Raw genomic sequence first — 60,948 nt, forward strand, 5'->3', positions numbered from 1 at the left:
GGGTTCCATGTCGATCTTCTTGGCTCTATATGAGTGTACTTCTATAATCATCATACTATTTTCTTCTGATCCGGTAGCATAAATTTTTATAATCAATCAATTCAAGGCTGCGAGACCTTTCTGTTAGAAAGTTCCTTTTAAAACCTATTGGCTCCTCAATGTTTTCTTGTCGTAATATTTTAACTAAACTATAATCACATTTATTGAAAACCATTTTTTTTTATTATCAGCTTAAATGCAAAGTATAAAAATAAATGTATTTTTTCAAATAATTTAAAACTTTTTCACTGCAAAACCAAAGTAAAATATTTCAAAAAATGGCATCGATTTGATTGAGTCTATGAGAATATCTAAAAGCGTTATATTGGAACTTAAGGAAGTAAGAGCAAATATTGATGAAGAATATGATAAATTATATGTCATTGTTATATCAAGAGCAAAGCTCTATGAACTTTATATTTATCTACCTCCACTCGCAGCAAGGCAAGCCCATCGTTCTAATATTAATTCAAGGGCAGTTCGAAGAACATTATAAAATAAATCTCTCTATCTTCCTCTTAGATACTTTTATAACTAAAATGAATGAAAGGTTCTTGATTAATCAGCGTATAATTTTTCTGAATCTATTTCAAATCTTGATAGAAAAGAAAATTAATATTTGACAGAATTTTTTGTGAAGATGTTAAAGCAGTCGATGCATTATTAGCTGAATGCAAAATTAGAGCATAAAAGTTTGAATATGGTTGGTAATGTTCCAAAAAATACTATAGATACTTCACCTAATTTCAAACACATTTTAGAATACTTTCCTAATAAATAATTATTATATATATTGGTAACTCTACCCATTCGTATTCCTAACAATGAAATAACATTATCTTCCTTAATAATAATATAAACATACGTGAGAATTAGGTAGCGTTGTTAAATAACTCGATTTGAGCCGATTTAAAAAATTTATAACTCAATATTGTAGCAATAAAAATATTGCCTAAGCATTGAGATTTTTTTAATAGATATTCAATCCTTTGTGCCATCTATGAGCAAAATTTTCAGGCTTACGCAATATTTTTCGGGGCTAATATTTTTTGAATCCTATGGTTCTATGATCTTTAAAATATTTGTTCTATAGGTTATTTAACAGATATGGAAGTAATAATATAATTTAAATCTCATTATTTTGAATCGAGTGAAATTTTCAAAAATTTTATATATTTTCTAACTTGGAAGCTTGCCTAAATTTTGAAAGCACCAATTCTTAATCTTAGCCAATTTGTATATATTTTAGTCTAATCTTTTATCTTCAAAAGTATTTGTTTGAATCAATGAATAATGTATAACTTTCTCCATAGTTTAAATTTTATAATTCTAAAATAATCAAAAATATTTGAATTGACAAATAATCCATTTTTACCATGGGTATTAGTTAGTATCACTGGTCAGGTCTGTGCTAATAGAGACGTGGAATGGGCAATAGTTAGGGGTCGCCAAATTTTAGTTTATTATGAATTTAAAAGTCAATTCGATTGTAATTATAAATATTATATAAAACCTAATATTACCGAATTCAGTCTTTTATCACAAATTATTACTTTTACTATAATATATTCCATAAATTTTACATAATTCATCAAATTCAAAGCTACGTATTCATGAAATTAATTTAAAAATCAAACTTAGTTCGTTATTTTATGATTTTTTTAAAAGCTTAAAGATATTCGGGGGTTTTAAAGGCCCGCCAAATTGATTTTCGTAATAAGCCATCACAGGTCATAGTATAGCCCTGCCACGGATGCTATTGAGGAGAATATACCCATGGTGATATTAATACTATTATCATCACAGTATACGCCACGGTGCGCCCGACCGGATTTTAAAAATGCAGGTCCTTGCTTGCTGTCATAAAGAAATTATATAACCTGAACCATCACATTAGAGCAAAGGGTAAATAAAAGGATGAAGACACTATAAAAAAAGTTTGCCCTCTTCCCGTGTAAAAACAAGTTAATTAGCTTCTGTATCTTTAAAAATATGGCATGGCCCTAATCGCGCCACCCGGTTTATCATACGCCTCTGTATTTCATTTCAGGTGACACTTTATGGAAGTTTTATCATATGCATTTTTTAAAAGTGTTTCAATAAAACTAGGGGAGATTGGGGTTAGTTGAACCCATTTTTACAAAATTGGCTATAGCTCTTGTTGTTTTATAGATAATATAAAAAATAATATATGATTGGATACCTAAAACTATACCCTATAAAGGTGCCTTATAAAAAATCTTAAGAATATAATTATTTTTTTTAAATTTTATTTTTTGTAAAAGTGAAAATTTTGTTCAACAAGCCCCAATAGCGGGGTAAAGGCAAACCACTTCAAGGGGCTTCCTAAACCATTGATTTTTTTAGGCCATAATAAATTGAAATGCATTTTTATTTATTAATAATAATATGTATACAATAATTTTATTGTTTTATTGTTCAAAATATCATAATACTTATTGAAGATAATTATATATAAAAATTGAAACTTAACTGGCTAATTTAATAAACATTTTGGACATAAAAAATATGAATTTTAAGGAGAGATTAAGATTTCTTAGCATAAATCCTAAATACCAATCATAAACAGCCATGAAATTGCCTTTTCAAGATTTTGAAATTTTTTTCATTATTAATTGCTATAATTGACGTGTATGGTTTAGCAAACCCCGCTAGCTCTAAATTGACAAATCATGATTGAAATAATATCTAGATTTGATAGATACTCATAAAACTTACCCAAATTATAGAAGAATGTTTAAACTTTGTAATAAAATTTAATTTATATATAAATGATCATATATTTTAATAAAAATTAAAATTCTGTCATGTAAAAATCTTTTGAAAATTTCATCAAAAAAAATAAAATTTTTAGTAATTAATTATTTTAAAATATATTTTGTCAATAGATGTATACTAATAACTATATTAGGAGAAAATTTTAACCTTCTGGTGTATTTAATTTTAAAATGAGATTAAGTGGTTTGCCAAGCCCCGGGGTTTACCTAACCTAAGTCTCATCTACTTATTAGTTTCCAAGGATTAGGTTGATAAAGATCGAATCGGATTTTCAAATCAAAAAGAAATATTCCATAAGTCATGGCATAATTTTTAACTTATATATATTTTTTAATTTTTTAAAAGATAATTTTAACAAATAAATATTATCTTATTTTTTTATAATTATTTTCGATTTTTTTTATCCCCCTTTAATTTTTTATTATTATTCTTTTTTAAAACATTTCATTTTATTTTATTTTGTATCATACATCAACATCAACATCAACATCACAAATAAAAATATTAAATTAACCATTTATAAAAAATAAAACATAAAAAAATTTATAATAATATTTAATTTTTTTTAAAAAATTATAAAGAAAATATTCAAAATTTTCATTCATTATTTTAGAAAAAATTGCCTGCTTATTTTACATGATAAATTATTTTTCGTAACTTAAATTTAACGAATCATAAATAAATAATGTTATTGGTAGACAACTTAAAATCCACAATTTGAAATTTTTTTTCAAATAATCAGGCATATTAATGAATTAAATTCTATTCATATAATATTGTGCTATACCGATTTATATAAATTCAAGTCTTCTATAGGTATCAATGATTAAAAATGGCAATAACTGTAATCTATCATCCTCAATCATCAAATTAATGGGATTGTAATATTATATTCTCAGGAAATTCTTAATACACCATGATGAAAAATAAAAACAATATAACAAGGAATTCATTTTTATATGTATAAAATTCCGAATAAAAAAATAAAAAGTATCATATTTCTGTTTTCACTGAAAAATGAAAACGCTATTCTTTGATAAAGATTATTAGCAAAAAAATCAAATCAAAATGTGGAAAAAGATTTTATTTTTTCACATTCATTGGTATTATTCGATATTAACTAAGTCCCATTTACATGCTGATAAAGGTAAATCTAAATTGGTTATGTCTTCTTTATTTTAATATATACATAATTAATTTTATTCGATGGCGTCCATATGACACCAAATTTTCACTTAAGGGTCACTAGAAGTGGGGGGATTTTTTTTAAAAAAGTATATTTTTTAGAGAATTAGGAGAAAACTATTTTACTTATTCTATTAAGTCTAATTATAGTATTAGTATCAATTTTTAGTACAAGGAATTAAGAATATTCAGCTTTCATATATTTTATATGAAAAATGATAATAAATTTAATAGAGATAAGTGAAAAAAAAATCAGTATAGGCCGTCAAAAATTTATATGGTGACTGACATCATCCATAACATAAGTAGAGGAAACTTTTTACTCATTGGCTAATAATATGTGAAATTACAAATCGAAAAATTTATAAGCTAGAGCCTTTTCCTCTCATGATATATGAATTATTGTAAATATTGCAATTTTTTTAAATTGTACTCTATACTAGAGATTAGTGTTGTTAAACGGTCGTTTTGAGCCGATTTTAAAACGGCTAACTCAATATTTTATCCAGAAAATATTACGTAAGCCTGAATATTTTGCTTAAAGAAGGAACAAAGGTCTTTACATATATAATCGAAATCTTGAGGCTTAGGCAATATTTTTCTGGCTAAAATATTGAGTTAGCCGTTTAAAAATCGGCTCAAAACGAGCCGTTTAACAACACTACTAGAGATAATGTGATTTATGCTTTGCATATATAAAAATTTTATTTTAAACTAAATTTCAGACTAAAAAGTAAAATGCCCCAATCACGAATGCTTCAGTTTCTCCGTTTTTTATTAAATCCCAGAATTTTTTTTTTCAAGGTAGTTTTATTGGAAAAACTTTAATATTCTGATTGAGAAACGATTATATAGCAATTTCTAGTATATATATATATAAATTTAAATAACTTGAAAAAATATTATTTTTCTACAAATTTAAAAATGTTAATTAAAATTAACCCATTTTATTTGCAATTTGCTATTGATTTTAGATGTTTTTATTAATAGATTTTAATTAGTTGAGATGCTGATTATGTATATATAGAGCGATCACCTTTGAAATTTTTATTACCATAATAGAATTATAATACAAAGAATGATTTTAAGAATATAGATATTCGGTCAAGTAAAAAGGGAATGTATGCAGAATGAATGACTTTATCACATATGGGAGAATCAATAATTTAAAAAATTTTTCGTAAACATAAACATTGTTTGTAGATTTTGCAAAAAAATGGAAAATAATAATTACTCAATGTAAATAATCGAAAATTAAATTAAAAGTATAATTATATTGACTTTAACGGCCTCACCCTCCAACCCAAATAGTTTATTAAATTTTAAAAAAAATTATAAGTTGCAATTAAAAATGTTCGAAAAAGTATTAGTAATTAAAAATATTAATGATATATAAAATATTTTATCGTAATTCAAAAAAAAAGAGGAAGATTCAATTTGATATATTTAGTATAATTAAAATCCTCTTTTTTACAATATAAAAAAAAATCAAATGATCATATATAAATAAGTAAACTATATTTTATATATATAAACAGGAAACCCTTGGCCATTTAGTTTTTACCTTTACATTATGTTTATGTTTGATCTTGATTACAAAAATAAAGTGTCCTTCAAATATAATATGAAATGAAAATAAAATAAAATAAAATACATGTTTTATATGCCATAAAATTACTTGTGTGAATATGTAATAATGTTAGAAATTTTAAAATTATAACTTAGATACATTGTATAAATAAACTTATTATTTGATCCCAAAATCCAAACCGACTATTTATAAGCGGGTTAAATATTGTTCATTTTATATCTTAATATCAGCAAAGTTAAGGTGATATGACACCTAATTGGCAGACCACTCAATGCTGCCATTGACTCTTAGGAAAAATAGTTGGGTAATGCTTGAAATCGGCTAATTCGACTAAATCAACAGGCGTGCCGAAAATTTTTTTTCTAAGCTAAGCGCGAGTTAATTTAATTCTGCTCTACTTTTTCCCTTTTTTTTAGCTGGTGGGGCAATTACCCAGAAGGAAACAATTAACTTTAGAGATTTTTAGAGAAGTTTTAACCAGAAAACTTTATTTTTATTATAATTAATTTTTACAAAATATTCTTTTTAAATATAGACTCGTTCTCAGGGTTTCGAACCGTTGAGTATAGCTGTTTGGTTCTTTCGGTTTTTAGTTTAAAATTTTATAAGGGTCTTCCATTTATCGGTTCGGTTTAGAATTTACAACGGTTATTTTCGGTTCGATCTTTTTTATAAATTTGATTTTTAAAAAATTAATCATAAACCATATATATATTAATCTTAAAGAAAAAATTTTTAATTTATATTTTTATAATTCCTCATTTAATCTAACCATTAAGATTATTTCATATCTAAATAACTAGTAATTTGCCTAATCTCTATAACTGGTAGTAAAAACAATAAACTTAATATTGATTAATAGGCGATTTAATTGTTTAAAAAAATTTTTATTTGAAAAGAAATCATGAATTTAAATCACCAGCCCCCCCCCCCCAATGAAAATTAAAGTTTCAAATTTAGGATAATAATTTAAAGTTAGTTATCTTTTAAAATCGCTATGGCCCGGGTTAAACCGATTCAAACTATTTATAACAGCTCGCTCATTTAAAATTTTCTTTATAATTCGATTACTGCTCAGAAAATTGTAAGTTCGTTCGAGTTCTACGGTTTAGTTTGAAGCCCAACTCGTTCTTTTTATTTTGCCCAAAAAATATTATAATTACTTCGCCTCTTGTTTAAAATAATTCTACCCCCCCCCCCCCCCACCGGACAATTTTTAACCCATTCGCCCACACCTGATAATGAAGTTACCAACAAAATATTCTTTTTTTTGAACATGTTCTTACAACCTTTTTAAATTATGTATTCAAAATTTTGTGGTCTAAAAAAATCCAGTCTGTCTTAATATTTATTCATAGATTATATTTATATTTCAATGTATAAATATTATTCGGAAAGGAAATCAATATTATTTTTATTATTATAATATCATAAAAATACTAATTTTGAAGGCTTAATTCGTATAGTAATCAACACGACTCTCTTTCTAATATAAAATTTATGTAAAAAATAAAGTTTAAACCAAAATAATATAATATATATACTCTTTGAAAGCAAATCCAAAATTATTAATCCCTCTCACCGGTCAAAGCATTATATAGTTCTGCCTGTAAAAACTAACCATAAATAATTCCCCCGTATCTTCAACTCGACCAAAATTTCTCCTATTTCTAAGCATTATTTTTCCAATAGTTCAGTAGCGTCACTAAAAGAGATCGCGCAAAAGCTCTAGCTTCATGCCCTCTGAAATTAAATTTTTTTTAGAAAATACCTTAAAAAGTAATTTTAAAAATATAAAAATATCTAAAAAAATCCGTTTTTTTACAAAGCTAAGCCTCATAATATTGTAAAAAAGTGGCACTAATGTCCTTACTATGTTTTCCACAAATTAATTCAATATTATCAACTTTACAAATACCTTAAATTTTAAGGATATCCTTATTTTCAGGTAAAGAAATGGGAATAATGGTTTACCCATTGGGCTCAAATTAAATTAATGCCCATGCGGCATTATTTTACTTCTCTCTTAACCACTTCAATGGGCCTATTCTATTTTATAAACCTTTACCAATTTAAGAACAATTAAAAATCAAAGCACCTTTAATCAATATACAAAATTTTAAACGCTATTATATTTATAATATATTTTATGTTTATTTAATTCATCTACTAGAGATTTCCATGTTAAGCAAAGCTATTAAAATAATAATTATTTTAATATGCCAAAAAAAATTTGTATTAAATTAAACTTCGTATGCAATTTTGTTACCTTTTTTAACCCTAATAAGCAAAATCAATTCTCATCAACAACTTATCTTGCCCTACTAAATAAAATTCTCAATTAAATTTGTGTAGACAGAAAAACCTCACTATAGATAAAATCGGTGGAAATTTTTTTGTTTGCTCTAACGAATATTCACTATAAGGTTTGTCTTAAAACAGGATTTTTTAGAAAATGTCACACGACAAAAAAATTAAATTAGGAAATAAAAATGGAGAAAAAATAGACCTGAGATATGATTTTGTCATTGATATAAAGAGGTGCACTCTTTAGTCTACATATATAGTCAGTATTCTTCCAGTAGCATCACTAAAGGAAGGTAGGTGTACAGGGTTGGAGACTCCTGTAAAATTAGAAGAATCCCCTGATAATTTAAAATTTATATAAAAAAATCAAGTTCATTTTAAAAATGTTAGCTAAAAAAGGGCCATTGTGAAAATCCCTGATATTATAAAGTCTAGCGTGACGCCACTGTCCTTATCCATCTTATAATTGATCATTTTATATTTTAATCATTGACTTGGGAGTCTAAATAACTGCTTCTATTAATAAAGCGCCTCTACCAAAATTCATTTAAACTCACTGGGGGCAAAAAATATAATATATTTTAATTTTTTAAATGCTCATTCAACTTATGGGCATAATAATAATATACTCCTTCATTTATCATCTTCAAGAAAAAACCAAAAATAATTTAATAGAATTATTCGAAAATATTTTTTTAAATAAAGGAAATAACTAACCATTATCGATTTGCTGAGAAAAAATAAATCAAGATGGGGAGGAAAATTTATTTTATAAATGATACATTAACTCGTTTGACAATGAACCAATGTGGAAAGAGATAAGGGCTGAACTCCCCTTTCATCAATATAATAATAATATATTATGAATATATATTTCATTTCAATAATATTAATATAAAAAAGATTATCGCAAAACTTATGTGTGGTATTTATTTTAATATTCTTTTTTTTCCATTTTCCATATCGTTTTAAATTTATCTATTTATCAAAATCAAACGAGAACATAATTTCTTGATATTTATTTAACCAAGTAATCCTCCATTTTTAGTAGATAAATTGAGCCTCTCGGATGTAAGATTATTGATATAAATTTTGTCAAATAAAGATGCTTGTGGTTTCGGGCGAAATGAGCAGAATGTGCTTATATGTATTATAAAAAATTTCCATAATATTGCATATTTAATATGGGATTGAACTAAATCGAACAGGTATTAACCGTTATTATTTATAAAACCTTAATTAAACCTTAAATGTAAAAAATTTGTCACCCGAACCTAAACCGAATCTCTAAAAAGATCTGTGAACTGAATCCTTTTATATCATAACCGTTTTAAAGCTATTTACTTTATTCTCTTATAGACATAATTTGACAGAAATATTTTAATTGTATACAACTCAATACATTTTAAGGGATAAAAATGTGCTTCACTTTATATAATTCAAATAAGTTATCATGTGTTAAGGTTTAAACTGAATAAAAGTTGTAACCAAAAAGATATTATTATTTTTACCTAAACCTAAAGCGATATTTGCTAGGGTTCAGATCTGGATTTTAGATTTGTAAAAATATAATGGAATAAATAGAGAGTTACCAACCAATCAAATAATATTTAACTAAATAAATTAACGGGTGGGTGAATTTATTAAAAAATTATAAGTAGGTTGGCGTGAGGGGTGGCTTTTTAATAGATGGGTGGCTTTCGGGTTAAAAATCTACTTATTGCAGAACTCTATTCTACTTTTCCCATCCTTTGTTATCAGCCCATGCAAACGTCCTAAAAAATATTTTAAACCACCCAATTTGAGGAGAATATATTGCTTATATAAATTCATGACAAATGTTGGAATAATATAGTAAACATGCTATATGAACCAATCATATTAAAATATCATTGGCTAGTTAACACTATAAAGTTCACTACTTGTAAATAATTTGTTTTAGAATTTTATGGGGTCATTTGAATTCCCCCCCCCCCCTTCCCCTTAGTAATCCAAAATATTTAATTAACGATATTTTTTAGTTTAAAAAATTTCATTAAATTATACTGTTAAAATAAAATATGGGATTATTTTATATTCAAAAAGTTTATTCTTTTTTTACGCGAAATTTAATTTTATATAAACCCTATTATATCTTATTATTTCAATTATATTTTCATGTTACAAAAATCAAAAATTAAAATCGTTATAAAACCATCCCTCTTCCTCATAAATAATTTATATAAACTTGTAGCATGGTTTTTTTTGTACAAAATTATTATAAAAATCAATGTTTTTTAAAGCTTTTTTTTAATTGTAATTTATCAAATAAATTCCTAATCTTTATATTCAAAATGCCATTTGTTTAATTTTACCTTTAAGTCCTCATTTTAACAAGATCTTAATAATTAGAAATAGTTTATGCAACACACACTTGATTTATTTTCTAAATTATAAAATCGAAATAAAAAAATTAGGTCTCCTGAAATTCCGTTGCAAAAGGTGATGGGTATAATAGTCCACTTATTTTTCCGGCTAAGTTTTGTTTTATAAAAAATTAAGTTTTTTATTAAATGATTTTAATTTTTTTTTTACCACCAAACATTAAATATTGACCATAAAATGTTATCTTTTATTTTCCACTAATTAAAAAAAGGAATAAAATTTTTTTATATACAGTAAGAACGGTGAAGATTAAAAATTAGCGATAAGAAAAATAACAATAAATAAAGGTATTTAATATTGTTTGTGTAATTGTAATAATATTTGAAACCTTTTTTAAAAAAATATTTAAAGCCTTCAATTTGATGTCCAACCATTGGCGATCTATATATATTTTTTTTCTTAACCTTTTTATAAAATTAAAATTTTGACATTTTAAAAAATTCTTATTTTCAATCAGAGAAAAGCTCCTTTTTTTGTTTGGAAGGATAATTGTCAGGCTCCCTGTCCTGTGTCCTCTTTTATGTCTCAAATTGAACAATGATTTTATTTTTTTGTTTCATTTCATCTATTGATATGTCATTTATTTGTAGATATAAATTTTTTGTAATTATCCATCTCATACGGTCATCATCTATACAAAGAGAGGGGGGAATATGTATATTATATATTGTATATATATCAATATCAGTGTTTTTAAATAGAATTTTCCCATTTATACAAAAATGTACAATGATGAGTAATATATTTTTTAGATTTATCTATATAATTAATTATCTTTTCTCTTAGATTTTGGTTTATTTTTGAAAATTATATGTATTGTTTTTTTGCTTAAGTTATAACATATTCTAGATGTGTTGTAATATGTAATATCAAAAAAAAATTTATGTCTATGAAAGTATATTCAAGATAGATATTAATAGTAAATTTAAACACAAATTATAAACATCAAAGTCAAACAATCAATTTTCTTTATGTTTCTATAATATATACCTACGTTGGATTTTTGTTCTCCAAAGATATTAATATAAATAATTTTGTGGGCATCTGTAATCCTATTTTTTTAACTTTTTTTAATTCATCGGCATAATGTTGAATACTTACTTACAAATTCAACTCTTATGCAATCAATACACATATCTTTTATTTGAAAGAATATAATATAAAATCATGTCTAACATAATCCCATCATAACCTCAATAAAAATATGGTAAAGATTTATTAAGATTTTTTATGTAATATAATATATTAACAAGTTCATTGCATCATTAATCCAATATGGTTTGGGGATTACATGAGTAATAAAGGTAAAGAAAATTTGTTTTGCTTTACGTAGGAAAGTTTTCTTACTAAAGCGGTAATAAAATTTATATACTCATTTAATAGATATATCAATTTCTATTTTACTATCGTATCGACGAAATACCTTCAAAAAAGGATAATAGTAATTATTTGAAGCATCGATTATACTTGATTATTCTTCTTATAACCGAACCTTTGTTATCAAATTATTAAAATGACTGAACCAAACTTTTATAATTGAAAATTGAGGCTCTTTACTTTTTGGGGTGCTCAGTTTGCTATGTCTCCCACAAAAGGGAGCCTAGCACAATTTTTTTTTAAAAAAAGATACATACCAAATTGATCACACTTCCCTAATATCTATCTCAATTTTAAAATTTCCATAAATCTACCATTATAACCCACTTTTTTTATTCAAAAATAAATTTTTTTAAATATAAATAAATAATTAAAAATTTATAAACAGAAAAGTCTAATTTGTGTTAGATTATTCTCCTCTTCGGTTTATCAAAGGAAGGTCATTATTTTGAGATCAATAAGTTCTCCTTTTCTAGGTTTTTCAATGAATTAGTCATCGAATTCAAATAAAAATTAAACACTTCAACGCAATCAATAAATATGGATATAAAAAATTTAACAGATTTTTATAAAATATTTATATTTACCTTTTTATCAGTATATTTATTTTAAAGTTCTATTAGCCTAGCATCATAAACAAGCTAAATTTAAGGGTGTATTATTACAATCCTCAGTAGCAGATACAAAATCATTTTTTAGTTTATAATATTTTTAGATAATTCTTGCAGCAATTAACAAGCCAAAATAATTTATAAAATTATAGATAAAATATGTATGTAAATAATAATTTAGACTATAATTCAAATTTTCTTGCCTGACAACCCCTCATAATCATCTTATTTCCCTTTTAAACCAAAATTTTGTGAAAATTTTTAAAACTGACCCGTGACTTTAGAGTGTTTAATACCCCATCTGTACTTTTACTATATATTTTATAGGTTTATTCACATTCATATATTTAGTGTTGTTAGGCTCGATATTTAAAAACGGCTAATAATTTCATAAATATTACGCAAATGGAGATTTTGGTCATAGATGGAAGAAAGGTTTGGATAGTAACGAAATCCTAAGCTGCATAACATTTTTTAGCTAAAATATTGGCCGTTGTTAAAAATTCAGCTGTTTAACAACATTACATATATTGCACGATCAGGGCGTTTCTAGGGAGTGGGTAAAATGGTGCTCAACATATCTTAATTTAATTTAAGCAATGATAAAAAATATTTATTTTTTTTTTCATATATTTTTTAGTTACCCTTTTGGACACGACAAAAGAATCTAACCTTAACTGGGTCCATTACAGACCGAATTCAGATCCATCAGAAACTAACAGAGGAGTAAGTGTTTTTTTATAAAAACTTTTATACCAAATTATAATTATTAATTTTTATTTATTCTCTCTTGAAAGAATATTTTTTGTTACCTTATTTTCTTTTTGAAATTAATTTATATCCTTTTTTATTCACTTTAATAAATAAATTGCGTTATAATTTATAACTGATTTTTTCAAAAAAAACAATATAAAATCGATCACTTTCAAAAAGAAAAAAAATTATAGATTTAGATCAAGTGGATAATGTTTGCACAAAACCTATGTGTATAATATTATATATAAAATTGTAAAAAATTTAAAGGATTGCGTGAATTTTATATATTATATCTTGAAATTTTCGCAAAACTCTTCTATTAAAAAAATATTAATTGAATGCCTAATTTTTGTCATTTTAAGGGAAAAAAAACTTATTTTTTTCATATATAAAATAATATAGATAAAAATAAAATGATTGAGGTGAAGTGGGGATTTTTGTTAGTAAAAGAAACAACGAAAATGCGACGTTTTTCCTATAAAATGTTGTGAAACTTAATTATTGGACGATCGACGAATAATAAAAAAAATATAAAACCCAAATTTAACTTATTAATACAAGTAATCTATATATGATAGTTTATCTCTTTTATGACATTCATTTCTTCAAAATATTTTTTAAGGAAATAATAAATTTTATTAGGAGATGGAGGGCCACTCACTATCTTAATTTTTAAATAAAAGTCCTTGGAATTTAGTCTTTCTCGCATTTTAATATAGTGATTTTACCTGTAAATGGTGACCATACTTTCTCTCAGTTCTCTATACGAATTACTTTTATTCAATATGACTAAACTACAAACTTTCATCAATCTGGAACATTATGTGAAAAATAAATTTAATCAACACAATACAGAGTATACAGACGATAAATAACATAATATAAGCGAAATCTTGATAATGATAACTTAATTTCTCATTTTTCATAATCAAGATTTTCTTATCCCTAACCCAAGATGTACAAACTAAACTCATATCAGATCTTTTATAAATTTGATTTATAATGTACGATTATAACAATATTATAAAATTTTTAAAATTCTCATTTTTTTCCCCTTTTAACGCCTTTTAATAATGATTTATATAATTTGATTAAGATTTATTTTTTATTAATTATTGTTCACTATAAAAAATTTAATTAAAAAGTAGATTTCTTAATCCATTTTAATTAAAATAAAAATAAGTTAGTATTATTTATGGCCGGTGAAGTTGTTAAATGTTAATAATTGTAATATGCCATTTATAAAAGGAAACAAAATAAGAACAACTTGTATCCTTCCTAAGGTTTTCCACTTTCATGGAATGGATTCTTAAATCAGTTAACAAAAGTTTTCTTCGGTAGTATATAACCACTTTATCTCGTTTTATGCTTAGTTTTATAACTCCATTGAATATTTTCCTTATCATAACATTCCATGTATCTAGTGACCTCTTTATTTAACATTGTTTAGATTTCGAAAGTGTTTCCTTTTCTTTATAAAACTCAATTATGTTTGCCAAACACTTACGTAATGAAAACTATCATTTAAAATAAATTTGTCTTTATTATAAAAGGGATATTAATATTTACCTAACATTTCTTATAACGTAATATTCCGTGTGAAATATTTTTTTTAAAAGAAACCACAATTTTATTTAAAATCATGTTTTTCTTTACGTTATTATTTTCTGATGTAATAAATTTAAATGAAGATGTTTTTTTGTTATTCGTATTTCATATAATATTATAAAAGTAACCATTTGAAAAAATATTTTTATTATCTTTAAAGTAAACAAAAAATGATTTATTCTAGTAAATTATGTCTAATTTAGGAATGATCGAAAATCTTTTATTTAGATGGTTTCGGTGGCTATAAAATGTTGTTCATTGAGTCAATGTTATCTATGCCCTCCCCTAAGCATATAGAGCAAAACACACTGCTAAAATAGTATCAGCAATATTTGTTAAATTCGTTCACCCCCTCTTTTTAATTACATATTAAAAAATAGTATTAAAAAATTACATAGTATACAATTTAAAATAAAATATAACTAACATTCTGACTAGAAAAATTAAAAAATATATAATTTTTCAATTTAAATATTTTATATAAATATACTGTTTTATCTAACATGTTGCAAACAAATTGATACATTTAGAATGATATATAAATATTTTTAAAAAGAAAATGAAGGGAGAGCTAAGTGAAATTACAATTGAAAGAAAAAATATATAATGGTTTTTAATTTGACAAATAGCAACCCCCCCCCCCTTCTCCAGTTATAAGAGCTAGGTTCACTATGGTTTCTTTTCTAATATCTGCTCTTTACTATATATTAAGAAACCAATTTTTTTTTTGTAGAATGATAAGGTGCCCGGGATACTTTTTGTTATGATAGAACTTTGAGTTTGGGATTTTCTAACTTGGACTTAATTTAAAATCCATATTTTTTTTTCTTTTCAGCTTTAACCTTTTCGAGTTGTAAACTCCTTCAATATCTCTTTCCATTTTATATTATATTTTCTGATATTGGCTTTAAGTTTGTTTGTCCATTGGAGTTTTGGCCTTCCTTTCTTTCGTTTACCCATCACTCTAGACTCTTAACCTCGTTTCCTATATAGTTTTTAGTCCTTTTCATCTTATGTCCATACCACCTAAATCTGTTCACCGTGATCTTTGTTTTTATGGATACTACCTTTAAACTTCCTAGTATATTTGTATTTCATTTCTTATCCTTTTTTGATATTGAATACATAATACACCATTGTATTTTTTTTATGGTTTCTTATACAATGCATTATTAGGAACGATTTTGAACCCAAAATATATTAGCAAATGGCATCGCTATCTCCCTTCCTATTTGAATTTATAATAGAAAAAGGGTTTTTTGCCATTGTGAAATTTTTGATAGGGTTAAGGTAGTTGATATTATTCTTTGATCGCAATCACAGTGGCCAAATAACCCCGACTAACCAATTATATGCTAGATTTTTAAATTATTACTACTTTCGAAACTTTTTCATTCCTCTAAATAATTTAAATCGATATATTTTTGGATAATTAATATGAAATATGCGGTTTGGAATAATAAAAAAACTAAATTTTTATTCTTTATTTTTAAAAATTCTAAACGCATAATTTTATGAATTATATTAATCTATTAAAAAATGGAATAAATAATTTCGTTAGGAGTTAGGAATAAACGTTCTTCAAACATTAAAAGAAATAATTATTTTTTAAACATCACATTCGTTTCGGGATAAGTTCTAAATCGCGAGAACTAAAATCGCTCAAAACTGGAAATATTTTTTATATTTTCTCGTAAATCTCGAAAAAATATTGACAGAAATAAAATTCTCGCATTTTAGTGATATAAAAAAACTTAATTGAAATGCTTCCCTGGCATCTCTATCAATATTGTTTTACAAATTTTCGAGGATAAATAAGTAATATTCTTACTTTTTAGAAATTTTCAAAAATGGAACCTTTATTTTATTTAAGATTACATTCGTAATCACCCAAAATGTCCATTTTAGGAATCAGTGCAAGTGTTGTTAAAAGATTACAACGAACATTTTTTTTAAAGAGATTAAAAATGAAAGTCAAATGTTTGTCCTGTCTTGAATTTTAGGTCCCCACCGAGAACCCGGAGAATAATTTTTTTAAGAATAGTTAAGCAGCGATTATATTTATTTTAATGGGCTTATAAAATATTGTGGAGGCGGTCGCCATATTACTTATCCTATTTCTATTAATATCATTCTCATTTCTTCCATTTAAAAATCATGGTATTAATTATAAAAATGTATGAGTAAATGATTCTTATTTTGCAAAAGATTTTAGGCACATTATTTTTTTTTGTTACCCATTTTTCCATTCTTTTTTTTTTGAAGAATTCGATTCAAGGACGGAATGAGAATCGTCCCATGCTCACGTTAACATTTTAAATCCTTACACAAGCCCATAATGGCTATAAATAGCAACGTTGCTGAAAGAGTCCACATCAGACTACATTTTCTACCCAACTATTTAGTTTTGTTAAATTGACATCTCAACAGGTTTATTTCCAAAACGAATGAAAAGATTCATAATCTAGAAAAAAGCATTGTTGTAATATGAAATATGATGAATCGAATAAAATTGGAAATCTTTTATTTATAAGATAAATCTATTTATGATCAAGAAGATGATGTATAACGTTTATTTTTAATATATTGTTGGCGCCTTTGATCCTTTTTGCTGGTGTTAAAATAACTTTTTTTTGTTTATTATAAAATACAATGTTTGGTTCGGTAATAATATTTTATTAAATCGATTTTATACCAAAATATCTTGTGAATAAATCACAAAGCTCTCAATTTATTTCTCTTGGTTTTTCCCTTATTTTGATTTTCCTTAGTAGTTGCCTTTTCAATTTCTTTATCGAATTGGGAATATAATATTTAGTTTCGATTTTTTAAAATATTTCTAATCTGTCTCAATGATCAGATTTACACCTAGTCGGAAAATTTATATTTAAAATATCAGTTAGGGTTTCGTAAATAAATGTCTGATTTCTTGTAAAATTTCAATAATTTTAAGTATCAAGAAGAGCTTCAAATCATAATCCTCGATGATATTGTGATTTCAACAATTAATTTATATTGGTTGTGGATAGCAAAATTCGTACAAAATATTTTCCGCCCGGAGTGTATAAATTTTAGGCAGAGACTCGGAAATCTCTGATATTTGATAAAATTTTAATAAGCTAGCTATGGCATCAAAATTTATATATATATTTTTTTGAATTTCAAGCTTGACTAATACTAATTGAAAATAAATTATTAGATTTAAATAAGACAGATATTAAAAGTGTTATGGACGGAAATTTGTGCAAAAGTATTTAACGGGCCGGGGCAGAGTTTTACTTATTAATAGGCTAGTCCTGACCGAGCAACATATGTAAAATGTCTATCCTGAGAATTACAGACAATTTCGCGTTATATAAAAAATCTATGAATTGAAAACTAATATAATAAATAGAAATCTAAGCAATACTAAATTGTCGGAAATTCAGAAGATAGGTAAATTTGCTAAAACCATAGGACCTTAACTTTGGAGAGCATTTGGGTGTCAGGTCTCCGCAAATTTTTTGATCTCCTAGCGAAATATTGCAATTCACATTTACATAAATTAACCTCAATATTTACATAATTTATTATTAATATTACTTATTAGTCATTTACCAATTGCTAATATTTTGCTGAATATCTATTATATATTACCTAATTCATATTGTAATCTATTTTATATAAAAATTACCAAAAATGATAGAAATATGCAATTTCTGTTCGAAATACTTTAAAAAGGTGGACAAAAAAAGAAAGTACCCACCCCCTCATTCCAAAAAAATATATAGGTACGCTAAATCTCTATAAAACATAAAATGAATGATGATAAATTGATAGCCATTTAGTGCATAAGATTCCTTATGATATTTTATTTTCACAATTTTTAAAAATTAAAATAATCTATAATCTATGAACCTAAATATATTTTCAAAAATTCCCCATCGCAAATCCATTAATCACTGGGAATATTTTTAAGAAATTTTTAAAAATCAAAATCGTTGAGAATCTTGAAAATAAAAGAAAATTTTTAATTAATTTTTATGGCTTATTTTATTGTTTGTTTAAAATAAAATTTTTAAAACTGAAATTGCTTAAGTAAGCATGAACCAAAAGTATATAATGGGGGGGGGGGTGTTAATTTCTCAAAAACTGTAATTTTATTTCCTGACAAGATAATTCTCTAAATGAACGGCGTGCTTACATTTATCGTTGCTATTAACCCCTTTAGATTTTAAAGAAATAGTAAGATTTTTTGTTATAATAAAACGATAGGGGGTAAACTAAGTAAGATTTTAATTTAATACATATTGAAATTAAATTAAATATCGACAAGCAATTAATTAAGATCAAACGTCATGTTTAAATAATAAAAAGAAATTATGTTTGTAAATATATAATTTTTAATGAAAAATGAAATTTTTTTTTCATCTTCTTTGAGAATGCTCAAGTAGATTTTTGATTAAATTTAATCTAAAATTTTAATTTTTTTTTGTAAATAGTCTTTCTAATATTCGAAATTTTTTTAGAATTTCATAAATGTAATCTATTTTGTATCCATTTATTTCGATAAAAATATGACAATACTGCTATAAACTTTTATATAAAATAATAAATAAATAAAATTTATCAAATCATTCCATTTGCTCCTCGACGATGATGGCACCTTTTTAGAACATAAAAGAGTTAACATTAAAATTATTAATACAAATCAATTATGAGGATTACTTAATTAATCAGTTGTCCTCGATAACCCAACTCCTAGTTGCATGTGATTGTAAAAGTTAGTAAAATCTTCAGGAATAAATCCATATAGGAGCTGAATAATATTCCGAGCAATTTCATTTCTTGGATTAGGGCGGGGATTGATTGCTCGATATTTATTTTTCAAGATTCCAAAAAAAATTTTCGATAGGATTTGGCTGAAGCTGAGGTGAATATGGTGGTGGATATTCAATGTCACCTTTATAAGCATCGATAAGATAGCTTCTATGGATAAATGCATTATCCATTACAATGATTGTATCCTGTGGTAAGATACTAATAAGCTATGCTCTCATAGGATTATGAAATAATAGTCCATTATAAGCTCCTTGATTATTTTATAATGGATTACCCCTCCAATTCCAATTGTACATAGTATGCTTATATAGATTGGCACTACATTCAAGCTTATTCCAGTTTCATCTAAGAAAATAAGTTTCTCTTGGGATATTTAAGATCTTTACACAATAGATTTGACGAATATTAATTGCCCCTGGAGTATTTCTTCTATCAGGCACCTTGTCAGCTCTTTTTTAGACCAACATATATTTTTGATATATTTACAATGGTTGTTTTTGAACTACCAGCAGAGGGCAAATTTTCTATTATCTCCTGGATAGTAAGAGTGTTATTTTCCATTCTAATGATGTATCTTTCAATTTACTTCATCTTTTTTGAATATTGTATTCTTTTAGAGGATCTCCATATTTCTGGGAATATGTTGCATCTAAATTTATGAACCAATGCCTTAGACATTTCAACATATTTTGCAATGCCTTTGATTTTCATTTGTTGTTTTTCAGGGATTGATAACATTTTAGTAATTATATCTATTTTTTCTTTGTTCCAATATTTGTGTATTCTTTTTAATCTTTGAATTCTCGACGAATATGATTTAAATTGGATTGGATAATAAAAATTCTATATTAAACATTTTTTTTATCACTCTAAATTTCCAGCATAATTTCTTTTTATATTTAAACAATTTAATCTTAATTAATTGCCTGTCCATAATATCTAATTTCAATATGTATTAAATAAAAATAAAATTTTACTTTGTTTGCCCTCTTTTATTGTATATTTAATAATGATATTTTAACTGTATATAACTTTTCCCAGAATACCAGTTTCGATGCTCTGTCGATTTTGTATTCTTCCAGAGTTTGGTACCAGAACCCCTCTTTAAACAGTTTTAGGAACCGTAACTAAAATCCCCTTTTGAGATTTAGGAACGGGAAAGGGTTCTAACAAAAGTTCAACTAATTTATGTATATTATTCAAAATGTTGTTTGATTCAATTTAGATGACTGTTCAGATAAAAAAATTAATTGTTTACCCTGGAAACCTTTGATCTTTTTTATTAATGATTTTTTAAAAAAATTGTGGTTCAAATGCGCCATCTCGCCCAAATTGATACAAAGGATTAATAAAGGTGACTAGTAAGATTACCCAATAAATTAATAAAATAATTTTGGGTTTGTTTTTAGTATGATTTTTATTTAGTAAATTATGGTGAATTCGGCTAGTAATATCAGTAAAGATTAATAAGATTACTAATATGATATCAAAGCACCTATGCTTTTTCCTTTAAATTTTGATATTTTAAACAAAATCCTATATTATATAAGAATTTTTTTTAAAAAATCATTCCAAGGGCAGTACCTATTTAAATTTGTAATAGTTAGTGGCATTGATCGTGGAGAATAATTAGTAATTTTAAAATAAAATACTTCGAAATTTAATTATGAAATTATACAGAATGAATAAAACCAAAAACGATGTGTTCCAAAGCAAATTCAAGCCTAAATAAACATTTTACTTACTCGGAAAACGGGAAAGGAAAAAAATGTTCCTGTTGCAAGTCCCTGGTTTAAAGCCATTATAAAAGAAAATTTCTAAACGAAATTAATTAAAATTAAATTATGCAAATTTATTTTGTTTTTTAAGCTAAAATAAGTTTTTATTTCCTTTTTTGCTCTTATAACCAAAATAGTAATTTGTTTTTAATGTTTAGTAATGGTGGTATTTATTTTATTTTCTATCAATGTTTGGAAAATAATAATAATAAAACTCTGAAATAGAATAATTAATTATTGATTAAAATTACTTTTTATCTTTTAAAGTTATATTATAACATTAAATTAGTTTTTCTTTATTTAGTATAAAGATATAAATGAATACGTATCATACAATTAGGAACATTAATTAAGGAAATTTCAGATTTCTAAAGATTTTAATATTTAAAAAATGCAGGTCTCATGTGAACTCCTTGTTCGATTTGATCCTAAAGATGATTTTTTTGGAAATAACCGGGCTTATGAATAATTGATTAAAACAGTTTATTCAATTGTTAATAATTATAACACCTTTAATACATTTTAAATAAATACTAAAATTATTTTTAAAATCATGAAATTGATACAGAATTTTTAAATAAGAATCGATTTTCACCGTAATCAACTTAAAAAATATCATGCCTTATTATTTCTATTTTTTATTAACATAAAGATGATTTTATAATAATGAAAAAAATAGATTATTATGTATGCTACCTATAAATATAATAAAAAACACGTTTATATTTTTTACATCAGGAAACTCTTCAGACAATTCTTCCTTTTAAAAAATAATACTTCAAAATTGAAATGTTTTACATATATGTATTGAATAAAATAAATTGTTGTTTGATCCAATTAGTAGTGTTGATAAACGGTTCAATTTGAGTCAATTTTTAAAAATGGCTAACTCAATATTTTACCCGGAAAAATATTACGCAGGCCAAAGATTTCGCTCACAGATGGCACAAAGGTTTGAACACCTATCAGCGAAATCTCGATATCTAGGAAATTATCGAGTTAGCCGTTTTAAGAATCAGTTCAAATTGAGCCATTTAAAATAATAACCAAACCAATAATAAAATTTATTAATTCATGCAAAAATTTCATGTCAATTCTATGTTTTTAAAACAATTTAGATAAAATAATAAAAAAAATATGTAAAAAGAAGAAGTATTTATGTTAAATAAATATAACACACCTGGATTTTTTTTCATTTTTCAGGTAAAACATTTTACCTCCACCCCCATACCTATTATATTTTATTATTTTTTTATACGAAAAAATATCCAAAATATAATAAATTATATTTTTATTAATATATTTAAAAAGATATACAATAATAATTATATTTATAATATAATTAAAAACCATAAAAGATTATAAATTTATTGTAGCAATAATTTAAATAATTTAATATAATATGTATAAATTATTTAACATTTTTTAGTCCATGTTAAAATTGTTAAACAGGTGAAAATGGTATTACATTAAAGTTTATATAAATTTTAAAAAAAATCAAACTTTATCTCAATATCATAATCAGTTTTTTGATTTATATGTCTACTTTCAAATATCAATATTAACTTTATAGGTTTGGGAAAAATGTAAATCACTATTTTATATACATTCTTAGGCCACTCCAGATATATTCAGAACTTGTGGGGGGTGGTCTTTTTTTTTAAAGAATTTATTTGAAAAACGTTATTCGAACAATCTTTAAATTTACTTCAAAAACGAATCCAAAATTAGCAAATCTAATTCGAGATGGGCTCACCATACGTTTTAGGGAGAATCCCTCTCCCCCATACCAACTATATGATTGATAAGGATACTTTAGAATGTAGTTATTATTACATTTAATCAGGACATTAGCTATTTAAATGCCAGATCAAAAATTATGATAAAGGTTGATGAGTTCATATAAAGATCATTCTATTGTGTTATAAAATAGAAGAACATTTTTTGACCAAAACAAACACTAATCTAATTTTATTAATTTTATTTATTAATTAATTTCACTACTATATTAATTTTTGACTATGTTCACAAAAATTACCTCATTTCATTTAAAACCAGGGATTCAAACCGAACCCCGAGAAGAAAACCCGGGGTTTTGAAAAAAAATTCTGAACCCCTTTTATAAAATTTCCAAAACCCCAAACCGAGCCTGGGAATTTTTTTGAACCCGGGTTCAATGAATATTGTTTTAAATAATATATTAAGATATTTGTAAAATTGTAAATACAGATATTAATAATTTAATGAGATTTAATATTTTCAATTTATTTAAATATAAACGGCATAAATTCTTAAATACTACAGATATTACTTAATGATGAATTTATTTGTGCGAAAAGGCATTATTTTAATTTATAGAGTAGGATTAAACCCATATCCATGCATTATTGGCGTTGAAGAATCTTTTTCTCATTTTGAAATTCATTCTTTCATTGCATAGATCGAGGATGAGCGAACAACTTTTGGAAGATATTATGCAAATAAAATATTTAAAATTGATACATGACTATGCTTTGTATTTTTAACTATGTGGGGGGTTATTTTTAATAATTTGTTAAATTTTTTAGGGCATTTGGGGGTGAGGAGGTGGAATCGTGATTTAATATACACAGAACCGTATTTAACTAAAAATTGTTCTTAGTAGGGTGGGGTCAAATTTATTTTTTCAGATTACATAAATATCGATCAGATCAGATTCGATCTGAAATTGCATGTTTTTATCATATTTATAGCCAATAAGCATATTATAATATGAATTAAATCATAAAAAAATGTAAATAATTAATGACTATTAGGTATATACTACTCTAGTTTTTGTTTTGGCACGTCGCCAATATTTGTTTATTTTTGTTTTTTTCCCAAAAAACTTTTTATTCTTAAATTCGGCTACAAAAGTGATTGAAGCACTAACCTCTACTAACTAAGCACTAAAGAATGATATAAGTTTCATCGTTAGTGCTTTCAATCAACTTTTAAGCGTGAAGTTGGCACAAATTTTTATTTTTGCTTATAACTTTTTTTCCTTAAATTCGGTTACTATACGGATTGAAGCACTAAAAAATGACATATGATTCATCGTTAGTGCTTCCAAATGTTCGGCCAACTTCACGGAGCTTAATTTAGGTAATATCAGAGACCTGAAGGCCCGGGCCGGGCCGTATTTTAAATTTTTTAAATATAACCGGGCCGGGCCTAAAAAATTTTTTTTTAAATATATCCGGGCCGGGCCTAAAAATTTTTTTTTAAAAATATCCGGGCCGGGCCTTAATATTTTTTATAAAAATTTTTACATTATGAGTTAATGGTTATAAGATTATATTATATTATAGTTATGATTAATATAATATTGGGTAATGGTTAACACACCTAACACCCACAGATCGATCTAATTATTAATTTCCTGCAAATTTATTCAAAGTATTAATATATTTTTTTATAATTCATATCTAAATTTTTACAACATATTTTACCAAAACAATCAAATAAAGGAATATCTTAAATAAGCCCCAATATTCAAGGATTAATAATATATTTTTTATAATTCATATCTAAATTTTTAGAATATTTACCAAAACAATCAAATAAAGGAATATCATGGCACAAAATACTAATGATATAATTAATAAAATTAAAAATAATATTTATTCTTTTAGAAATACAGATAATAATTTAAAATCTGAAATATGGGCTAAATTTAACATCATCATAGATGAAAATAAAAAAAACATTGGCTACGTACAATGTAAGAATTGTTCAAGTATATTATCTTATAATTATAAACATGGTACATCACATCTAAAAAGACATAAATGTGATGGTAAATCCATGAAAATTAATAATTTTTTTTTACACCTGAAAAACCAACCTATAAATGTAATATAAAATATTTAAAAATTATAAAATAAATTATATTAATATTGTAGATTATATTTTCAAAATACTATTTATTATACATGCAATTTTTTAAATAGCGATTTATTTTTATTTTATAAATTAAATAGTAAATTAAACACAATATATTATATTCTCAAAATATTTTTCATTTTTATAAATTAAATATTAGTTTTATTTTTTTTAAATGCAATATAAAATATAGTATATGCTCAAAATATTATTACCATTTTTATGAATATTAGTTTTATTTTTATAAATGCAAAAAATATAGTATATGCTCAAAATATCCATTTTTATAAATAACAGTTTTATAATTTTTATAAATTCAATATAATATTCTCAAAATATTAGCTTTTTTCATGTATTTTTTAAATAATAAGCGATAATACTGAAAAATATGGTAAAATACCTCATAGGTGAATTTTTGTATATACCAGGTCGAATATAATTTTAAAAAATTCCGAGCCGGGCCTGAAATTTTTAAATCAAGGCCGGGCCGGGCCGTAAAAAATTTTTTTTTAAATATCCGGGCCGGGCCGGGCCGGGCCTAAAAAATTTAAAACCGGGCCGAGCCGTGCAAATGGTGCCTCTGCAGGTCTCTGGGTAATATTAATGATAATTTATTAATTTATGTAATATATGTTTTTTTATTACAATATGAAAAAATGCGAAATCTACAATATTTCGCTGGGGGGGGGGGGGTATAATATTTTTTCGGCTGCTCGCCCTCAAAATACTACTTCCCTTTCCCGATATTCCGACCCTGAATCCACAACAACAAAATGATGGTCGTAATTGAAATAAAAGTAGAATTTTTTGTTAAAAATAACAAATTACTATAAACTAAAGAATACGAATCTTCAAAATTAGCATATCTATATTTATAATCACCGTAATCAAGAAATGAACGTTTTCGTATAATCTTAATGTTAATTTTTATTTTTCCTATCAACTTTCCTATCCTCTTAAATGTTAATTTTTATTTTTTCTATCAACTTTCCTATTCTTAATGTTAAATAAATCGATGGAGACTAGTGAAGGTCAACGGTCCGGTCCTAACGGTCTTAGACTGGGATCGGACCGGACCGATCTTTTTTAAGGACCGTGGTGGTCCGGATCGGTCTTTTATTATTGTTTAAGTTTGCTTTACTATTCAATTAATATAATTTTTTTGTATATTTTATTTTATGATATTTTTCTAGAGGAGTTATTTTAGATTTTGTTAATTTTTATTTTACAATATGAAAACCATAAGTTTGTCAAAGAAACATTTTACTTATAGTCCGCAGTACCAAATTTAATGTATCGTCAGCAACTAGTAACAAAATAATTGTTTATAATTTTTTAAGCAATAAATTAATTAAAATAAGCAGTAATATTATTAAAATATTTTGGTTATTATATAGTTCTATTTTTTTTAAGAAACTGTCTGTATAATTTATTGTAAAAATTACTTATCCTTATTCTTAATAAAATAATTAGGTACCTTAAGCAGACATCTGATAAAACATAAAATATATATTTCTAATGATGAAAATGAAAATATCTCAAAAAACACAATCTACTCTTAATTTTTATATGCCCTCCACAAGCACAAAATCATTTTCTTCAATACCATTGGATAAATATTATTGTTTATATAATACTCTTATATTTAATAAAATGATAAAACAAATCAAATTAGGTTAAAAAAAATATGTTTTTTAAACAAATAAAAAGACCGGTGACCGGTCTTTTTATATCGATCTTTTTCTTAAGGATCGTGGGTCCAAGGGTATGGGTCTAGTCCGGACCAAAGACTGGACCGTGACCTTCACTAATGGAGACTATATATCTCTAAATTTTAAGAAAATTTTTTGTATATTACGGGACTCGAACCCATGATTTAACGTTTTAAAGGCAAACGTTCTTCCCACTCAGCCACCTTCTATATTAAATTTTGTAATATAATCTTTCTTATATATGTTATTATTTTGCTATTAACATATTTTTCAATTAATTTATATAATTTAGATCTTATTGTTAAATTAAAAAGAATACTAACCTCCCTCACATCAAATTATGATAAGAATGAATATTATTAAATTTAAAATATCAAATTAAATTATATTTAGCCAATTGAAAAATAAACATTTATCTTATATTAATTTTAGCGTAAGTAATATTCAATCAAAGTAAATTTTATTAATTTTTATAAATTATTTTTATATTACAATTTAGATTTAACAAATAAATTTAAATTATTTACCACCCCAAAATATGGTAATAATTTTTTTTTTACCTCAACCACAATATGGGAGCTCTGCAAATAGTATAAAATAGCTATTTATCAATATCTTCTCATACCAGAAAATTAACCTCCCTCACTAATCCTAAATACCATTTAGATTTAACAAATAAATTTAAATTATATTTAGCCAATACATTTATCTCATATTACCACCAGGGTTGCCAGATATTCTTCACTTGAAAACGTGAGTTTTTCTTTTATAATAATTAATGGGGGACTTCTCCCCCATACCCCCCCCCCAATTTGCGGGTCTTCGGTCCGCTTTTGCCCGGCCTTCGGTTGAAGTAATTGATGTAGCATACTCATCTAAGTTAATATGTTATATTTAATATAACAAGATTTTAAAGACAATAAAAATTCTTTATTGATTTACTAATAACAATTATGATATATAATTTTCTCATGTTTATAAATATAGCATAATATTAATTATTATATTTTATTGATGATTTTAAAAGAGGCAATAAAGATTTCCCATCGGCACTGTGGAGATAGGCTGAAAACTATTTGCATGAATAGTTATATTTTGTTTAACTATACGTTCAGCTTCCAATGATGACGTTCTTTTCGCCAAGCAGTAGTCATTAGACAATATTCTCTCTGATGAATCATTTGAATGCGGAATAGAAAATATAAAATTGCATATTTTCTCTATCAATGGTGAGTTTTAAAGAAAATCCATCCATTTTTCTTGGGTATTCATGTGATAGTTTTTTGATAATTTTTCTTCATAATAGGAATAAAATTGTGAATATTCCTCAAAAAGAATTTCTGTATCTATGTTTGGTATTTTATAATTACTAATAATTTTTTGTAATTGTTCAAATTCTGGACATTATTTTAATGTCATAGGGCTAAGATATTTCCATCATAACGTTTTTCTACATATTCTATAATATTTTTTATAAATATCTTTGATTCATTTTTGAAATTTATTGCCTTTTCTACATCATTATTATGTTGTAAAATATTTTTAGAAATGCTCCCATAAAAATTTTGTTGAATTTTTAAATTTAATGAATTCTTTAGTTTTAGGATAAGATCATGTATATATATTGCTAATACATCTTCAGATTGCAATTGTAAATTATGTTATTGACTAAAGTGCCAACGTTAAGGATAATACCTAAATATGCCTCTGCAAAATCATCTCCAAAAATTATTTTCAAAATTGGTGGGGTTGCTGATAATGATAAAAAATATTCTTTAAGGAGTTGAAAATACTTAAGCATCCGCTTAATCGCTGGGATTAATGTAAGCCAGCGTGTTGGAACATGGCTAATTGATTCTGACCATTATAAATTGCACCATTCTACCAATTCTTTTAAAATTGTAACTCTTTTTGTCGAGTTGCTAAATTCATTATAGCATTTAATTACTATACTCTCAATATCATATTTAAGAAAAATTATAGCCTTTTTAAACGAATTGTGAAGAATATGGCATATACAACCCATTGGTATAAATTAATATTATTACTATGGCTTTTCAATTCTGTCCAAATAATTTAATCTTTCCCAAAGTTTACAGAGGCGTTATCTGCACAATAGGCCGTTACATTAGCAATATCAAGTTCAGCGAATTTTAAATTTTCTAGCAAGCATCTAGATATGTCTTTAGGGGTTTCACTGTCAGACGAAAAATTTTAAGTAATTAAACATTTATTCCATTCTTTTTGTTGAAGTATCTAAGTAATAAGGGAAATGTTTTTATATTACCTTTATTCTATTCATCCGTTAGTATTGAAAACGGATTATTGTTTTTTAGATCTTTTATAATATTTGCCCTTAATTTATTTCATTTAAAATTTTACGAGTTTTAATATAAGATTTATAAAATCCATAAAAGAAATGTATAGTTATTTAAATTCATATTATAATTACACTTGATAAACTTTCTAAAAATTGAATTTCTGTTGTGGGTAATTGATCAATGAATATGATTGATTAGTTGGACTATTAACAAATACTACAATTTTTTTAAATATTTTAAAATAAAATTAATTTAAAATTTTATATTTGTTTTTAAAATTTTTTAAAAAAATATTAAAATATATTGAAAAAATTTTAAAAGTGTGAGACTAAGTGTGATTATTTTAATTTACTCAAAATACGTGGGAAGTGAAGTGTGAGAAAACGTGGGTAAGTAAAAAAATTAAGTAAGAAATCGTGAGAATCACGGCTAAATCGTGACATCTGGCAATCCTGATTACCACCCCAAAATATGCAGTATAAAAATTTTATCTCAACAACAATATTTGAACTCTGGAAATGACATACAATACCAATTTATCAATATCTACACTACATTTTTGATTACAATTTCATATATATTACGCTAAATTTAATAAAATGAATAAATAATCACTAAATTTGTCATTTATTTTATATAAAAAAATGTATTTAAAAAAAATTCATATAATAGTTCAAGATTTTATTATTCCCGTCATTCTTGATGGGTCATAAACTAGTATTTATATAAAAATTTATAATAATACTAAACTAAATTATAATCATGATTAAATTATAGGGATATAAGGTTAATTATAATTGTTGGATTTTTACAAATTACATAAAATATAATCTCCCCCTTCCCCAAAAAAACCTTTTAGCTAAATTATTTATAGAATGACCGATTTTAATTGTTATTTCTTATATTATTTATTCATATTAATTTTCTTAATTTACTATATTTTATGCAAAATAATTTGCCCATCAAACCAAATTTATTTAAAATTTGATAGATCACTTTTCCTAATTATCGATAAAAAAATATATATTTAAGAAAAAATAACTATCATGATATTAGTAAATTTAAATTGGATCTTTTCATATTTCACTTTTTGTGAAAAAGACTTAAAAATAAATTGATTATTTTTAAAAAATATTAAAACATATTGATAAAAATTTGAAATTAAATAATTTACAGTTTAATTTTATCTAATTACTAGCTAACCCATCTAAAATGACGGGCCAACTAAATATTGCCCTTTTTGCCCAAATTTTTAAAAATCTTTTTATTGCTAGATGATGGTTTTGCAAACCTTATTTTAGATTTCATTGTCCTACACTATTATTTGTTCATATTGAACCTCATATTAATTAAACCAAATTTTTGGTTCTTACCTTATAAGATAGGCGAATTTCTTATTAATCCATCGTCAAATGAAAGGGAAATCTCTGATTCACCCCTTAATCTAGGTTTGCCGCTAGCATAAATATTAAAAAAACACGTGAATAAGTATTAACCGAAAGCCTTACCTAAAAATGATAAGTTTAAATATACTTTGCTACCATACCTTTTAAAAACAAAAAAAATATATAAATCACCTCTCATAGGTTCATTTATTATTCATACCTCATAAAATAAAGGGGATCTGATTAGGGCCGATCACTATATAATTCAATAGTATTGGAAGAAAATTATACCAAGAAAAAAATATTACATTTGTTTATATATAATAAATATATTGCTGTTATTATATAATTTGCGTGAGGGTGCATAGGGAGAGCTTTGCTTCCGGAAAGGGGGGTGGCATAGGTTCAAATCCGGTCATTGGCAAAATAAATTTCATTTTTGAGGTCAAATCTCAATCTAAGACCTATTTCGAACTCTCCTCAGGCCGGATTGACCTTGTGGATAGATCGAAAATTAACATTAGGTTATATAGCCTCCTTAAATTCTATAACATTAAGATGATAAGAAAGTTTATAGATATAATTGAATTAACATTAAGAAGATAGGGACGTTCATTTATAGTATGAGATGATGATAATGCAAATTGATTTATTTGTTTAAAAAAATCGAAACATGAATGACATTTCCATTGGCTATCTCACATTGCTAGTTTTCCTAAATATTATTCTAAGCAAAAATTTTCTAACACCCCCCCCCCCCCGCCAATATTCCCAAAAAATGAATGTATAAACCATATTATTTTTAGGGTTCTTAGACCCGATGAAATTTTTACTAAATTTGATACAGGTCCTGGTTCAAACATTTTATAAAAATGGGGGTCTGTCTAAGTGGGTCCAGACAGGCAAAACCTGGTTTGGTTCAGATTAGAAATAAATAGAAATGACTATTAAATCCATCACATAGAATGAAAAAAGAGTGTGAGTTTATTTTGTAAAACAAGATTTCAATAGTTATTTTTATTGCATCTAAAATTTTTGTGATAAAAAAATTTGAAAAAGGATAATAAGTAAAAACAAAAAATCAAGTTTGAGCGTAACATAATAAATCACCTAAAAAGGAAAAAAGTCAGCTCGGGCTCCCGCAATATGAACGCTAATATTTTTTGAGTCCAGTTTCGGTAAAAAAAGAGTTGTCACTGGTCCAATTTCGGTCCAGAACTCTAATGTAAAAAATAATAAAGTTAATAATTTTTTATAATGACTATATAATAGAAATTTTTGAAAAAAAAAAAATGGAACTCCAAATTTTATTTTTGAAAAGTAATCCGCCTAAAACCCTTAAAAAAGAGGTCCTAAACTCTCCAAATTATGATGAAAAGGCCACCAACCCCCCCCCCCACCCTCGTAAATTTTAGTTACGACTATGGACATTTCTTTTTAATGGTATTAATATAAAATCCAATTTTTTTAAACACCGTTTTTACAATATGGTTTGATATACCATCCAAGTATATTGTATCTGTAACATCTGGATAGCATAAATTAGCGATTAATATTGTACATATATAAAATTTACATTTAAAGTCCACTTTACATTTATAGATTTTAAACAATTGAAGCATATTTTTTAATTCAAAATAAAAACTTTATTTTTATGTAAACGGAGAGGCTTTGTAAATAAGTCGAAACTCTAAATATAAAGTATACATATTATTGTTTTTATTAATCAATTAAATATGTATATACTAATACCATATTTTCAAAATTGCGACCATTCATTCGGTTATACTTTCACATTATACAGTAAAAGCCTTTTATAAAATAATATTTCAATTGTATAATATGATATCCATTATTTTTATATTTATATCAAGTGCTTAATTATATTTTATAAAATATCGAACTGAAACTAGCCCAATGGATATTTTAATTTATCAATATGGTGTAGGTCTATTCAAAAGTAAATGCGAATCAAATAGTACAATCATTATTCGTAATCGATTCGTTTATATTTATATTCGTACGAATAATAATATTTGCTATTTATATCCGACTAGAAATATATATTTGAATAATTTTTTTTAAACTTAGTGTAAAAATAATTATACCTGTTATTTATTATTTCAGGTTTAATTATAAAAGTGAAAAAATATTATAATAATCTGATGATACCAGGCCCGTCACAGGAATTTGGTCTGGGGGGGGGGGGAATAATAAAATTTTTTAAAAATATCAAGCATAAATTTATTAGGACTAACTATTCCTAATACACAATTTTAAATTAATGTGAATTAAAAAAAAATTATATGTAAAGAATCACTTAAATGACCCAAAATTTTGAATTTTTTGTGACTTTACACAAAAAGTTTCTTAGGAATAATTGTATTTTGAATGTTATATATTTACAATGTAAAATCCTTGGGATTGAGCTAATTTTTCAATTATCTCATCCTTGCTTGTCGTCAAATGCCTATGAATATTCAAAAGATCCAAACCTTTCAATCTACTTTCAGATGTTGTACTTCTTGGTATGTTTTTCAGAGACCTGCAGGCCCGACCCCTGGGCCGGACAGTATTTTAATTTTTTTAAATATTCCCAGGCCGGGCCCGAAATTTTTTTTAAAAAACACCTGGGCTGTATTTATTAAAACAGCTATATTTTATATCGTTATTATTAGCTATAAAAAAATAAATATAATTTATTTTAAAAAAATCCGGACCGGGCCTGAAAATTTTATTTAAAAAAAGCCTGGCCGGGCTTGAAATTTTTTTAAAAAAAGCCAAGCCGGGCCTAAAAATTTATTTTAAAAAACCGGGCCGGGCCTGAAAATTTTAAAAAAAAAACCCAGGCCGGGCCGTAAAAAATCTTTAAAAAAAATCCGGGTCGTGCCCTGCAAATGATACTTCTGCAGGCCTCTGTTATTCTTCTTAAAAAAGAGAATGCTCATTAGTTTTACTAAGAGAAGAGTTTATAAAACCTTTTAATACATTGAGAATTTAATCTAAAATGTGTTTAAAATAATGCAGAGCATCCATAGCATTTTTTGGGACTATATCAACCATAGTTAATCTTATAAACATAGTTATTCAGCTAGTAAGGCATCATAAGATACTTTAACATCTTAATAATAAAAATCTAACAAATATTTTTTTTTCTATCACCATCTGAAAAAGGTTGGGAAGGCTTTTATGGAAGTAATATTTGCAGATTAGTAAGTGCTGCATGATGAATTAAAAATTCATTTATTTGGGTTATAAATGTATCTGTATCTAAGATATACTCTTCTACTGATCCTATATTAATGTTTTAACGATGAGCTTGCCTTGCTACAAGTCGGGGGAGACAAATATTAAACACGTATAGCTCTGCTTTTGACTCAACAATAAAATAAGAAATTCTTCATCAACATTAGCTCTAATTTCCTTGAGTTCTGATAAAATGCTCTCAGAATCAAGTCAATGTCATGTTTTTGAAAGGTATACTTAAAATAGTTATATAATTAAATAATACATTCTAATGAGAAATAAAATTTGGAATAAGCATTGAATCCAATAATTTTCTTGCTTCTGAGGAAATATTTCTTTCAGGCCATTGTAATATTTCAGTAATAGCAAATAATTGGCTCTTCTAACTCCTTAAAAGCTGTTACCTCTTGATGGCAGAGACTCTATCTCGTTGGACAAGGTTGCAATTTCTTTTTACCTGTTGGACCAGAAGTTTCAGAAATAATTATTATTTGACTAGAAATTTGAAAATGGTAGATAAATATTACGTCACTAAAAATTTGAAAATAATAAGTAAATATTATGCTGGAAAACTTGAAATCGAAATTAATTGATAAAATAACTTATGAATGTGATAATAAATGTAATTAAATATATATTTAATATATGAGATACGAATAAATATTAACAAATATAAATTAATATGAACAATAATATTTTTGAAAAATATATCCGCTGCATTTTTTGGTTTTTTTTTTTTTGGGGGGGGGGGGGAGGGGGTTTGTCTCTCTGCCCTCCCCTCCGCTGCATACACCAATGGATGATACATAAATATAAGAATATGCTATCAAGTTATTTACCAAATTAAAACGCATATTAATTTAGTTTATAATACCAAGCCAATTTTTAAGGCAAGGAATTCTCCTTTATAAGATATGCTATTTTTTGACATAAATTAGTCACAAGTTTAAATTAAAAAAAGCCTTTCATGACAGTGATGTATGTATACCTTGTTATTTAATCACCTGTCAGATTGATAGGCTATCCATGGAAATGATAACAATTAGTTAAATTTTATTAAAAGGCCTATTATTAATTATTCCAAATTCAGTCGAATATTCGAATTACTCATTCTATTCGTTGCGAAAAATTGTTATACTTAATTAAACAAAAAGAAAAATTGTTGTTTGTTTTCTTTATTATTCGCGAATTATTCTAAACGAATCAAATATTCGATTCATTTTTGAATAGGCCTAATATGTAATAAAAATTGATTAATGTACACTATATTTAAAAATGATTAATATACAAATTTTAGTATCTAGGAGGCACCTTATTTTATAATTAGTGCACATGAGCATTCTATTTTTTACTGGCTTAGTAATTTAAGACGTTAAAAACTGGAAAACTTTATTAATGATAAACTTGAAGTGATTTATTTCAACCGATCATATCTAAATTTAAATTATAGTGTATTTCTAACTTTCTAAAGAGTTTTAAATTAAAATTGGCAAATCAAAACTTTCAAAAGGTGGTAGATTTTATCAATATAAATTTAATGCGAAAGGGGGAGGCACAATCCCACACCCATTTTGCAGGGCTGCTGCCCGCTTTTGTTCACAGATCAGTGAGGGAGTAATGAATGGAAACCCTGAACTGAACATGTAATGTAAAGTTTAAAAAATATTTTATAGACAAAGTTATATCCTTAATAAATTTAAATCTAAAAATATGAACCGGATCGATAAATAACAAATCTAGCAAAGGCCTAAATTCTGAAGGAAAAACTGGACTTGACTGACCAATTAAAAATGGTCTTCGTTTGGTTTTTATAATCCCTTTTCGGTCAGGTCTTTTAGTTGATTTTGTTTCGATTTTTTAATTTCGGTTCGTCTTTGACCTGCACTGAACAATCTCAATTTATTTACTAAACAAATCTCAATTTATTTATTATAAAAAGTGGTTGGAGGAGAGTTATTCACACGAAGAGAACGGTGCTCTAGTTAACTGGCGTTCATATGTGGTTTGCGATATGAACGACCCAACTGCTCACGCTTCAACGAGGGATAATTGGCTAAGAACCCCAATGATTAATATTAAATCGCCCTTTAATAACATGGTTGAATCTAAAGAAAATGATGTTTTAGATAAAAAGGATAAACAAATGGCTAACAAATTTTTGGAAGGAGTGCGCCGAGTCCATATAGACCTGACTTATAGTATGAGAGATTGTTCTAATTATCTGGAAAACGAACAAAACACTTCAAACGACGGAGAAGAATGTAAGGAAACTTTCGAAGTTTACTATAGTCTGACAGACAAGATCGCTAATGTTAATAGCGACAAAACGACGACCCATAAAAAGCAAGCTCCATCTAAAGAAAAAATGGCTGCTAACATCAAATTGAATCAGATGGGAGGCGATCTCAAATGGACTTTGTTGGACAGGGTTGCGTCATACTACCCCGATGATGGGTTCGAAAATTTTGGCCCCGAAAGCAAAGTCAAAATTAGCCGTAGAACGTTGTCTTTTAACCTGGATGTTAGTAAATGGAGATCTTTTTACCTGGCGTTTCACGATTCTGGAGCCTGTCTGTCACTCTTAGCCGTTAGGGTAAAAAAAAGATTTGTATATTATTTTTTTTTAAATTTAATTTAGAGTACTGGAGTTTTACATAATTTGGGACACCTGAGACTAAAAAATTAAAAAAAAACCTATTTTTCTGGGATCAAGACAATTTATATAAATTACAGTTAAATTTGTAAAAATAAAAATCGTGTTCAATTTATTTTAAATTATAAAATTTGGGGCAAAAAAAAATCGTGCCTAGCATGCGCCCCAAAAAATTAATGTAAAACTCTAATAAATAATTCAAAGATATTGATTTGCCATTAAAAAAAGTATAGCTGCAATCAATAATATGTCATTCATTGTAAGTAACACCCTTTTTCTCATATCAAGAAAATTATAAAATCAGACCTCTTAAGAATTTCCTACTATTTGGTTTTTTAAATTATGAAATAAAAGGTATACATCCTTTACTGCCCGGGTGGTATAATAAACGGCGCATGGCTCGAACCGACACCAACAGGCCCGGAGTTGACTTCCGTCGTCCCCGCGAAAGGTGTATGTTTACCCCATTCAACTTACAGATCTGCCCTTAATTTTCAAAATTACGGAAATTCAAACGACAACTTAGTCGATATAAATAAGCGGAAAATCTTGGATATGAATATCAAAGCCGTATCTGATAATTTGTTTCAAATGCCGCTTAGCACGGGATTCCTATGTAAGAGCGATGGCAAATGGTTTCACAATGATTTGTTGGCCGACGCAAAGGCAGGAGCAGGGAGTAATGATGATGCCATGGTAAATTACAATAAAAGTTGCCTTTGTGATCCTGGATACCAACAAACCATGACGGTTTTGAAAATTCGCGACATTGAAAATTCTAATGGAATTATTCCAGAAGTGTGCGAAAGTAAAAAAATATGTAATTTGTTTAATTTAAATACATGACCTTTAAAAACATTAACTTGCTTTTAATAATAGGAAAATCAGACAAAAATATCCATGACAAAAGTACCCTCCGATTAAAAAACCAAATATCGCAATTTTTAATAGTAGTTAAGTTTATTAACAACGGGATTTGCGGAGCTTGTTAACCTACTTTTGAAATAAATGAATTTGGGGTACTTTTACCAGACAGGTAAATCTTTTTATACAGGGTATTTTTGTCGTCATTCTTTGGAAAAATGTTATATGTATTTATTTGATATTTATTTCTCAATAAAATAGTTTTTAAATTTCCTCAGTTATTTTCTCAAAATAAAATTATAATGAACATAAAGTTCGGTTTAGTCCAAAATCTCTATGTTTGTTATTATTAATACTATTAAATCTTTATTAAGAAATCTAATATTATTTCATTAATAAGACCCACAATTTAATAGGATGAAATTATATTTTATATAATTAGATCCCCTTATTTATTTTTTTCACACCATTTAACTAATATTTATTATATAATATAATCGCATAATAAGATAAGAAGCGTTGAATAACATTTTTTATAATCTTTTAGCCAAGCCACTACACTATCATAGCCCCCTATTTTTCAATCTGTTAACCAAATAAATATCTTCCTTTTTTTATAATCAATAACATTTATGCGTTGCATATTAATATTATTATAAATTCAATAATTTAGAAAATAAAAGTTCAGATACATATAAAAAACCAAAACCATCCATTTATAAACTTGTTGCTATTATTGGGCAAATATACATTAACAAAAAAAACTATTTTAAGGATGAGGGGAACATTTTTTAAAAATATTTTATATTTTTGGTACTCTATTTTTTTTAATGAGATATGGAAAATAAGAACACGAAATGGTAATATTTTCATTATAATATAAAGAACATATTATAGTAATGGTCATTTACATTTAATTTATAAATAAAAGAATAGTTGTCTAGACTTTAGGCCTTTTTCAGTTTTAGATTTTTAAGTACATTAGCTCTACCCCTTCTTCGCTTTTATTTTGTTTAGATAGATTGGAACTAGTTTTCATCTTTCAAGGTTTATACTTTTGATAATATAAGTAAAAAAATTGTTTTTTGGGGGACCAAAAAAGCCTGAACAGTTTGATGCTCGGAATCTACAAATTAGAGCAACAGGTTGATATTTATATTTGTTTTGCTATTGGATAAATTTGATTTGGAAAACTATTATTAAAATTAAATAATATATAATTATCTCAATTCAATTTTTGATTGATATTAACAATTAGAATTTCCTTCTTTAAATTCGTCTTTTTTTATTTTATTGATAAAAGTTTCTAATTATTAAATTAAAAAACCCATATCTATCTAATAGAATGGCGTATGGGGCCCTTTAAATATTAGAATATATTCAAATACCCCTCCTTGGTTGTTGGGGAGCCATTCTTTTTTATATACAATTTATTTGAAAAAAATATATATAAATTCTTTGCTTTAATTTTGTAATCCCCATTTTTATTAAATGCACTATTCATGACTTATTTTATCATTACACATAAATGATCTTTAGAAATCGGGATGGCCTGGTCCCAGAGTTGGGCAGGTCCTCCGGAAAAAGAATGCAGATTCTTTCTGAAAAAATGTATCTTAGATACAGATATTAGTATCTTTTTCAAAATATTAAATAGATACAAGATAAAAGATACTTGTATCTTTTGCCTAATTAGAGTGCCTTAAATACAAGATACTTTTAAATTTAAATTAGAATAGTTTATAAAATACACTTTTTATTCTTTATTTTTGAAGAACATAACACACGCATATAATAAGAATGAATATTAACAATAATTAATAAAATATTTAATGATGAGTTAATTATAATAATCAGGCATTTTAATATTAGTTATAGCCCATACTTAGCATAGATAGGGAAGGGAGACTAGTATTTTTAATGGGAGTTGAAATATTAATTTGCAAAAGAGTATTTAAAATAGATTCATTATTTTATAAAATAATCAAATTTTTCAAATAATTTATCATTAGTCCTTTTTGCCGTTTCGGCGTACTTAATATTGTGCCAAAACTAAATAACCTTTCAATTGGAGCTGATTTAAGTATTGCATTATTATATTTATAAAATATTTCCTAAATGGAGGGATAATAATTTAGCATTTATAATGTATTTCGAACTTCCTTTAATATAATTTAAACCTTCAGTTCAATGTTATTTGTATTATTGAACTCAGCAACATTTGTTTCACCAAAAGAATAATAACCATCATTTTATTAGATGTTAAATCTATTGGTGTTATAGCTTGAGCTTGTATACCTGGCACTATATTTAGGGCTTCTTTTATTAATATATTTTGAAAGTATTTTTTTTTATCATCTGACTCAATTCATAAGTTTTTGATATTGATGTCAAAAAAGCCTCATTATATTCATATCACAGGAAAATTCTTTCTTTTGCATCTTGTGCAGCTTTTAATAAAGGTAGACAATATTGTAAAATTGAATTTTTAAGATAACTCATGCTACTTTTAACCATACATAAATAATATACTTTAAAATGTTTAACAAAATTTGGTTTAGACCTTTATCATTTTTTGTATATAAAGGTTTTTACATTTAGCCTGTTCATTGTCTTTTTTAACTTTTATTTTTAAAAAATTTCCATATAAAATTTTAAGATTGGGATTTGATTCACGGGAACTTAATTCCATAATTTAAATTTCACTACCTTCTTCTTCACTACCATGTTACATAAAATTGGTATTGATATTCTATCGAGTAAAATTTATATATATAATATAATCTTAGCTTTTGGTGTTGTTATTTTTTTCTATCTACCTTATATAAGTTAGTGATCTGCATCGGACCTAATTTTTCAAGCGCGGTACTAGATTTTTTTATAAAAATTAATTTTTATAACTACTCAAAATAAACGATATATGTTACATGGCGTCTAGTTTCTTTAAATAAAATCAAATACTTTTATTTTACATAAAAAATTTAATAAAAAATGATAAATATAGACATATTTAAAAAAATTTCTAAGGCCCGATCCGGCCCGAATTTTCTTAAAAAATATTAAGCCCGACCCAGCCCAAACCAGATTTTTTTTAAAATAAGCACGGCCAAAGCCCCTTTAGGGCAAACCGGTTTCGGGCAGGGCCTACTTTTGCAGATCTCTAATATGAGTTGTAAATTTTTCAGCTATTTTTGATTGTCATCATATTTAAAATATGGTGAAAAAAAATTAATACAAGATTCTCGAGGAAAATAAAATATAAACTGATGTGTAAAATTTTAAACATGAATATTAAAAAGAATCTGTAACTGAATCTTTTGTCAAGGAAATGAAAATGAATAAGATACAAGATTCTTTTCAGAATAAAAGATCTTAGATACAGATACTAGTATCTTATTAAAAATGTCAAAAAGATACTGAGTACAAGATACAAACGGATCTTGTATCTTAGATACAAGTATTCGCGGTACTGCCCAACTCTGCCTGGTCCTAACCGATCGGTGAATTTCTATCGGGTTTTTTGGTCCCACCCGTAACTAATTTTTCGGTTCCGCCGTAAAATATATTATAAGAATTTTTTTGAAGGAAAACGACTTATATGAGCCTATTATCAAGTTTAAAAACACTTTCAAAACTTCGGCCCCACCCGTAAAAATATTTTGCACAACTTGTTCGGCCCTGCTCAAAAATATTTTTCGCTTTTGGGCCGAGCCGGACTATACCGACATCTAATGGCCTTCGCTTAATCTTTCTTTTGATTTAATAAATAATTTTTATTAATTATAAAATTGAATGGCGAGTAGATCCTCATTTCAAAGAAGGGGGTGGACATTCTCGACCTATTAAATATTTGATGAATTTGTAATAATTTAATTTATATTGTCTATATTGAAATATCTCTAATCAGATTGATGAAAGATTAGAAATAATGCTAATTTGTTAAACACAATATAAATATAAGAAATATGTGAGCGGTTCATTCCCGAATGTCCATTGAAAAAATGGAAACGATTCAAAATTTAACAAAATTATTAGATGGTCGATAAGACACAGTATTCAGTTTTTATAATGTAAGCAAAGCTTACTATGACTTTTATTTCTAACTTTACTCGTGAAGATCACATTTGCCGAACGATACATAAATTAGAAATCTACACGGCCCATAAAATATTTCGGGCCAGGTAATTTGTAAAATTATTTATTTTTTTAAAATTCAATCGCAACAATAACCGATCTAGCAATGTGTAAAATATTTTGGTAGCCGGGTTAAAATTTTTTTTTGAAAACTCTCGCGGGCCGCATGCTATGCTGATCTCTAATGTAAAGCTTCCTTTTATATAAAGCTATATATTAAAAAAAATTAAAATAATTTTTGATGAGAGTAAAACATCACAAAAAATTGCGGAAGGTGGTGGGAAGTTGTTACGTTACTGATCTAATATCTAAAATATATATTTCACCTTTCACATCCAAATATTAATAAATGAAGAAATGAAAAACCAGATATATTAAAATTATCAAAGATCTGGATTCTTAATTTTGGTCCTAACTGGTATTTAATTTTGTTCATCTCCATTTTCAAGCTAGTCACGGTTTAGATTAAAAAAAATTTTACTGTTGAGTTTTTAATTTTAAGCCTAGACTAGATTTGTAAAATTTTGAACATTTTACGGCCCTCCGGTTTTTATAACTTTGCTATTTAAAATAATTTAGCCTTTATTTTGTAAATTGCTTCAAAACAAATTGAAAATGCACTCATTAATGTTGAATGACCATTATAATATGACTGGCCAAATGATAAACTGATATAATTTAAAAAAAATTTTTTTACCGGCCCAGTTACGTTTGTAATTTTTTAGGTGCCCACCCTGAGTTCGTATTTTCTTTATTTTTAAGAATGCCCTAATTCTTTAAAAATACGCCATTTTACTGCCCATTCTATCCACAATTTCTGGCAAGGTCTGCAAGCCTTTTAGAATTATAGAAAATTAGAAAAATAGAAAGAAAGAGGAGAGATATAATACATACAATTTTAATAAATTGTAGAATTTCATTTTAAAATGGCGAACCAATGGGGAATTTAATTTTTTTTTTTTAAAAAAAAAATTTAATTTGATAATTGAACTTTTTATAAACGGTATAAAAGTGGAAAGGAGGCACAAGTCAAAATTAAAAGAATTAGTTTTTCGATTAAAATTATATTATTATATGAAAGTATATGTATAAAGAGGAAAAAAAATTACATAAATCCTTGAGATTTAGTTACCGACCGATTTTCATTTTATAAAACATTACCAAAAAATTATTTCTGTAAACTATTGTTCATATTATAAGTATAAGCATGCATATTATATTATAAAAGTGAAAATCTTTTGACTTAAATTGAATAATTCATAAATAATTCAATTAAAGTATATAAATATTATAGCATATCCGATTATAATAGCTAAAGCTAAAAAGTTACGAAAGTGTATTTTTCTCCCCATTTTGACATTATAATTGAATTATTTATATCATACAACAAATTTTTGAAATAAACTTTTAGAAAGTATTTACATAATAATATTCAATTACTTTTTGAGATTATTAATAACTTTCTAAAGAAGTAATATATTTATAATTTATAACTAAACTGGAGCTCACAAAATAGTCATAATCAAAATACTTTTTCATAAATGATGATTATGAATAGTGTGAAACAAATAAGGACATTATGATTATTAATATGTTGCTAGAAAAATTTTTGCTAAATACTAAGTGTTCTCATAATTTGATCAACTTATTTGATATTTCTTCTTCAAATGATCAGCATAAATGAGCACGTATAGATATTGTTTAGCTCTTTTTTTCTGGCAAAATTTACTTTCTCAGTTTTTCCATCAACTAAGTATTTTATCATTTTGATTAAAACTATTTAATGTTTCGACTAACTGGATTTCTCAAATCCTCAAGGATATGTTGAATAAGATAATTGTAGTTGATATGGAAGGATAGGACGTGTTTCAAAGACCCCAAATAGTTTTGTGATTAACATGATGAAGAAGGATAAAAAAATTACTATTAGGCGCACTCAAATAATTTTCTTTTTAATAAGTGATCTAAACCCTAGATAAAAAGGGTTGCATGATAAATTTTAAAAGAAGGCTTCACGTTCTGGTTTTTCGATTTTTTCTGATTCCATAGGATAAAGGAAAAATTTATTCTGAAAAACAACCCTTTTTATTTTGTAATTGATGTCTTTCTATTTTAATAGATTTGAAAAGAAAAAATATATTATATTGTAATGATTGAATTATTTATAAATAATAATTTTATTGTAACCAGACCCAATGGAATTTAACCTTCATAGATTGTTTAGACATCTAACAACCCCATAATTAAAGTCAGTGGTATAGCCAGAATTTATCCATAGAGGTGTAGGGGGGTCGGGTTTAAATTTTTTGGGGACTTCATCCCCAAGCTCCCTTTCCCCCCTTCGGTCGGGTCCCTAAAAAACATTATAAAATATTAATTTTTCAGTGGTTATCTTTATATTATTTTTGTTGAAGTTGGCTAAACAATTGGAAATACTAATTCTAAAATTTGCCAATATTTTATGCTTTATTAGTGTTTAACCATTTAAGCCAGCATAAATGAAAAAATATTAACAAAATTTTGGCTAAATTTATGATTAATAGGCGACTGAAAAGCATTATTCTGAAAATTTTATAAATGTTTAGTGTTCAAATGTAAATTAATTCAATCCATTCTGAGTAGAAAAAAAATCGCCCCCCTCCCCAAACCTGCCAATATTTATGATCACAAAATATATCTTATTCTAGGTTAAAAGTAATTATTTTAAATAAATTTTTGCATATAACAAAATTTGACAGAGAATTTCATTATTATTGTTAAAAAACCCGATTTGGATCGATTTTTCAAAACGGCCCCGATTAAGATTTAAGTTAAAATAATATTATGTAAGCATCGAGATTTGGTAAATAGATGTCCAAGCATTTCTGCCAGCTATGAGAAAAATCTTTAGTCTTACATAATTGTTATTTTGTTTATAATCTTAATCGGGTCGTTTTTTTAAAATCGACTCGAATTGGGGTTTTTAACAACACTACATCATAGATTTTATTTATTATTAAAATACATTAGTATAAATAACCTCCCTTTATTTAATTATGTATTTATTTTAATGATAATATACAATAAAATAAATTTCAAAATGTATGAATTTTATACATATTATTATATTTAAAATTTATTGTAAATAACTGTGTTTTAAAATAATTAAAAATTTTATGACTAAGAACATATTAAAATCATATTGCAATTTTATGATTTGAATTTATAAAGAGAGATCTAATTTAATCAAATTTTTATCTAAAATCCTTATCAATATTTAATAGGGCTAAAAGGGTTTTCACCGGTGCTATTTCATAGGTTTTTAACCTTTTCAAAGTTGAAAAAAGACCTTCATTAGTGCATGCAGGTACTAATAGGGAAGGTAACTAAAATAAAAAAAAAACAATTGTTTGATATTAGGCAGGGAATCTAAAGTGCAATTATACATGGAAAAGGCCTACAAAGCATTTTTTGGTCTCAAAGAGTACTCTATTCTGTCAAGATTTTTATACCAAAATTTGACATCACAAAAACATACGATCCTGATAACTCAAGAGTTAAACTCTGAGATTTTCTTAATATCCTCTCGCGTTTCAAGTGTAATCAACAATTCAGACTCAGCCGGTAAAAGAAAATAAAAGCTTGCTGTTTATCTTTACCAAATTAAACGATTTAAAATTAATTAAAATTTTTAAAACTATCTAATTTGTTTCCCCCCCCCCCCTTGTCATTTAATATTTTAGTTCATATAATTTTTAACTTAAACCATTTTGTTTTTTTAAATATGTTTCATTTTGATATCGTACATATTATTTTATTTCCGTTTTATAAATAAAATTATTCGCAATGAAAATAATATTTCTGAGGTTATGGGGAAGGGGGGGGGGGTGAATTTTTATTTATATGATATATCATAATATGATTTGTTGTAAAATATTTTCATATATTTGTAACACTTTCTTATAAAGTTGCCTAACTTGCTGTAATTCTTGTTCTTTTTAAATAGTTATCAAAGTCTTATTTTTACAATATATGAAAATTTTTAAAAGCAATCATATTATTACATGCCCTCTTGTCCATATTAAATATTGACTTTTATATAATTTTTATAATAACGAAAGCTATTTTGTTTTAAAATTCTAACTTTTTATACATATTATTTGTTATCCTTTTATACAAACAATTTTTTAAAAAATTCTTGATTTTTGAGATAGCGGTGACTTTTACATATAATAATTTTTTTGTGTATTGTTTAAAATATATAATTCATTTTTTGTTTGTTTATGAATTATTTATGGTATAAAACTAAGGGAATTTGATTGAATATGTTTATATTTTATATATTTTCAAAATGGCATATTATTTAAAAAGCCAATTCAAAAAAATCGAATATTCTATGTTTCTAGTAATTCGTCGAATTGAATAGCGACTACAGTAACAAATACGATTAGTAAATGTTCGAATACGTATAAAACGAAAAATTTTAATATTAAATAATTCGCTTATTCTATAAATTATTCTAATAATTTATTTTATTCAAATCGAATTGTTCGAATAATTAGATCGAATATTCGGAAAAACATATTGATGACTATCATTCTGGCAGAAGATGTGATTCACAGTCAACTGCGCATGAAAGGTTTCTCTAAGTTAGAACTAATTTTCTGCCAAACAGTCGCATATCTTATAAAGAAGAAACAATAAGAAAAACTCTTTGCTTTCAAAATTGATTTGGCATTATAAATTAAATTAATATACATTTTAATTATGTTAAAAAATTGATTTCATGTTCTTTATCATTAGATTACTATTTTATAATATTTAAAATAAACGAATTATTAGAATCGAATACAAATAGTAAATTTTATTATTCGTACCATTATTCGATATATTTGAATAGACCTATTATTTATAAATAATTTTGGCAGCTATTTAAATATATCGGATCCATAAGGGTCAATTTAAAAATTACAAAATTTTTAAAGAAAGAAGTTGATTTAATTTGAAAACAAGAATTGGTGGTGATGATAATTCTTTTTAAAATTATCGCCTCTGTCTAAAAAAATTTTTTTTTTAAATTAAACTATTAATTTTTTCAAGTCACATGGTTCTATCTTAACCTCTATCGAAACCCATTTTTTTATGGTTATTATTTTATTCAAAATATTTTCCAGGATTCAGACTGAATTTTGCGGTGCCAAGAATGATATAAAAAATTTTTTAAATATAAAAAACAAAACTATGGGAAAAGATTTCTCTTTTCTGCCAAGAAATGCAAGAAATGATCTAGCGATTTAATTTTTTAATATTCCTTTGTGGTAAAAAAAAATAGCGATACCATACTAAGATAGAAGAAGATTTACATAATATTTATTAATTTTTTTATATTAATTATAACATTTGAATAAATAAATCCCACAGAGTTTCCCATCTTGTTGGTGCCTTAATTTTGTTTTGCCTATATCATTTCATAAAAACCTCATATTTTGATAACTTAATATAATAAACTTAAAAAGAAAATAAAGCCCTTTAAAAACCATCTTATCTTCTTATTCTTATTTTCATATAATATTAAAATTAGATTAACTAACACATCCACGCGATAAATTATTTTAAAATAATTCTTTCTTCTTTATCTGCGTGTGTTTTGTGTTATTAAATTATGCTTAGAAAAAATACGTATATTGTATAAGAAATTCTCCTAAATGAAATAAAAAGAAAAAATGAAAAACGTTTTTAAAAAATAAAATGAAAGCGATTCTTATAAATAAAGAGTATGAAATCTTTATATGCATGATAAATATAAGTGCTTTTTAATTAGCGATATTTAGATTATATAAATAGAAAAATAAGAAAGAAAAGAATATGTGAATTTAAATTTACACAGAGGTATTAAAAAAGAAGTGATATATTAATTACTTTAAAAATCAAATTTTAATGTATTATTTTTTTTCTCTCTAATAGTCGTTATAATGCGTTATCAAAAGCTTCATTTTTTTTAAATTAATTTTTTTCTCTTTGAAAAAAAAATTAAACCGCACATCATAAGTCCTTTTCCGTTTTTTTTATTTTGCCAAAAGATTAAATTATTTTTAAAAACAATGACAGAATTTAATTAAATTTATAAAGATTCCGTTTATAAATAATATCAATGATATTTATAAATTTTGTATCTTCCTCCTACTCTGTTTTTAATGTTTTTTTCAAGTTTTTAGTTTAATCATTTTTTTAAAGTAAAAATAATTTATTAATTCCAATCCAAATAATATTTTTTTTCTTAGAATAATAAAATAGGGGAATAGTGACACCTAATAATTAAGATTTGACTTTTCTACCAAAATTCCTATTCTCATAATGTTAAAAATATCAGAGTGAAAGTTTTTTTCTCATTATAACGAATTTTAGTTGTTTTTTTAGAAAATTTATGAAATTAGAAAACACCTCTATATGAATAGAATAAAATATCCAATCTATGGGATAGATTTTGCATTGAACTAACTATGGCTAAGGAAGCTTGTTCCCGCCGAGTTCAGTATAACGAGATACTGTATATATTTATTATATATATAATGCATATTCTCTTAACTATTCCATTTTTATGCACATATTTTAATCCAAATTTTCTAACTTTTCATGAAAAATTAAATAGATTGCCCTACCAATACCTACAAACACTCTCACGGAAATTACCCGTGTACACCTTGTCCCGGTAATAGTAATAGTCCTAGACCGGGTTCCGTTAATTGCCTATGCGAAAAGGGGTTTTTCAGACCCGAATCCATATTTTACGCTGACACGAACTGCCAAAAGCCACCCCCAAAGGCAAAAGACTTTATAGCCGACTCAGTGGAGCCTTTTAAAGTAACTTTGACCTGGAAAACTGATTTGGAATTTGATGATTTGGATATTGGAGAAACATATATTGAGGGTAAGAAGAATAATATAGCTAAAACACAGAAGGGAATGGATAACGTCGGACGTATACCGGTTACTTATAGGGTTGCCTGTGATATATGCGATTACAATGTGGGGTGAGTCAAAAAGTTTTTAATATAATGTCATGGTTGATTCTTGCTATTTATGTTATATATTTTTCTCTTACTAGTAAAATCAGATCAAAGTAATTCAACCATTCTTTTTTATGATCTTACAAAATATAATATAAATGTAGGGAAACCATAACTTAATGAAATTGATATTCATTTTTTTAATCGCCTAACAACTAGATATCTACCAAGACAGAATGATTTAAACGAAAGCAGGGTGGAAGTGATCAATTTAATACCTGGAATCATTTATAATTTCGTGGTTTATAGCGAAAATATTATATCCAAACTGGCCGGTTACTCTAACTATGCCTCATTAGCTATAACCACAAAAAATTACAGTAATCAATATGTATAAATTTTAAATAAATCATATAGTGCATAGGCATACTGCTTACATATTGAAGCGTTTGCGTTTTGTCACAAATTTCGAAATGCATTTCAAATAATGGTATCATACACTTAAAAAACATTAAATAGTTTTATTTATTTATTAAATATTTTTTTAAAAATACCACTTTAATCAACTATTCTTTTGGGAAAAACATAGACTCTTCTGCTCAATTTGTAAGCACCTATCTTCCTTATCAAATCGAATAATATAGTGCCCAGAAAATTTTGAGTTTATTGGATGAAAAATAATATAAGAGGAGGATGAATGGAACATTATCTCTTTGCTTGGTTTGCTAGGGTTGGCAAAAATTAATTTTTTTGATTAAATCATGATTTTTAAATTTAAATCAAGTTTTATTATCAAACAAAAATATTTTCTATTATTAAACTTTAAAGCCTTTTTTGTAACCCATTTGGGTTTTAATATTAGGCACAATTCTTGATTGGATATTTGTTGAAAATTTAATGAAATGACATAATGATATATTTTATTATTTTTAATATTTCAAAAAGGTATTGTATTTCTTTTATCGCCTTAATAATTAGATTTTTCTAGATGCAGTTATAATAATATTCTTCACTTTTATATCTGCTATTATTCGATATTGATACTATATTATAATTGTATTTAACCAACGACTTCTCTAGCTCTTGTCTTTTATGGTGGCCGGCTAAAATGTCAATTTTCTCAGAATTTTTTTGCTCAAATAGAAAATATTTTAGGTTTGTCCTCTTTAAATTAAAATCTCAGCACGGTGAGCACTCTTTTGTGCACCCACCTATCGAGGCCATTTTGTATGCAATATTAATCGTACTATCTAAACAAAATTAAAAGTTTCAGACGAAGTAAAAGACATCCAATTGATTCATGCCACTAGCCGTTCAATACTTGTAAAATGGAATCATTTTGCGTATGACAATGAGAATCAGAAATTAAACGATGGTAACTTGACCCGTTCATACTATTACGAACTGATATGTTCGCCTGTAACCGATACAAGTGCTCTAAATAAATCCCGGACAGTGAGAACGGAAACCGGATATAGGAATATAACGATCAGTGATTTAAAACCTAGCACGGAATACAACCTTAAAGTATGTTCTGAAATGATCGTATTGGCTGAAAATAGGACTAACATGTGGAAATTAAAAGAATAAGGATTGAGGAAACGATTAAAAGCAAGAAAAAATATTTGCTTTTAACATTATTGCAAAGCTCTTCAAATTTAAAAAAATATTCAAATAAAATAGTTTGAATATGAATTTGAAAAACAATCTTGATAACCATCATTTATTTTTTATCCATAAATTAATTAAATATATTATTCAAAAATCAGGTCAGAGTTAAAGCAATCGATAGTATGGGAAAATTCTGTGAACCATTTTATTTCAAAACGGAACCAGGCAACCTAAATGAAGGTTTTTTTTTATTTATAATTGTTATAGTATAATATAATTTAATCTATGCTGAATATATTTATATTAGTAGGAGTAATATAGCTAGGATGGGTCTTTCCGTTCAAATATTATATGGGGAAGGACATATTAGTATGTTGAGTCCACCCTTCAGTCTCGGAGATACTCACCAGACGTATGGGAATATATTCCTTTAGTATATCTAATTATTTGTTTCAATATCATAAAAATCTTACAAAATATTAAAAAAGACTCAACTGATCAAGTAGGCAACTTGGTTCTTCAAAATTCCCTTCTATCTTCCTTCAAAACGTCTCCCCTTCTTAATGATAATAACCAAAATCTGAAATTGAACACCTTTAACGACAAAAACTCGAATGACCAGATGAGCGGAATGGACTACGAGAATAACCTTAACAATAATTTGAATAGCCAAGAGTTTATGAATCTTCACAAGCAACAAATGGGCCTTATCATAGGGGGCATAATGATATTGTTATTGACTTTTGTGTGCATTGTAGCCTTCACCACCTTTTTCCTCAAAAGGTTTATTTTATAAAATGAAAAATTTATGGTTTATTTTTGAGTATAAAAACTTTAGAAGTTCCGGTTCCTAAATTTTTTGCGGTTTCAGATTCTGGTTTTAAATATGTTAAAGCAAATCCAAAATTTAAACAATGAATAAACCCTCTAGGATTGAACTTAAATAATTTTATAATTGTAAATTACTTGCCAATTTTGTTCAAACTGCTGAAAATTTAAAAATGGTATCTGACTTCTATAAATATAAAAAGAGGACTCTATTTTCTAGATATATCTTGGTTCTGATTCCAACCTTTTCTTAGAATACATATATTAATTCAATAGTTAACATGAGTAAAATATCTAAATATAATATTGGTTGGTTAAATATGGTTGAGGATGACCATAAAACTAAACGCAGAAAATACATGTATAGACTACTTATAGACAAAATAAAGCGAGACCACCCAGTGCCCTTTATTCTCCTAGCGGCCAATGATTTTTACACCCCCTTCTCCCCTCATAAAAAATGAATAAAAATTATTTTAAACAGTAGGGTTTCTTAGTCTAGTTTCGACCAATCTTATCTTACTCATCACCCTTTAGTTTGTACATCGATAAAATGGTTAAAAGTATTTATATGAAATGATTAAACAGAAAGCCAGATAAATTCTACAGTTTTCAATATAGTTTTAAAATAATATTTAAATTTCTAAGTTAGCTAATCTTCATTTAAAACAACGTTCACCATTAAATATTTTAAATAAATTGAGTAAAATTTTATACTTTGAGGGACTATCTGAGGCTTTTTTCAAAAAATGCCATGGGTTTAATCACATCGCTGGGTTTCAAGGGTTAAGTCTCTTCTATATCTTCCTACTTGTATACTGATATCTTCAAGTTTTAAGCATGAATACCTTTGTTTAATGTGTTTAGTGATAAATTAATATAATTATTCATGTTTTTGGGAACTTGTAGTCCCAACCTCCATTTTTATATGATTTTTATAATATTTATTATATTATAGTTTGATTGGAATATGTTCATGTATATTATTATTATAAAAAAATTTTAGCATAAAAAGAAATTTTTTTAAAAAAAATATATAATTGTGTAATTGTATATATAATTGTGTAATTGTATATAAAAATTCAAAATAATTTTTAAAAATTAGGGATGGGGGGGGGGAGGTATATAAATTTTTATTCTAAAGGGGGGGGGGTATATCTTAAATTATCACAATGCTATTAATACATTCCGATCCCAATACGATTCAGATGAAAATACTGTATCACACCCCCGCCGTGATAGAGGGCACTGAGAACGGCCTCACATCTTTTTACAAAATAATAAAACTAAAGGTTTAGATAAGAATACCATTTTATTATATTTATTAGTAATAAACACATAATTTTAAATATAATTTATTCATTACTAGTTGGCGCGATTTTCACTTTTTATTATTAAATTGCATAAATATAAATTATCAATAAAAACATTCACAGAACTGCAGTAATAGATAAATATGCGTTCAGTTTAAATTTTTAAATGATAATCATTAAAAATCCATACTCAAAAATATCAAAATAACATAAATAATATATAAAATTACTAAAAAATATCAATCAAAGATGGGAGTCCTTTTTGTCGTAATATTTCTAACTAAATCAAGCACGAATGAACAGTCTATGCTGATAATAAGTTTATGATAATAATGTAACCGAAAAGTAAATAATGTTCAAATATAAATTTATCTCCTAAATTTAAAAAAAACATTCATTAAGGAAAGAACAAAGTTGCAAAGGTAAAACATCAAGCGATTGTGATTCTTTGGAAGTTAGAACTGGACCTGAAGGTATAAAAATAAAATATTATATAATCACATTTTGGAGTGAATGTGATTAAGTGTTTGCTAATAATGTTTGTCAAATGATCCAAAATTTAATAAAATGTTAAAATCGGGGGAAATATTATTAAATTATAAAATTTAGAGGGCCCGAAAATTAAAAATGGGAAAAAGTCAAATAAGCGGGCTATATAGGTTTGCAATTAAAATATTTTTTATATTCATCAGAAATGGAAATTATGTAAGCATTTTTTCCCTTTAAAAATACCTGGAATATTTAATAAATTTTTTAAAGTAATATATAAACATAAAATTTATATAATTGTATCGATCAAAAAAATCCCCTTTTATATAATGAGGGGGACATAATATAAGTTATTTAAAAAGAGTTTTCTATTATGTGATGTTGACAATTATTTTATACGGGCACAAATATATTTGTTATTATCATAAATACCTCATCAGACTTGGCCATAAATCAAAGTGATCATAAAACATTTTTTATCTTAAAAAGATAGAAGAAAATATATATGTAGAGTCTATTTATCTATCAATCGTCACTCACCTCTAAAATAAAATATTATGTATATAATATACACAAAAGAATTTAGCCTGAATAAAACGTTAAACTATGAAATTAATAATACCCCCCAAAATCCGAAAAATATTGAAGAAGGCAACATTGGGAAGATTAAAATTTCGGTCAACGATAACGAAAAAATAGATAAAAATGACATTAAAAGTGAGGAAAACGCCCGCAAAAGATTAAAGTATAAAAAGACCTGGAAAAAAAGTTATTTTAGTTACAAAAAAGAACAACAAAAATGTGCAATATAAAAGGCTTTAGCTTTTTTAAATTTATTTATTTGCTAAAATTAATATTTAAAAATGAAGGCCCCTACAGCTAATTTACCCAAAATGATAAATTTGTTAATATAACCCAAATATTTTGATATCCATAAATAAGGATATATGATTTGATTTATAATGTGTGTAAAACATTAATATTATAATATAATGCTTTCAATTTAGATATGTTAAAAAAATGCTAATATAGTTGCAGCTTATGCCTTCTAACATTTTTACGCTATTTTATGTTATATTATTATACTAACCTTTTTTTTAAATAAAAAATTATTAGCTACTCACCTTTTTTAAAAAAATTAAAAGTACTTTATTATAATGTTTGTAAAAAGAGAATTATATCTGAAAGGTTTACATAATTAGGCATAACTCTTTAACAGTAAGCAGATTTTTTCAATTGAAATTATTATTTATAAAATGGAATATTGTTTTAAATATTTTGAGGCTTCTACATTGTACAAAACGGTAATAAAACGTTATAAAATAGTGTTTTTAGCCATTTAAAAATATTTTTAGGCCCAGATTTTTTTAAATAAAATAACCCTGATTCTTATGATATATTCGATGCATATAAACATGAAATTATAAACAACAAAAAAAACTCAGTGATGACCCCGCTCTTTCCTCCTTCTTTCTTTAAACCAGGCTTCGGCACCACCAAAATGTTAGACACTCGATCGTACGCTTCGAATATGATAAATCAAGCTTTAAATAACTCTTCGCAATTACAATCCAGGAACAACGCTTATATACCCGGGGTCATTTATAACACGAACGCTACTTTAATAAGTATGAATTACTAAAATAAATATAGTAAAAGCACTTTAAATCACAATTTTTTTTAGTTATGCAAAGGAAAATTTAATAAAAAAAAAATTTTTAATAACAAAAGTCAGTAAGAAATTAATATTCCAGCTTTCACGTGTGTTACCATATTTTTAAGATTTATTATTTTTTTCACCATTTGGTTCTTCTCAATTTTGAATGCTTCAAGAGTTATTTATCCTAATAGCCAAAATCGTAAAATCCAATTTTTTTTTGTTATTTTATAAATCTTTTAAATAGAATAACTTGTATAATATGAGTTAAAATGCCAACAAGGCTTAGTAGACTAGTTCTATGTATACATATATATATGTGTAATATTGAATATTTGTAAAAATTATTTATTAGATGAAAAGGGATTGGAAAAATACGGCCTATTCTACGGACAACTGAATTGTTCTAATGTTCTAAACCCCATTATACCAACATTAACCACAGATTCTAATTTCGATAATAACCAAAAAAATTTCACCATTTTATCCAACAATAATATCAATTCTCTCAATAGATCTAACCATAACAAAAAACGGTTATTCAATAATTTAGTAGCGTCCACAAATACCCTAACCTTTTTGAGACAGAATAACGAAAATTTACAGAAACATAATATGTTGATGCAACAACAGCAACAAAGATTTAGACCGGTGTCCGGATTTTTGATAGGTTATTAATTATGTGATTATTATGAATTGATCAAGTTAAAGAAAATATAAAAATTTTGTAAAGACATCACTATCAGAACATTAGGTGTTATAAATTTTTAATAAAAGATTGTTAGTTATTGTGCATATTTCACTAATTTTTATATACAATTATCAGTGGTATCGGCAAAAAAGTGGTATTAATATATATCTGATAATATTAAAATAATAATATTGAAAAGAGTTGCTTCGCGAGCACCTAATATTTAATAAATTTCTCAAATGTGCACGCTTTTGCTTCTACTTAGCGACGCTATGCCACTGTTTGAGATGCCATTTTAAATAAAAATTGGTGGTGTAGAAAACGGTATCCTAATAAACATATGCACATGAGAATAATGTTGATTTTAAAATCGGACTGTTTAAATCAGGTGGGAATAAAAAAAATATTCAGTTAAAAGTAACGTTAAAGAATATAGGCTAGCCCGTAGCCAGAATTATTTTGACTAAGGAAGGAGAAATCTAATTAATCGTTTCACAATTCCCATTCATTAGGCTAAATGGAAAAAAACTATTTTACATCAGAATTAACTAACGCAAAAGGACATTGTTGGAAAAGATTAAAGTGCTTATTTTTCTTTCATGTAAACCATATTATATTTTTTATAATAAAGGCGAGGGCGACTTAGCCAATCTTCACACCTATGAAGAACCTCATACGTTGAATCACAAAATCGATTCTTACGATGAAGCTGCCAAAAACGCTTTAGACTATAGTAAACAAAAAATTACGAATGAAGGAGGCAATCATTATTTTGCGAACCCACAACCGACAGAAAATGATGATCCTTTTTTGATTGAGGAAATGAAAAATATGCCCATCATCGATCAGAACTCTATACTTGTCGACAGTCAAGTATTAATCGGGCGCGGAGGATTTACAAATGTTTACAGAGCTATCATGTGCTTCAAAAACGATGCTTCTACTAATTCAAGTTTTTATAAAAAAATACTATATTCCATTTATATTCAAAATCGATTATGATTTTATTTTTCTTTAAATTCCCTTTTGCCACAATTTCCAGAAATATTAAAATAATTAAAAATTTGATTTGCACATCTTTTTTAAATTGGAAATATTTTTTTCGTTTCTCCAGCCAAAATAAAAAAAATAAAGGTTGATAAATAAAATAAAAAATTAGCTTGTCATATTTAAATCTAAAAAAATTTCTCTTCATCTTATAAAATTTATAACAGCTAAATCTCGAACCAAAAAGAGCCCATCGTCTAAAAAGAGGAAAAAAATCGAAGGGTCATCCCTAGTCCTAGAAGATTCGAAAATTTGCGAACCTCCCAATGAAAAATACCCACAAAATTCTTCCATTCCATGCAAACGAACCCATCAGGAAGCTCCTAATGAATCGTTAGTTACCGTAGCAATTAAAAAACTCGAAAACCCAGCAGATAGAATAAAATTTCTTAGAACCGCTACCATGTTGGCTAGATTGAGGAGGCAAAATGGGAAGGATAATATTAATATTGTTAAATTTTTTGGAATCATGAATCCCGATGCACTTGACCCCTGCATTTTAATGGAATTTGTCGAGAACGGAACTCTAGAGACTTTTTTAAAGGTTGGATCGATTAAAGAATTTTTTTATAATATCGAAAGTAGTAAAAAATTGACATTTAGAATTCTTAAACTCATGAAGTTTAAATATTAAAAGAATGCTTATCTTAATTTTTGTTATTTTAATTTAAAAAATAATAGTATTACACATCATATAATGATAACTAATTCTAAGAATTCATTTCTTATTCATTTTCTTCATCCCTACACAGTTATGAGGGATTTTCGGTTTAAGGTTGAGTGATTTCATTCCCAGTGATCCCATCATTTATGATTTTTGGTTCTCATTTTTTTGAAATTTCTGGTTTTATAAAGGTGACAATCTCTGGATCTCCCAGAACGGTTTTTCAAGCCTTTTTTGGCCACTTTCTAGGTTAAGTTCCGTCTGCTTCTCTCAGAAACCTGTAGGCCCTGAACATACCAAAAATGATATGTAAATCCAGGTCAGGCATAAAAATTTTAAAAATTAAAACGAGGGATTTTTTAAAAAAATTAATATAAATTAAACCAATTAATCGGTTGGAAAATCATAAAATGAAGTGTTTAATATTTATTTGTGGCTTATATTATTCCCCATCGAAAGAATTTGCCAAATAGAGTCAAAATAACGAAATTTTAAAAATTCTACACGGGTTTGAAAATGTTTTTATTTCCAAATCCTGGTTGGGTCTAAAATTTTGACCTCTGTAGACTTCTCTTCTATCGTGCAAATATTAATCATCAATTTTAATTTAACATGATCAGACATCAGTTATTTCTCCTTAAAATCGAAATTTTCCTTCATATTAATTTTCTTTCTTATACAATCTTTAAGATAATCATTACTAGCTATTTTTTAATAATAATTAACAAGACCAATATTGAATACAAAAAAATACACTGATTTTAGGCTAAAGAATATCAATTAACCCGCCCACAACTCTTATCTATGTGTAAGGACGTTTGTAACGGGATGAAATATCTGTACAAGACTCTTACATATGCAAACTACGATAGCAACAACCAGAAAGAATGTTTCGTTCACAGGAGACTCAGAGCTGCTGCTATTTTAGTTGACAAGGCTTTGAATTGCAAAATATCGGGCCTTTGCGCCAATATTACACATAAGAGCGAACAGAAAATGGATTATGAAATGAAAGGAGATTTCGAAGGGATATATAATACAAATGTTTGACTTTTGATTATTTAATTAAATACATATATATAGATATATACATCTAAAATTTGTTCACAAAAATAGGTTGTCTAAAGTTGCTTATTTATTTTAACAATTAATACCATTAAAAAAAAATGCTATTGAATTAATTCACCCAGTTAACTATCAAAATGACCCATGATTTTTTAAATATTAATTTACATCATTTTTAATTGTTAAAGATTAAAAAATAGCATTAATTAATTGACTTGTGTTGTGATAGCTACTTACATTGCATAAATCGATATTTTGTTTTAAATATGAAAGGGTATTTAACCAGTGAAATTTTTATATATCATATTTATAACTCATTTATTTTACGCAGTTTGGTAAAATCCCTATAAGATGGACGGCACCCGAAACTTTGAACTCCTCCAACATCGAAATTCTAAATAACAATGAGCTATTTAATGAAACGACCGATATTTGGAGCTTCGGTGTTTTGTGTTGGGAAATTTTTTCTTTAGGTGATAAACCCTATTGGAGCAATTGGTCTAATAGGGATGTGATAAAGGCTCTAACAGAAAAACTATATAGGCTGCCACCCCCTATGGTATTATTTTATTTTAATTTTTTTCAAATAAAAGTGTTCAAAAATTTTGGAAATGCATAAATTTTGATAAAGGGGCTTCTAAAAGATCAATTATATTTTAAAATAAAAAAGAGAGTCAATATTATTTTTAGGTACTATACAATGGAGTTTATACGGGAATAAGAATATTATAATTTCTTTAATATATGATAATTTTTTAAAAATTGTTTGTTTAAAAAAAATATTATTTGAAGTATTGCCCAGAAATAGTTCACGAAATAATGTTATACTGTTGGCACAACGACCCCTCGAAGAGACCTACTTTCAAACAATTATTATCTATTTTCCGAAATCTTGAATTAGATGAGGGTCAGAGCCATATATTGGATGTACCAGCTTTTATAAAGTTTATATTTTAATAATGATTACATTAAAAAAATGCAATACTTTAAGTTTTTACATATTAATATGTTTAGATTAGATTCGACCGAGCTATAAATAACTATTATTTCAATGCATTAAAAAGATTTATTAATTTAAGCCAGATATTCAGTTTTAACCTTATAATTTTGTTTTATAATAAATATTCTTTTATAAGACTTAATAATCTTGATCCTTTCGGTAAACAAGCCTTTTCATCCATCGAGGACTGGTTAAACAGTATCAAGTTAGGTAGGTATTCGCAACATTTTGAATCCCTCAACCTTCATTCAATTGAGCAACTCCTCAATTTCACCTCAAAATCGCACTCGGCTAATCTGGGAAATCAACAAATATATCTAGAAAATTTTCAAAACATTTACGACACTAATAACATACCCAACTCGCTGGGTTCATTGTTGGACGCATTGAATATAACCAATCAAACGCATAGAAACAAAATATATATCAGTTTAGAGACGTTGAGATACCCTTACCCACCCCCAAATAGCATAAATTCCTTATTATCTTACGATTCCAATCTCACGCTATTACTAGACAATGTCTTATTAATTAATAATCAAAATTCAATCAATTTATCTTCTAGCGGTAACAGTGATCATCCGAATTCCCTAAAGACCGATAAAATCAAATCTAATATACTTATATCCGAGTTATACCCTAACGAAAATACAAAATATCGAGGAGGCGGTGCCCATATAAATTTAACCATGACACTTAATTCTTCCGGAAGCAACGATGATTGTAATAAAGAAGAATTTCGTCAAAATGAAATCAAACATGGTACAACACATTTATTAAGGGATCGCAATATGAAAACAAATTTTTTAACTGAAAAATGTGACAAAACTGTCAAAAGTCCTCAGATAATATCTCAAATTAATCATAATAATAACATAATAAATGCATATCCCAATTATTACGCTAAATCTTCCTTACTTTTGATGCCCGAAAATACCGATTCCGCCACGAATAGTCTACAACAAGCTAAATTAACAGTTTTAAGAAATGATAATGCTTTACAAAACCACAATCACATTAATAAAAATTTAGTAGCTAATGGATTTTTGGTATAATTCCCCCACCAAAACCACAATTTAAAGCGAAGCAGGATATTTTTTTGTTACAAAGTCAAATTATCTATTAAATTCCCAGAAAGTAGGAAACTTTAGAGACTATCCGCGGTTCGAAAAAATTTTCCGCGGTTCGAAAAAATTTTCCGGTGCTTAACAAAAAATTATTCATATACGTAATTTATCAATTCCTTTCAGATCCCTACTTGTCATTAAGGTTTCCTAATTTTAACAATTGGCCTATAAATTATTTTGATACTAAATTCCACCTTTTATGTTCTTTAGATCTCACCCTCTGTCGTCATTTAGGGATTCATTTAAAAGTATAAGAAAACCGTTTATACATTTATTTTTCATGCATTTAACATTGATAATAGAGCTTTATATTATAAAAAAATATATTAAAAAATTTGTAATATATGATTTGTATTATGATCATTTTTTAACCAAAATTTAAATTAAAAATTCTTAGAGTAATTATTTTGCAAAATATTAATATTAACACTTGAGTACATAAATAAATTGTGGGAATACAAAGAAAATAAATTGTATTTAAAACTTTATTTTTAGTCAACTTGAAATTTATTGATAAAGAAAAATGTTAGATTGCAATATTTTCTATCATAAAATTTAATATTTAAAGATTATTTTGGATATAAATAAAATAGGATTATGAGAAAACAAGTGATAAATGTAGATAGATATATTCAGGCCCGTGCCGTCTGCATAGACACTTGGGGCACCTGCCCAGCTGTCTAAATTTGAGGATTTTAAGGGCCGTCAAATATTGTTTCTTGATTGATTTTATTTAAAAAAAAATAATATTTTCAAATAAATTAACCTTAACTAAAATAGTCTAAGGGGTTATATTTGGCAGATACCCAAATAAGTAAAACAAATTAGATATTTTATTAGTTTTAAGTCAGTTTTTTGAAATCGTTTAGGAGGCATTCTTTGGATTAGGGTTAGTTTTCCTTTAAGATAAAAATATGTTTACACCATAGTCTTCATTTAATATATAAACTTATGGG

The 60,948-nt window shown here is 26.1% G+C and overlaps 1 protein-coding gene across 1 annotated transcript; it reads left to right on the top strand.

Annotated features, from left to right (window-relative positions):
- Window positions 1-3,876: 3,876 nt before the first annotated feature.
- On the top strand, window positions 3,877-60,209 carry LOC135926139 (uncharacterized). The gene is made up of 18 exons (XM_065461857.1): window positions 3,877-3,985; window positions 12,974-13,059; window positions 35,803-36,456; window positions 36,871-37,324; window positions 48,143-48,524; window positions 48,720-48,880; window positions 49,768-50,027; window positions 50,270-50,351; window positions 50,600-50,894; window positions 52,655-52,725; window positions 54,187-54,369; window positions 54,754-55,068; window positions 55,721-56,041; window positions 56,304-56,680; window positions 57,566-57,844; window positions 58,197-58,424; window positions 58,658-58,809; window positions 59,002-60,209. Exons 1-18 carry the CDS (start codon window positions 3,907-3,909, stop codon window positions 59,918-59,920), a joined length of 5,298 nt encoding a protein of 1,765 aa, XP_065317929.1. The 5' UTR covers window positions 3,877-3,906; the 3' UTR covers window positions 59,921-60,209.
- The last annotated feature ends 739 nt before the right edge of the window (window positions 60,210-60,948 follow it).

Source organism: Gordionus sp. m RMFG-2023, chromosome 3 (genome assembly GCF_954871325.1).
Source record: "Gordionus sp. m RMFG-2023 chromosome 3, tfGorSpeb1-WG-v2, whole genome shotgun sequence".
Lineage (NCBI taxonomy): Eukaryota > Metazoa > Nematomorpha > Gordioida > Chordodea > Parachordodidae > Gordionus > Gordionus sp. m RMFG-2023.

Excerpts from the sequence above, each read along its gene's own strand:
- LOC135926139 (XM_065461857.1), top strand. The coding sequence starts at position 3,907 with ATGTGGAAAAAGATTTTATTTTTTCACATTCATTGGTATTATTCGATA. Across the intron at positions 50,352-50,599 it reads ACCAGGCAACCTAAATGAAG|ACTCAACTGATCAAGTAGGC; the intron begins GTTTTTTTTTAT and ends ATATTAAAAAAG. Across the intron at positions 56,681-57,565 it reads CTCTAGAGACTTTTTTAAAG|GCTAAAGAATATCAATTAAC; the intron begins GTTGGATCGATT and ends CACTGATTTTAG.